Here is a 72,089-nt window from a genome sequence, read left to right on the forward strand (position 1 = left end):
GGAGGTGACATGTGTGGAATATACGGATGAGGGCGGAGGCAAATAAACCTGCTTTTGAGCGCTTTTCTAATGTATTTTGATAAAAACAATTATACGCGCCAACCTTGGCTAACAGGCGGAAAGTGGGTTTTATGCTCTTTTGGCTCTTTGAAGCGGGTAAGGTGGGGTTTAGGGCCTTTTTTTTTTAAAGGTTTTATGTGCAAAAGGGGGTAGAGATAGAGGAACTGGCTTATGAGGAAAAGGGGTATTTGGCATAGGTTTATCAACATGACCTGATGTCATTTGATCCCTGACTTGTAACTTTATTGGCTATAATGCCAAGGGGTGGGTATTTATAAGAGTTTGGGATTTATACACCTTGGTGTTAGTAATATTAGGGGAAGAGGCGATATGAGGATTTATACAATAGAATTAGTGTTAATATGAATGAAGGGAGCAAATGAAGGGGATCTCACTGAGTTTATATGAAAGTGATTTAGTTTTGAGAGTAGATCAAAATGAAAAGTTTTTAGACAAGAAATGTGGCTTCTGAATGAACCAGAACCACCTAAAAACCATGATCTTTCTCCATAAATCTCAGCTAAAAAGAGAGGGAATGTTAGTGATGAAATGAAGGGGGAGAGGGAGGTTAGTCATGCTCCTGCTGTAGTCTTTTACTTTGCTGCCCATCATCACCATTCTTGCAATGATAGGACTCACTTTCTGCAACCCCAACTACCTACCGAGCTGCTTACCTAGCATTTTTTGTTTCTCCTTGGAGGGTGCACTTGGACTTGCAAACCCTTACTTGCCTTTTCTTTTCTTTGGCTTTTTCTTTATTCTTTTCTCTATCTATTTCTACCCTTATCTCTTCCAAGGTCCTAGATTGAGCTGTTGGAAACCTTTTCTTCTCTACCTAAACTACTTGTCTGCCAAGATTAGGCTGTTTGGACAGACTTCTTTCTCTATTCTATAACACAAAATTGAAACATGGCATGATCCAGGTTAAACTGTTGGATCATCCATCAAAATTTGTAATAGGGTCATCAACGTTTGAAACACTTTACACACCTTCTTGCTCTTTAGGAAATATGGGATCTTTGTGAACTCAAAGCAGAGCATATTTGGACTTTCTCTTGCCAATCATGAAATATGAAACCTATTGGTATAGGTATCCAACACTCAACAAACTTTTCATGCTTTGGGAGTCTGAAAAGAGCTAAAATAGAACTCCTCCTAGAGGAATGAGTGGTATAAAGGGTTAGAAACTAGTTCAAGTCATGGTAGAACTACTCAAAACACACAAAGGTCATGAGGCTAGCTAATAAGACCACTCATCGAAACTATTCCATAGGAAAGGTTAAAACAAACAAGTGAAATTGTATTATCGGCCAAGGAGATGGTGACGATGAAATGAGAAAAACCAAGGCTCATCTGGAAAGAACACACTGATAAAAATGGCAATCATGAGAGATAGGATGAGAATGGTTTTAGTTTTACAGAATCTTGAAACATGGGAAACTATGCTGGAAATTGGTTTCATTTTTACACAATCTTGAATCAGAGAAAAAACTATGCTTGAAATAATTTTGTATGCCCCTACCATAATGACTGAATTCAAGTACATGCCCCGAGCATAATGACCCAATTTGAGGTAGATGCCCCCTACGCTTCATTTCATGCACCTAAGTAGACTCTCGGGTACTAACAAGTGGATGGAATGAAGGTTCATTTACGATATCAAGTGAAAGACTCGACTGGGAATTTACGAGATCTAATTAAAGACTCAAATTGGAAGGGTATTCGTTTCATTTTCTAATGAGCTTGGCACATCAAAAGAACTATTCTCATAGGAACCTATTTTATTTTTTAAAGAGGTTGATAGAGCAAAAGAACTATCCTCATAAGAGCTTGTTTCATTTTTTAATGAGCTTGACACAAGAAAAGGAACTCTGCTCCGGGAACCTTGTTTCATTTTTAAAGGAGCTTGACACAAGAAAAGGAACTCTTCTCCTGGAACCTTGTTTCATTTTTTAATGAGCTTGACACAACAACAGGAACTCTGCTCTGAGGATCTTATTTCATTTTTTAACGAGCCTCACACAAAAACCTTGTTCAGGACTACCAAGAGGCCATGGCTTCCAAGAGGTTCTCATCATATGGGAGAACAATGCTCTAGAAAGGATACATATCAAAGGATCTGATGGAAAGATCAGACTTCAATGCCCTTAGTAAATGATGCACCACATCACCTACTATATCATCAGTAGACGCAGAAATGGAATAGGTTTCCACATAATTAATGTGTGGCGGGGGTGATACCGCTTGCATATCAGAACCATTTAGGGAAGCTAGTTGATTGGGAGTAAAATTAGGACCAATGAACAAAAGCTGGTTAATAGTCACGATTCTTCCCTCATGCGGGAAACATATCACATGAAAGAGTGAAGAGACAAGAGCTCCCATGACATAAACATAGTCACACACAAGGAGTAAATTATAATTCAAAGGGCCTTAGACTACCATCACATCAATATAGACAATCTTTCCTCCCAAAGTAATAGGAAACTGAGGAAGGATCACTAATGGTTGATTGGCTCCTTTGTTAAAAGCCAACAGATTCTGGGTAATGGGCACAATCTACAGAGAACCCAAATTTTACCAAGTAGTGGAGGATAAAATACTAACAAATTCACCTTCATCTATAATTGTTCCAAGTATGGGAACATTATAAGAATGTACTATGACCTGGAAGGGTACATAAGGAGGAAGACAATATCCTACCAGTCGACTCCAATCAAAGGAAGTGACCATACTACTTGGGGGGGGGGTTCCATGGGAATGATAGAACTACCCCCTTGTGCTATGGGAATGGGAGAGCTATTCTACAGTGTTGTGGGAGTAGGAGGATTTTCCCCTATGCCATTGGAATTGGAGGATATCCCCCCAGTCCATTATAATATGAAGAAACAATAAGAACTTGAGAGGTATGAATTTCACTCTCTAAGGGAATGGTATGATCAACTGAAGGTGGAATCGAGTCAACCGTTTTCTCAAATAATGGTTGGTCAGCAACAGAATCATGGGATTCACGTTCAGAGAGAGTGGGATTTACTAGATATGGCTTATGATCAATCACTTCATAAACTAGTGGAGGATTGGGGAGAAATATTTCAATAATGATCCAGAAGATAAGGGTGAGAAGTTGTAAGGTTTTCCAACGCTTTTGAGGCTTCATCCATATAAGGACAAAGTTGAATAAGATGATTCCCTTCACATAACTTATAGGGTAATTTGACTTTACCCATTTTCCCATGAACCTTACTATCACTAGTTGAGGGTTTGTCACCAGCATGATCTCTAGAAGTTGATGAAAAAGGATGATGTGAGCCAGTGGACCACACTTCTAATACCTTGGAAATACTAGGACATTTCTAAGAAGGCAATCACCATTACATAACATGCAAGAGAATTTAACTTTACGGGTCTGATTGGAAGGTTTCTCAATATCATTTACATCAATAGAAATGGTTTCCTAGTTCCCCCCTGCTCATTTTGCTTCTTCTTCTTAGCTTCTTGGTTACTAGAATCAACACATTGACCATGCGAAGAGGAAGAAATGTATGAAGAAACAAAAAGTGAAGAAGGAAAAGGGTGAAATTTAGGATCAACATGAGGTTAATGTTGTTCAGGTGGAGTAGAACCTGGTTGAGAATCAATTTGGACTTTCAGAACCATAGCGGTCGAAAATAACCAAACTGGTAAACCAATGGTAAATTCTTGAAGGGACAATGTTTCCATATAAGGAGCACCAATACTTCCAAAAGAAGAAAAAGGACTAGGATTCCCATTAGAGGGGATTCCTTGATGGTAGACTTAGGAACTGTTGCCATTAGTCTAAAGCTAAGATCTAATAAGGAGTATTTCCATTGGAAGGATGTTGTTCTGCAGTCAATTAATTGATTTTAGAATTTAAAGACACAAACAAAGACAAAGAGGGGTAACTAGGAAAAAGTGTTTACCAAGTAACCGTGAACTACAATATACACCTTGGCAAACCCATGACTTAACATACAACTACCGATCTCCTCGAATGTTGTGTTCGGTGTATCATGGTATACAATGCAACAGACTTGGTTACATATGGATGGATATCAACCTATAGGGACTCCCAAAATATACTTGATGGTATGTGGGAGTGCAGTTTGTAATAGTGCGGTATAATGTGTAACCGTTTTATTAGAGAATTGTGATATAATTTTCATGCATGGAGCACCATCCAATATACCCGAAGGTACGTGGATAATGATCATATACACTTACATACATGGAACAAAATTTCACCGCCAGGATTCAATGCTGGAAAAATATGACAACTCCTACACTTAATGACACCAAAACACATCTCTAGCCTAGACCTCTATGTGTGGTGTTAATGTTACAAATATTACTTAGGTTAATTGAGATGAATTTTAGAGTTGATCTTGAATTAGATTTTAGTTTCAAGGCTCAAAACTTGATGTCACATGAACATGCCTATGATACAAATAGTATGACAAAAATAACTCTTTTCATTTTCGATGAAATCTATCTAGTGTAGGAAAGAGGTACAAACAAGGATGCAACAGTCAAATATACAACAAACAAGAGCTTCCTAACTAGATATTTCAATCTCACTATTTCAGTTCAGTTCAAAGCATTAAAAGATAACAAACCATGCAATGAAATCTATGCATGATTCCCCTGAAAACTATGAAAATGTAATCTATGCACAATTTCATTTTTGGCAGTGAAAATGAGAATTCCAAGTATGCACATGTGATCTATGCAAGATAATTCGTCAAAACAAACACAAGAGGATTCCAGTGAAATCAAACGTAATTTGAGATCTCATGAACAGAGGAATTAAACTGAAATTGGGTGAAAATTTGAAAAGCCAAAAGAGATATCACTCAAAGGCGACTAACACTCATACACAATTCAGTCCCCCACCCCCAGTGATTGAGGGGGATTTTTTTTGTAAAAATGAAAGCAAAAATATGCAATTTCATACTAGAGAATTCCAATTTCACACACAAAACCCTACATGCAAAATGAAAATATTTTTCTTTTCACGACACTTAATTTTCAGAAATGCGGAAAACTAATATGTATAGTCTAATGACTGACTCAAATGCACTTTTCAGAATGAGGACTAGAGCAACAATTCATCCAAGTGATCGATGATCAAACAGAACAATTTTTCAAGCGACCTAATGATAATAATAAATGAAAGTCAAAACCAATTCTTACCAAAGTAAAACAACACAAATGCAAAAAAATGGAGGCTTTAGAGAGAACACAAGACACTCAAGACTCAGGGAAGTTTAGCTAGAAGTAGGTTGACCAAAGAGAGACTGAAGAACCAAGGAAAAAATTATGCAAAAGTAGAGACCAACACTGGTGCAAAAGAAGCACCAGTGCATTGCAACATTGGTACATAGTAGGCTTGGGTGAGGTGCAACACTCTGTCAGAGTCACATGGGGTCCATTGGGCCTGGGAAAGAGGATTCCAACACAAAAATTGCAAAAAAGGCTCAATGAATCACTTCCTTGGTCTTTTCTTGGTTGGATGATACAAAAAAGGTCTATCAAGGAGGCAATCAAACACAATGGACAAGGAAACCACCAAGGGAATAATTTCATCCCCAGTGGTGTCACCAATTTGTTATACAAGACTTACAATTACAAACAAAAGTGTCTCGCCTAGGTTGGTGGCTAACCTAGAACAAGAGAGAGACAAGGAACACAATGTTTTTATTTAAAGTAAATAGATGACGGAGTGAGGCCTGCCTAAAATCCTTCACTCACTTCACTCCTTATTTATCTTGGAAGCTCCAATTCCATCTCTGAATGCCAAAATTATAACTTGTATAGTCAAATAACACAAGGCAAGAAACTAGGAGGTCTATGCAGTATCATATAAGTACTTCATTAAATAGATCAACATGGTATTGAAATACATGAAATAACAACATCACATATAGGAAAACAATTATTTCCTTGCATTAATATAAATGGAACGATATTACAACCATAAGTAGTCGTTGGCCTTATATAAGAGCACCTTGAAGTGGTTGACTTGTCCTTTCATTGCCACAATATGCACCTCTAATCACCCTAAATGCATGAGATGATGACCACTCACTACAATAGCATAAGGGAAGAATTACTCTCTAAACCCCAACCCCCAACCACATAGAAGCCTAGGAATATATAAAATAGCAAGGTAAGTTGGAAGTTCTAATCCAATAACCAATATAGGGTAAGAGATCCAACTTTGATGGGGGGATAAGATCAAAGGATAAGTGGTGAAAACTCCAATGTAGCTAAGGATAGGATCTGAAGGTTTTATCCAAGGATCTAAATAGTTGAAACAACTTCTAGAAACTCCTAGAAGGGGAAGCTTCTGGAATCCTGATCATTCTAACAAATTTATAGAACCAATGCAGGTGGAAATGGGATAAACCTGTTGGTGACCAACGTAGGCCACAATGGAGCAACCTGCTAGTGAACACACCCTAGTAGGCTTACAAGGAGAGTTGGTCATGAAACTAGCTTAGATGAAGCAGTTTAGGGTTGAAATGATGGGGGATGAAGTGACCATGCCTAGGTATTTGTGCAATATGGTGACAAGGGGGAATAGGATGCTTATTAATCCCATTAGGAGGCTCACTGACCGGATGTGACAAAATGGCCTATAACAACATGTATCGAGTTATAATTTGTCTTCACGTTTCCTAGTTTTGGTAGAGATATATACACACACACACACACACACACACACACACACACACACACACACACACACACACACACACACACACACACACAAAATAGTTTTACTAATTATATTTTTGGAAGATGAGGCAGAGGGACATCCTTAAGATAATAATATAGAGTTTAATTCACACAATTGACTTGTGCAACTAAAATAGAGCTAAAAACTCAAGAATGTTTTTTTTTTGTAAGCTTGGTAGGAGTCTCTGATTTTCGTGTTGACATGTCCTATATTCACCCCAATACGGGTGGAGTGTAGCACAAGATTTGAACCCAAGATCTCCAGTTCAATGAGACTTCATTCCATGTCTATCATCACTTGAGCTACCCCAGGTAGACAAAAGCTCAAGAAATTTTACACCTAGTGAGAACAGGGAAAAAAAGAGTCGTTGCCTGGTAAAAACAAAAAGTGAAATTTCTAGAAAGATATCACAACAAAATATACTTTAGATTATGGCTTTAGAATACAAGAAAATACATTCACATGAAATTTGTAGGTTTCATCTCCTCCACCTACTAAAACAAGAGTTCTTATGGAGATTTACACTTCACTAGTCGTTGTGAAGTAACTCACTGTAAACGGAGTAACTAGTTTTTACGTGCCCATTTCTCAAACTTACATTTGCCACTAAAAAAAGACTTCTACATACATGTATATTCAAACATACCTTTTTAATATTTTAATTCATGAAAAATAAAAGTATTAAAACACAATATTGGATGTTGTACAAAAAATATAGTATTTTGAGATTGTAGATATTGTGGAGTACAAATATCAGTTGTGGAATAAAAGTTTGAACCATATGTTTTACCAACCCTATATTAAATGCTATTTTGCTCTTAATTATCTTATTTTTTTCAGAATGGGAAGCTTGTACTCCCTCTCATAATTTCATTTAATCCATTTCCTTCAACCTACAAACAAAATCCACAACCTACAATAAAAATGTACTTGCTTGATTTACTTGTGTACCACTAGTAATGTTGATGTCAGTTTATTTAATGCACTGGTTTGGATTATTTTTTCCAATGCTCCCCCTTATTCTCAAACACCAACATTCACTATACCTAAACACTCTCTTAGATGGACAAAATTTTGACGTGCCAACGGATTTGTGAATACAAAATTTTCACCTACCAATGGATTTGTGAAGATGTCTCGAGCCTGTTCCTGTGATCTACAGTGTTGCAACACAATTTCACCATTGTTAATTAGTTCTCTAATAAAATGATATTTATAAATATGCTTGCTCCTCTTCTGAAAAACAAAATTCTTTGATAGTGCATATTGGGTAATTTATGTTCTCTAAAATTACTTCATTAATTGTCAACCAAGGTTCATGTACTTATGAGTTGTATGTGCACTATATATGCTAGGAATTATATCTATGGATTGAATTTTTCTAAATATGAAATTATCCTAAGTATGGAAAAATGTTTGAATGATATTTAGAGAGTAAACATGCACAATTTCTTTCTATTCAAAGTTACATCAAAACCTAATTACTTAACTGAATTGAAATCTATTCCTTGTATAATTGAAAATCTATTTTAATTGCAAAATTCAAAACTTACTTCTACTTGCATAAAAGGAAATGTTAGTGCTGAATTGCAAGAAAAATATTCTAATGCTACTTGCTGAATTGAAAACACTACAACACTATTTTGCAAAAAGGAACTTCTACACTAATTGCATAAAAGGAAATTGCATAAGAAAAAATTAATTCCTAATTGTAGAAATAAAATAAACTAATTACAATTGCAGAAGAAACTACTGACAGGAATAAATTTCAAATGAAAACTTGTAACTCTAAATGATTACTGATGTGCGTGATTCGCTCTAAAGGAAATTTATTTTTCCATCTATGAAATTAAGTGAGTAATGAAACTTAACCGTTGGAAACAAAATGCATGTAAAAGAAATCAAATCTTTTTGGTATTTTTCTTTTATGAGTGCTCTGAAACTAAAATGATCAAAAAGTTACTGTGATGAAACTAATCAAGAAAATACTTCAAAAATATATCACGTTATAAGCAAACTTGAAATATAAACAAAACTAAATAACCTTACAACTCAATAGGGGCCCCTCCTATGAGCATAAGTCTGCTATCAATTAGATGCCTTTTTAGTCACGCATTGAAAACAAAGGATTGTATTAACTTGAAACAAAGTATCACAAATTCTGGAAATGAACCACAACAAACTTAACAATTGAAATTATCTTGGCTCTTGCCTTAAGGCTTTTATAAAAAAATTCATTAAACAACCTCAAGAGTTTGATGCTGATACGGAATGAAACTATTCTGTCGTCTAGGAAATAGATTTAAACTAAAAATTTATGTCCTCATGATTTTCTACTAAAAGAGAAAATCATGAGGGATTATTCTTAGATCATATCCTCGTGATTAAACAAGTATTCTGCATGATCACTTGATGTCATTTTGATCTCCTATTGCCTCAGCTTGACCGTTGCATAGTCATACTCAGATTTTAGTTTTTAGTTTCTCTTAGATCTCTTGATCTTTGTAGCCTTCCAAGTCATGCCAATAGGTGATCGTCCACGTAGTGAACATTTTCCATCTTTGGATGCCCTTCATTCCTTTGTTGATGTATGGCAACCTATCTAATCATGGATATGGGGGTGGAATGTTCACAACTTTGTTATTGTAGGAATGCTTTCGTTATAATTCATTAAGAAACATAGATTCTAAACATGGATGACAAATACCTTTCTATAAGTTGAATTGAAATTGAGTATGCGGATAGTACTACAAAAATGGTGAAAATAAGGTGAGGGATATCGAAAAAGGTAGTCAAAAAGGAAATAATTTCAGACTTCAACATTCCCCCACACTAAAGGCCTTGCATATCCTGATGCACCAAAAATTCAAAATCGGTTCTTCTTTCTTCTTCAATGTATGATTTTCGAAGCCTCTACAAGCACATCCAAACTAGTTCTTTCCTTTCCCTTTCTAATGTTGAAGGTGGCCCTTGGTCCTTTCATCATGATTTTATTTTGCAATCCCCTGATTCTATTCACAAGGAACTTGTTGTTAGCCTTGAGTTTCTTATTTTTCTTATACCAATGGAAGATATGTAAAAGTATGTTATCATTCTGGGTTCTTAATATCTCATTATGTACATTTGTTTCTTCTCTTTCTTGTGTGATATGTTTATTAAGAACTTCTAGCTCATATAGGTCCCACTTCATAGTATCCTCAAGTCTATGGTCTCACAAAGGAGTTTCATTGAATAATTTTTCTTGATTCATAGAGGAACTTACCTTATGTTGCACTCTCTGTTCTAGAGATTCCACATAATCATAAATTTCTTGCTGGACTAGGTCAATGTCTAAACTTTTTCTTGTCAGGCTCACTGTGTGAGGTGGTATTATGTACCCTTATTCTTCTTCAAGATCAATCATTTTTTGAGACTCTGTATTTGAAAGTTTTGAACTTCTCTTGATCCTTCTCAATTTTACCCCTAATCCTTTAGTGATGCAGGAGCATATAACCTTGGGTAACATGTTTACTAAAGGAGTTAGTTTCCTAAGTAAGCATTTAATTATTTTTTTTATTTTTTTATAGTTCTAGGAGAGAATGATCATTATCGTAAATAGGATAAGGTTCGAGAGTATTCTGGAAGAATTGAGAGATTTGAGGGTTAGCTATATCCTATCTAGAGATAAGGAATTAGTTGATGATTTTTATGGATCATGAGAGATATTGTGGGAGCTTGTTTAGAATATAGAACCTACTTTGGGCTCAGATCCACTTGCATAAATCTAGGTGAGCCCATGAGTCATGTAAGGAGTTAGAGAGAGGAATGAGAGGCCAATGATTAGGCCAATAGTTCTCTTGTAAATAACTTACTTCTTCAATGAATTATTTCTAAGAAATTATGTGCATACCTATTGTGTGGATTTCTGTTTTACTATGTGTGTGTTAATTTTTAATTTACAGGCCCCTTAGCCCATGACATCATTTTTGGTATCAGAGTTAGTAGAAGTATGAGACACATAGTTCTTCCTTGTTTTTATTTAGCAAGACCAAAAGTTAAACGAGATGTTATTCATTGCTATAATAGTGGGGGAGTGTGATTATTTTTACTGAGACAAAGAATGACACATCTAAACTCACTAGATCTTTTCCAAATGCTTGTGCTTTGCATGGAGATACAATAATCAAAATGTGAAGTGATTCTTGCTAGATTCCATTCGGGAAAGTTTCCACCCCTAGTTGTGATAGATGTTTTGGCATGTGGTTTGGACATCAATGATGTTCAACTTATAATTTAGTGTGAACCACCAAGAGATGTGGAAACATACATTCATCGATTTGGGTAGACTGGTATAGTAGGAAAAATTAGAGTCTTTGTGATGCTTTATGATAGAAAGAAGTAATATATGATTTATCAGATAGAAAGGTGGGTTTGTAAAAATTTGAGCATGTCTCTACTCCTCAACCATGAGAGGTTGCTAAACCTACTGAATCAACTATTGCAAAAAGTATTATGATTGTCAATGACAATGTGCTTCCCATTTTCGGTAATCAACTGAGGATCTTGTGAATAAATATGATCTTTCACCTATCGATATCATTGCAAAATAACTAGAAACTATTGGAGGATACAACAAATTCATGAGTAGATCATAATTTGTCATCCAAACTTTGGAGGAGAAGATGTATCTTCCCCAAAAGAAAAATATAGTTCATTTGCAAGTTGGGGGTTGAATATAGTTGTCATCTCTATAATAGAATGAAAGTTTTCGAGACCAAAATTGTGTGCTTACAGTGCCAAGAAATCAAGATTTATAGGGAAACTGCCATTCCTTACAATATTTATAACTCGTGTTCAGCGCAGAAGAAGTGGCAACAATTTTCCCAACACATAAGTATAGAATGTTGGCATTATGATATAGGTGTTTTCCTTGATGGAAACTCACATAGATGATAGTTCATAGTGCAACAGGTTAACGACAAAGGATTACAGATCAAACTCCCAAGATTGAAGAAAGAGAGTAGTTTAATGAGTATACGCTGGTTCACTTTGTCCAAGTAGCGTATACACGCAGTCTCACAGAACAAAAAGAGCATATATGTGTGCAAGCACTTTCACATAAGGAAGAACATGTATGGAATAGAAAATCAAGGTTTTAATCTGAGGTATTACTCTAAGGTATTTGGTCCAGGTATTGAGAAAGGCCTAAAACTATATAAGGAGGAGAAGATCAAAGGGATAGGAGTGCAAGTAATGAATATCTTATGAAGAGTGAGATCAAAAGAAAATATGCATGTTATGGGTTTCTTGTACTTTGCTTGATATGAACTAAGGATGAACCTTAGTGGTTGATGAGGGATGAGATCTACTAATGGATTAGGATCATAATACCTAGAATGAATTATCATTATGTTGTTTGATCATGGATAGTCTAGATATGAATACTAACACATTATTTGCGCTGTAAATGTTCTGATCTGGGTATGACTGAAGTCTGGAATAGTTGTGATGTTTTAAGTTAGTATTTGCATTTCTGTACGTTGGTTCGCTTTGATTAATGCGCATATACATGCTCATTCAACACATCAAAGTAGCGTATACATTATGAAATATGATGTTTGAAGTTGCAGTTGGTTCTGGTGGTTGATGCAGAGTTCTAGGTTTTGCTCTGTATTCTGGTGACTATGTTCTAGTGACAATGTTCTAGGTTCAGATCTGAGTACTGGTTATAGTGATCTGTTTGTTCCAGTTCATTGGTTGAGTTTGATTATGTTTGAATGAATGGTTGATTCATTTGTGTCAAAGGTTTAGTGGTTGTTTGATTTAGTATGCCATGGGTTTCAGTGATTGATTGATTATGTTATGGTTGATTCAGATATTGATGATTTAGTTTTAGTGATTGGTTGATGTAGATGAATTTGATGGTTGTATTGCAGTGGTGATTGATTTTGAGCTTGAAAGATTGATGGGTCCAGTATGAAAATTGGATGAAATGTGGCCTTCAGATTGTGGTGTTGTGTTCCAGGAGTATCCAATCTGAAAATTTATGAAACGTGGTCCCTGGAGGAAGAGAGAAGCTCTTATCCTTCTCTAGGTTGACATCTAGGTACTAGTAAACATATCATCCAATACAAGAGCCAGTGGGTTGGATCTCCCTTCCAGTAGCAGCTAGAAAACGAGTGAAGGTTGGAACCTTCTATAGGCCAGTGCCTACATACTAGTAAATGGATGATCTAGTACAAGTGCTAGGGGGTTGTAGCTCCCTTCCAGTAGAAGCTGGAGAATGAGAGAAGGTTATAACCTTCTGTAGGTGGGTGCCTGCATACTGGTATGATTCCACATGAGTACAAGATTTTAAACATTTTTTTCTTATATTAAAATAAGACAACAACAGGTGGTTCTTGTCCCGCATTGGGTTTCCACCTTAAATCTTGGTGTTCATGTGTGTTTCTTATGTGTGATGGATTATTATTTTATTAATGCACATGGTTATTGTTTATATGGTTAACAAAGTAATGATACATTGATTAAATATCAACATATGATGAATTAACTGAATCATAAGTTTGCTATATATACGCTAGTTACTCTAAAGACAGTTGTGTGTACACGCCAGTTACCTTCATTGAAGTAGCTTATATAAATTTTAGTATGAAAAGAAAAATTTATTGATTTTTAAATACTGATTCACCCACCCTCTCAATATTATTTCCAACAATTGGTATCAGAGTAGGTCCTTTGGCAGAAGCTTGATCGCTTGAAGGAGATCCATATAAATAATGGGAAAGAAGCTAAAGAAGAAAGCACCTCAGAAAAATAAGACATATCAAAATAATAGTGAAAACAGGAGAGACAATGGGTCATTAGGTGGAAGCAACTATTCAGATTCTGAATCACCTCAGATTGAATATGAACAAGCAAAAGAAGTATCAAGTAAAAATTTGTGGTATTCTAGTGATACTTTTCTCTATTCATGCAATGTTGAAGATATTGAAAGTGATTGTGAAAGAAACATTGAGGCCAAAATTAAAAGACTCGTAGATAAAATTAGTGATCAACAAGAGCTATTTAACAAAAGGGAGTGTGCCTTGAGAGAATAAGTTACTAAATTAAAAGCTCAGTTGGAGGAAGGAAACAAAGTAATGAAGCAGTACAAGGAAAAGGAAGATCAATGTCAAAAGCTCCAGAATGAAGTGATATCATTAAGAAACGGAGTAAATGAAAAGAGTACAACAATAAAGAGACTTCAAGGTAGATCCAATTACTATGAAATTCTTGAAGCTAAGACCATCTCTCTAAATGAAGATCCTGACAATTCAAATAAGCAGAATGAAGAACTACCTCAAGCAGATGAAGAACAAGAAAATGAGATTCTCAAATTAAGGAAACAAGTGGAAGAAGTAAGAAAGGATGAAGAAATCATGAAGAAGCTGTTAGAGCCTAGATTGACCTCAGGCTGAATGGAAGAAATTCTAGGGTAACCACAAACCACGCTTAACCTTGTAGCTAGCCCTATAAGGCCGGGAGAGGGCTCTCTCCTTGTGAAACTCAGTCAAGATGACTGAATAAGATATGGACTTTAGGCTAGGTATAGTAGCTCTATGGTTTTTGATTGACGTTGTGGGTTTTTGCTGGATCAAATGGAGCAGGCAGTTTTGGGTCCGGGAAATCAAGTCAGGATGCAGGGTGTTCTATGTGACAGGGTAGATATAGGCTTTTACACTTGAAATTGAGTGAGATGAGAGGTCTAATACTGGTGAGGAGATGAGGAAGGCATGTAAAGGTTATGTATCCTTCTCAAACAGTGGAAAACATAGAAAACTGATTAGCTTCCCAAGGAAGAGCACTGTAAACAATGAATTCTACCTATCTATCTTGATATCATTAAGCTAGAAGCAATGAATTAGATTATGGCAGACATAAAACATGAGAAAAACTGATAACAGAAGAATAAACTATGAAAAAACACCATACCACAAGTATCCCATAAAAATAGCTGCACTTCATTTATTTCCTTGCCAAACTACTGATAAAGGTGTATAATATAGCTCAGCGCATCCAATAGAGTCCAACCTTACCAAGTGACCAAAAAAAACATAATATAGACATCTAAACTACTCATCCTAACCTTCAGGGGTCGAACCCATGAGAAGAGGGGCTGTTTCAACCATTTCCCAACTAAGAACTGGAATATAGGTAGTCAAACAACTTGCCTCTATAAGTAAGGAAATTGATTCATTAGCCTCAAAACCACCTCTAAGTAATGAATCTACCTTCGAGCATTATTTTACCATCACATTTACATGCCATGTCACTAATTACATGAGAAAAATCATCCATGAGGAGATAGAAATAAAAATTTCAGTGAAAACAGGCGAAAACATGAATTTCTGGCAAACTGGCCAAAAGCACAGCGTCACTGGCCAGATGCGCAGCACTGCTTTCCACCCACTTTTGGAGGCCTTCCTCTTAGCCCAATTCCACCCACGATAGCTCATTTGAAAGGTCTTCCTGTCTAGTTTCTGGAACAGCTTGAATTTTTGCATTTGGAGGTCATTTGGCCCCTCACAACTTCAATCTCCCAAGGTAGCTTCTATGTGTCCAAAAAGAGGCAAAGAGGTCATTTTTTGATAGTTTTTGGACCTTTTGGTGAGCTAGTTTTGCTCCAAATATTTTGAAAATTTCTAGTATTGATGCTCTCATCATGCTGAATCCAAATATATAAGCCTTTCCTACAACAAGTGCTCCAGGGAAAAGCGTAGCACCAGTGGCACTGCGCATCTGGGCCAATTTCCTGTTTTCAAAATTTCAAAATTTGAAAAAGATGAAAAATGATCAAAACTTGCCTAGATTTGGCATGGGACATCACCATTAGTTGCTTTGATGGGATAGTGAGGCTTCAGCCAAGACTTTCAACTTATCTTGCTCCTTTTTTCTATTTAAGGCCTTCCTCAACCTAGCCTTAAGCTTCATCATCCTTATGTTGCTAATTTTGTTGTAGGTCATGTAGTGGTAGGCCATGTGGTGAAGCATCTTCTTGTCTTTGTTTGCCTTCTCAATCAGCCCCTCAAGGTGTATATTAACCCTCTCAATCCAAGTTTCCCTATCATTCTCAATCTCTTGTTCAATTGAAGTCAACTTGACATTTGCTTCCTTGTCCTTTTTCCTGTTTTCCTTGATCATTGGCAGCTCCATGAGGACTTGTTTGTCACTCAATTGTTTATTTTCTTGCTCTAGATATGTGACAATAAATCTGGCCCTTGCCAAGCTATCCATCAACATTCGAATGTGGGCATCCTTCTCCTTCAAAAGCATGTTTTGCGCTGAAGTTTCAGTTTGACTTTCAAGATTAATGACCTCTACTCCATGTTGAGTCTAGTATTGTGGCTCATCATCATGCTCTTCTAGATGAAATTCTCTTTCTTGTTGATTATCTATATCATCCTCGTGCATCTTCTCTTTGACTTTGCTTTTTTATGGATGTGAACACTTGTGGCTATATATGGACAATAGTGAATAATACAATGAAAACAGGGCGGAGGAATGGAGTGATCATAGTGTAGGGAGGACTAGGTGAGAGTATGATGTGTAAATAGGATTTAGGGAGTGTGAATGGGATTTTAGGAGAGTGGGTAGGGTTTAGTGATGTGAATAGGGTTTGTAGGGTTTGGGGAGAGTGTAAGTGGGAATGGGGAAAATGTATGAGGGGAATGGGATTTAGGAAATATGTAAATGGGAATGGGGTTTAGTTTAGGGAATAATGGCAAGTAGATAGGGTTTTTATAATACTTGTGAAATGAGGAAAACTAGGGTTTCACCCTAGAAGCTAGGGTTTGATACTAAGAATGCACAACACCAAAATTTGGTAAACAAAACCTTGATTCACAAGCTATGACAAGTATACTTACTTGAAAGAGAGAGAATTTGAAGATTTTGAGGTGAATTTGAGAGTTTGGGAAAGTTTTAGTCAATTTAGAACTTGGATAGGTAGATGCGTAGTGCCTCACATAGGTGTGCAGTGCCTCCCTAGATGCGTAGTGCCTGTGCAAATTTACAAAGGAAAACACTGCGAGGTGCGCAAACCCAACTCAAATGTTAAACACCATTTTGTAGACCACTTTAGAAGGCCTCCCTAGTGTCCAAATTGGGTGTGGGATAGCTTGTTGGAAAACTTGACAAGTCTACTTTCTAGAACATCTTGAATTTGTCAATTTGGAGTTTATTTTCCTTGTCAAAATTCCAATCTCCCATGACTGGTAAAAATGTGTAGAATGAGGTTGCCAAAATGCATAGTGTTGTTGTAGTCAACTTTTGAAGGTCTTCCTCAACTCCAAATTGAGTTCATGATATCTCATTGGAAATATTTTTGTTCCCATGTATTAGTTGACTCATCAAGAAAGTCATTTGGTCATTCCATCTAGGATAAAAATTGATTTTACCAAGGTCACTCCAGAGGTACAACAACCCTCCTAAGGCAAATGATGTTTTCAACATTTATCCAAAACCATGAAACCTGTGTAAAAACTGAAAGAGGTTTTTCTTCTTGGGTCAATGATGGACAAAAACCTCTCTCAATTTTGTCAAATTCATCTTCTATTTCTCAGAAACATCATTTGAATAAAACCTATCCCGATATGTGGAACAGGGGATTTGTAGAAATGAAGGGAAATGAAGGGGATAAGGGGCTTCTAAATTCTTGAGAAAATTTTGGAGAATAGGGAGGGATGTTAGGAAGCAGGGGAAAGTGGAATTTCAAATATTGAGTGAGGGGAAGGGGTCCAAAAGGGAAAAACATAGGCCTAGCCTAGAAAATTGTCAAATTGTAGCAATAAGCTAGGGTTTGTGGGAAAATGATGAATTTGAGGGATATCAGTGATGGGAAGTGCTTAAGAAGGTATTAAGGATAGGGAAAGATGTATGAGCATCAGGATACAAGTTTTGTTGATGATTTTACCATCCAAGAGAAATTACCTTCAAAACCCTAGGAGGGGGAAATGAGCCTTACCCAAGTACAACTGAAGCATGAACAAGGTGTAAAATGACCCACTGGAACCTGAAATGATGATGAAAACTTTTTTACTGATGATACAATTAGCTGAACGGTGACATGGACTGACACTTAGAAAAATTTTGAAGGGAGTGAAAACAAATCCTAGAACTATTACCTAGTGACCAAATTTTACTTGAAGACTCACTGAAATGACAAAATTTGAGTTTGACATCCTAAGACCACTTTGTAAGAGCATGCATGATCACTGGCGGAAGGCTTCAAAGACTGACACTAATAGAAGCAAAATATGAAAGGGGAAAAGCAATATCAAGTTGAGATAAATATCCTAAAAGGTAAATTAGAAGAAAAGGATAAACTGTCACGATTTCAAGATAGTACTAAGATTTTGGATAGTATTCTTAGTAGTCAAAGGTCTCCTACCATCAAAACTAGTCTTGGTTTTCATGAAATGGTTGAAGGTGAATCTAGCTCACAAGATGAGGTGGGGAAATCTAATGCAAAATCTGAAATGCTCAACAAGGAGATGAGCAGTCAACCCCATCAACAACCAAGGAAAGAAAGTCTTCAAAGAAAATATTTTACTCCTAACTATGGAAGTGATAGTCAGTTATTTCCTCTGATGAATAATGTTTAATGTTTTATATGTCATAAATTTGGACATGTTGCAGCCAAATGCAAAAGTATAGTGGTTCAAGCTAATAACCGTCACACAGAAATATCATCACCTTCCAGGTACTTTAAGGGATATTGTTTTTCTTACAATATGTTTGGTCACAAAGCCATTGACTGCTATAGATGGAATATGAAACATATAATATGTTATGCTTGTAACAAGTTTGGGCACATAGCAAAATAATGCATGAGAAAATTTTGGCCAACATACCAAAAGGAGAAAACATCATCACACTACAAGGTATGGAAGAAGAAGGAAGTACAACCAAAAAGATGTGGCGTAGCATATTATACAGACATAACAGACTCAAGGAGCATTGAAAGTATGAAAATTCGGTGTTCTAAATCTCATACGGAGTTATCATGAAGACAAGTCGTGTATATACATGAATTCAACGCTGAACGGTCGCGTATATGTTGGTTTGAAGAAAAAGCAGTGGGATAGACTTAGGAAAAGGGGTCTGATATGGTTAAATGCAAAGAACATCAAGCTAGACTTTAAATTTTGAGGTTTTGTCGCTTGACATTTACAACAGTGGATTGAATTGTCTTTTTTATATGATTTTTTTCAAATTGAGTCATGGATAATTGTAGATATGTTTCGTATGGTTCTGTTGTGAAAAGGAGCAATGAATCAAGCTCTAGAGTTTGACGTATTATGGATTAGGGTTAATGGTAGTGGGTCATATTGTGTATTAGCTATGGTGTTATATTTTATCACTTAGGGAAAACCCTAGCTGTGGGAAAAACCATAAGTAACCTCAAACCTCCATTAAGTTGAAAGCTGACCCATCAACATGGAGAGGGACCTCTCAACTCAACTACCCTGTGGTCGTTGTAGTAGAAGGTTTTCTGAAATTGATTTTAGGTGGCCATATTTAGATCTAGCGATGAAATTGGTTGGTTGGCTTTCAAAACATACCATTCGGCATGGAGTCAAGTTTTTAAACAAAATAGATTACAGATCTAATGAGCAAGTTGCATAAAGCATGAACAAAACAAGTCCTTTGAATGTTCGGGAAATTGGAAGAAAGAGGAACATGAAGGAATTTTTTTTTATATATTCTTGAATAAAAAAATACTAATGGCTCATAATACAAGAGAGGAGCATAAATCAAATCCAATTTTAGAAACTAACATTTCAGACATGAAAGAGATTTTGTATAACAAATAAACACTAACAGGGAGATGCAACACATGATTTCCTACAAAATACTCATTAAAATTTTTAAATACATTGAATATTTCTCGAATATATCAGATTGCAAGTATGTTTTTCAATTAAAATCCAACCCTTATTTAAACTTCATAAATTTCTATATAAGAGCTTACATAACTTATTTCACAATACTAGTCACAATATTAATTACAATAATATGAGACATATGAAATATCTTTCAAATTCATGCATGTAAAAACTCAAGAAATATTTTGTCTTTCCTAGAATAACTATAGGAAAATATGTTGATGTTTAGGTAAAGTAAAATATCTTGTTGAATTGTCTCCCCTTGAAATAGAACATGTCCCTAAATGATAGCTCAACATCATAACTGACAAAATAGGTCCCTCTGCAAGTCAGGCCCAAAAATCCTCCAAAAAATGTTTTTTCATTCATCCTTATTTTCTTTGATTCTACTGGAAAAAACGCTAGTATTGTAGTTGTCAACATTACTGGTTTTCTATTTGAAACTTTTGCTGATAGGCTAACTATCAACATTTTCGCCTTCGCCTGTTTTCAAAATTGCTAACTACCAGGATGTCAACATTTTCGCTTATCTGAATATCGTTGACAACAAAGATGTTAGTTCTAGCTTTTCACACCAAAATTGCTTACAGGAAGACTGTCGGTCATTTCCCTATATCATTTTTTCCATCAACCGGCATGTGTAGTATTCACCACAAAATAGCTGATAGGCAGACTGTTGCCATGATAAAAAGTGTTGACAACTGAATTGTTAGCTCTCTCAACTATCACACTGTATGTAAAATCTATAAGGCCCATTATTAGCAATAAAGTGGAAACTCTATTGTCTTAAGATAGATAGGAAAAAATTTCAGGTTAATACCCTAACATCCTAGCTGAGGGTACTAGAAGCCTTGAGAAATACCTCGACCTTCTTCAAACTTTATTTTTTACTCTGACTTATCACCATGGGTCCCATTTTAGCAATTTCTTTGTTTTGTCTCTTCCAAGAGCCAATAGCCTTCTTCTTATTGTTAATAATAAGGTGCTTCAGTGACATTTTGTCCATGTCAATCACCTTCTTAGCCAAATACGGGTTATTAATGAGTTTGATCTTGTATCTTAACTATTAAGTTGGCCTGGTGTGTCTATTTCTAGGCTTACCTTAAGAAATGGCTTCTCCTCTTTATCTTCCACCTCTGATTCTTTGCCCTTAGGGTCCTCTAGTTTAGTTGTGTCTATAGAGGAAGTTTTGTGGGTGGAGTTGTAGCATGGGAAGAGTCAACATCAACTGGTGGGTTCACAGGGAAAACAAGTTTTGGTTTATGAAGTCTGGCCCTTTTCCTCTAGTAAACCATAGGGATCTTCGTACAAGATGAGGTAGATGGAGATCCAAGGTCTTCTTGGCTGGGAGGGGGTTCAATAGGAGTCTGACACTTTTTTTCTTCCCCTTTTTGGCAGTTTGTGGTCTTCTCCTTCTTTTCTTAATGGGTTGAGGTTGAAAACCTCCCTAGAAAAGGAAATGACTCCAAGTCCTTCCTATCTTGGGTAGCTAGTTTTATATCATTAATTTTATCAAGGATTTGTGGTATATAAAATGAGAGGAAGGATTAGTACGGGTCCTGAACTTAGATGCCTTATGGCTAAGGCTTTCCAACAGGTAAGAACATGGATTTATCCTAATATGACCATCAAGGTGAGAAAGAAAGTAAAAATGGAAAAGGTTCACTTGATGATACTAACCTTGCCATGAAAAATATAGTTGACAAAGGCATAGGCGAGCGTTCCATTGATCCTGTAGCCACTCCTTTCAAAATCCATCCCTCCAATTTTTCCCTAAGAATTATTTTTGAAGAAGAAAGGGACATTAATCCCTGCAAGAATGTGACTATGAAAAATTCTTTCACCATCTGCTAGTAAGGCCATGGCATTAGAAATCGTTTTCTATGTAACTGTGAAAGGCAAACCTCCCACCTCCACATAGTTCCCATCAAATCCCTATTTAAAACACTGAGCCACAAGGTCATGATAATGAGAACAGTGGTGGAATAATTTGCCCCATAATACTTGCTAAAACAACTGGAGAATCTTGGGGTAAATATCCAACAAATCTGGCACCTTGGGCGCAGACCAGTTCAATTTACCACCTCTTCCCATTTTTCAGCATGGTATTCCCAAGATTTGATGTCGAAACTTTGGGTAACAGAGCAGAGGGAAAACTACAATAAGAAATGCTCAGGAAATCAACCTAAATGCTTATTCTACTAAACTGTGCAAGAGTGCCCTTACCCGGATGTCTTACGTTTGGGTAGATCCCATGGGGTGAAAACCCTCAGATTCTCCTGATGTTCTTGAAACCTGAAAATTATTCAAATGGAAAATATACAACAGTAGAAGCATAAAGAATGCTCATGATATTACCTTAAATCATATAAATGAATGACCAATTATACATCAATATAAGATTCATAAATGAATTACAACATAACTTGATGCATAAACACATTTAATATCGAAAATAGAACAACATTCCTTTTATTGAAGTTAGCTACAAGTAAAGTGGAAAAATATGACTTGAGTCCTTCTCTCGCTCCAAGTGGAACCGTCCTCCCGATCCTTCCTTTCCCGGCCTTCAGCAATATTCCTCCATTACCAATACAAGGATATCTCAAGCACGATGAAGGATATCTATAACAAGGAAATAAGGGTTTCTTGAAGCTTTGGTGAGTGCAAGAGGCACAGGGATTCGTCAGACTTGATCAGGGATAATCTCACTATAGTATCAATATCTCATATCTTCTCCCTTAAGGCCTTCCCATGGAGGTTTATTTATACTTCTCGAAATTAGTTTTTTTAGTTGGGAAATAGTCAGGCCATGGGCAATAGGAGGTGAGTAATAGGTAAAACCTGTGAACTCCACCTAATATTAAGGAAATTTAATTTTTTTAAGTGTTTTAACATATGTACGTGGGTTAGGTAAATGATGACCTGCTTGTACATGCTTTTATAAGAGGGAAAAGTAGTGGATAGGGAATAAAATATTGTTTTTTAGATTTTGGACCAAGTCTAGAAGGAAGGGTTTCCCTAGGCCATAATCAGAGCATCAGATCTACCAAGAGTGGAAAATGGTGCTATAACAGATGCCCGCTAATATATGAGGTCGTAAGGGGTACATGATGGTCAAAATATATTAAGTGTATAGAAGGTGTTAGCCTCCTATACCAATAGGTGTTCATTTCTCATGATTGACAGTGGAAGTGCCAAAAAATGTTCATCTTCCATGGTACTAAGGTTCCATTTTTGTGAAAGAAAAAGATAGTTAAAAAATGTAAAGAGGGTATGCCTTGAAAGAATAATCAAAAGGCAAGAAAATGAACTGGTCAAAGAAAAAATAAATGAAATGAACCCCAAATAAAGACCATGAAAGTGGCTAATCCAAAATGCCACTGCTACTTTGATGGGTGGTCCAACAGCTCAAGCTGGGCCATACCATGTTTTAAATTGCATGTCTTAGACTAGAGAGGAAGTACTTGCTCAAACAGTTCAAGCTTGACAGATGACTAGGTGGATAGAGAAAGGAAGGAGCCCAACTGCTTAATCTGGGCCCTTGGAAGTCATAAGGGTAGACTTAGATAGGAGGACAACAAAAAGAAAAGAGAATTATCAGGGTTTGCAAGGCTAAGTGCACCCATCCAAAGGAAGAAAGAATGTTAGGCATATTAGGCAGGGTAGGCAGTTGAAGGTTGCAGAAAACAAGATCTAAGCATATGACATGGGAAAAATCACATCTGATCTCACTAGTAGGAGAAAGGCAAGAGAAATGGCCTATTTGGCAAACTACCAAACCATCACTAACTTCCCTCATCCCCTTCAGAAGTTTCTTACTAACATCCCCTTGAGCACTGTAGGATCTGCCTAAACAGTCCTCCTTACATTTCTCATTTGTAAATTTCATGTCAAGTTGTGACCTCTCTCTCTGAAAAGAAGCCACATTTCCTGTGTAAAATCATTCTTCACTCCCATCTACTTCTAAATCTAAGTTTACTCATTAAACTTAGCTCTCTATTCCTCTCTCACATCCCCAATCCATATTAATTTCTAATTTTACTATATAAATCCCTAAGTGCTACCCCTCCCCCTACTATTATAGCATTCTGTGCAAAGAACCCAGAAAATATATAAATATCCCCCCCTTTTAGCATTATAGCTAACTAGCACTTCTATGGGAGACATTAGTCCATCAGGGACTCTAGTCAACCCTTACTCTGGAATTACTCTAACCCCTGGTTAGATTAATAGCCTACACTAAACCCTCACCTACCATTTTCCCGAAAAAACCTAAGAAAAACCCCCCCTGTGCTTAAACCTAATGTTAAATGTTTTATTAAACCCCGACACGTTAACCCATATGCGTTTGAAACCCATTAAAACCCCCATAACCAAAGTTTTGAACCCGCCATATTAAATATTATTTTATTGTTTGGCGGGTCCCCACCCAAACTTGCACGCTGGGTCGGGGTGCCTGCCAGCCGCTGATCTTCCCCTGCCCCCAATCCAAAGGTGGGCGGTCAATCTCAGTCCTGGACCTGCCGTGGTTTAGCGTCCGGGGAGCGGGTGGTTTTGCTCCCGTACGCTGGACGCGTGGCAGCCACCGGGGTTGTTCGGAGCCCCTCTCCCCATTACCACCTTTCCCCTATAGCGGTGCGGGGAAACCAGAAACCACCCTCCCGCAATCCGCCTCCCCTGTCGCGTCACTCCCGCATCATGATTACGTCATACCCAAAGCCCCCGCCACCACGCCACGTCGCCCTCCACGCCATCTTGCCACCCCCACGTCCCTCCACCGTGTCCCGCCACGCTGGCTTCCAACTCAGCACCCACGTCATCATCCGTACCCGGGCCCCGCTGATGACGTCATGCTGACGTCATCGCGGAAAAGCGCCAAAACCCATATGTGCCGAATTTGTCGTTATAAACGCGCAATTGAACCGTTTTTTGTCATTTTCGCTGGAAAAGAGAGGGAGCCGTTCTGCTCGTTTACTCCAAAAATTGCCTCCACACTACGAATTCAAAGCTTGGGACGCCGCCACTTACCAATTCAGCTACATTCTCCATCCATTGCTCAACCCGGCAGCTCTCGGCGCTAATTATCCAGGTATTTGCCGAAATTTACCTATTTTCCCGTGTTCTTGCCATTTCTCTGCAAAGTTCTCCACTAATTACCTGGTAAATCCTAAATTAAATGTTGTCATTCAGTAGATGCTGGCCCAAAATAATCCACATTGTCCCCTTGTCCAAAATTCACTGTTGAACAATCATTCTCGGCCTCAATTTGCAATTGGCCCTCCAACTGCCGGCATTGTTCCCTTTTGCCGAGCATATAATTCAAGAACTTCACTTCACCAAGTTATAGTCTTACCCCCCCCTGCAATTTATCCTCACTATCCATAATCCTTGTGAATTTACCAGAGCAAATCAGAGGCAAGTCTGCTTAATCTACTTACTCCTCTTTTGAAGATATATCTGGCATCACCTGCATTCAGTCTGCCACCTGACTTCTAAAAAAGATTTACAAGCTATTACATTCACACTGCTACACTCAGAAACTGTATTCTAAAGATAACACCTAAAGGCTATACAATGGCTGCACCCACAGCTCTCAGTGTTGCCCCCATGAATCCACCTAACAAAGAGCTTGAGGCCATGCCTCTTGCTGACAGAGATTACCTCATCCAAGACCTTGTGGGTGACAGGAACCATTTACAGACCTTCCGGGAATTGAGGGACAACTATTTGAGCAACAATGACACATATGGGATATGGGAATCCAATCTGCCTCACTATTTTCTCCCATCTGTTAACATTTTTCCAGAAATCATCCGCTTATGTGCTGAGAATTATGATCCAAATCACAGAGCTGTCAAGTCTCCATCTGGGAGCATACTCTTCCACATCAATCCTGACTCCATCAACCAGATGCTCAACTTCAAGCAAACTCAGTTGTTGTTTCCCTTCTCCATGAACTATCTACTAGATACAGGTGCCAAGCTTTCCACTGCTGACATTGAGAAGATCACCAAGACATTTATGAGAGCTGACCGCCAGCCCACAGGGCCACCTCCTTTCTTGCATGTCCATTTTACTGATGTAGGCCAACTTCTGGTTGACATGATTTCCTATGTGTTGGGCTATAAAACCAGTGAGCACGTTGATGAGACAGTGCTGGTGTTATTAGCTGCTTATAGCCCAGGCCAACCTCCTGCTTACAAATATAACTTTGCTAAATTCATAGCCAACAAGATACATGACCAACTCTTCAAAGTGGACAGGGAGGGTATATTCAAATATTCATCATATATCTACCACTTGTTCATGTATTATCAATCCGAGGCCTTTCAATGCCCTATCAAGAAGCTGGATTCTAGGGGAGAAAGAAGGTCTGTCATCTTCTGGTCATCAGTTTTCCACCAAGTCCAAGATTCACCATATTCATACTGTGAATTTATTGACCAATTTGTCTACCCGGTCTCTTGCCTATTGATGAGATCCCCTCCTCCCAGATTGTCATTTGAAATCCAAAAAACTTTGCAGCTGTCCAAAAATTATAAAATAGGTGATTGGTACCTATACCAAAATCATACAGTCATCAGAATTTATGGCTGCGAGCTCTGTCCATATAGGCTCCCAAGATATGTACCAATGAGACTGTTCGCCTTGGAGTACTATAGGCAGCTTATTAACTCTGACCTCACCCACTTTCATAGTGCCAAGAAGAAAGCCCACCTCAAGTTCAAACACCACCTGGGCCCCTTTATCATGAACAAAAAAGAGGGATGGCAAGAGGCTGAGCAAATCCTCAAAGATAAATACAAGCTATCAAGAAGCTTCTGGTGGGTCCCTTATGACCCTGAAGGCTTCATCAGTGCCAGAAGAGTCAAGTACAGGCTGCTAGGCTATGAGCACTGTAAAATTCCACAAATTGAGAAGTATGCCAATCAGCAAGAATGGTTGCAAGAGACATTAATTGAGGAACTAACTCAAGAAGAAATAATGCAAATAAATGTCAAGGATTTGGAAAAAACTCTTGACTTAGATTCTGTGCAGCACGTAATTTTCAAGCAGCCGCATCCAATTGGAGAAGGAACCTCAACTACTACAACTACACCAGCTACCCAGACGCCATCTACAGCAGCATCAGGCACAGATAAGGGCAAGGGAATAATGGGTGCTGAAGAAGAGATAGTAAAAGAAAATCCTGCCTCCTCAACTGGGCAGCAACAAGAGCAAACCCCTCCACCACAAATAGAACCACCAACAGTGCCTGCATTGTAGACCCCTGCACATGAGGAAAGGGGCAAGAAACGGGACCGAGAAGAGTCCACACCTGCTAGTGGATCCTCCCAGCTACCTGAAGCCAAGAGACAAAAGGTTGACTCCCCGGTCATAGAAGAAATCAGCGAGGAAATCCTTGAGAGCCCAAGGAAAGAAAGAGGAGACAGTCAGCAAACAGCTACAAGCTCTTTTCAACAAGAGCAAGGATTACAGCTTGGCATGGAGGTGTCCTCCTCCACTCAGCAGAGCAAGAAGCCTTCAAGCACCAAGGCTTCCTTCAAAGAGATAAAGGCACAAAATGAGCTGTTGAGAGTGGAGGTATACAAGCAATTCCTCAAAGCAACACCAACTAAACAAGAGAGGTTGATGTCAGTGTATGATATACAAGAGGAAAAGATAATCCTCAGCCACTTCAAACCCAAGGTACCACAGCCTCACTCAGCTGCAGATTTTGTAAAAACAAAGCTGGAAGTCATGGCAAAGGACATTCACCCCATGGACCAGATAGAGCTGCACAAGCAAACGGGGGAAATGGTCTATGCCACCTTGGTAGACAGGGCCACAATGGCCCATGAATTGAAAGAATCACTGAAGAACACCAACATTCAGCTAGATTTCGAGAGAATGTCCTCCACGGCCAAGGACAATAGGATTAAAACACTGGAGGACATCATTGTGGACCTAGGACATGATCCTAAGGATCCAAAGGGTGTGAGGGCCCTCATGAAAAAGAAAGAAGATGATATTGCTGCATTGAAGAAAAGACTGAAATTGCTTCCCACTGAGCACCCTCAAACAACAGAATTGCAAAAGGAAAAGGAGTCTGAAGATCAACTTGATCTAATAATGCAGCTGAATCAAAGAGTTATTGATCTCGAGAAGGAACTAGAAGGGCATTGCAAGACAAACAGGGAGAATCAACCTCCCAACCTGCTCAAACTACCTCAACCACTGCCACAACTACAGAGGCAGCAGTAACCCCTGCAACAACTACAACAACAACAGAAGCAGCAACAACAACAACAACAGCTCCTGAGTCCAGCTTAAACATGGATGAATTGACAAAGGTTATCAAAGAGCTGGAACTTCAGGCGACCGAGATCAAGCAAGCCAAGGAAAAGTTGGCAGAGCTGGAGGCTAAATATGACAAATCAAAGATGACTGTAGCAGAGCAGACTAGAGAAATTAAGGCCCTCAAAGACAAAATAAAGGCCTTAGAGAAAGAGCTCAAACTTGAAAATACTCTGGCAGAAATAAAGAGGATTTTGTGGGCCCGGATTGACCACTCCCTTACTAGACAATGGAAGTCAATCAAGACAGTGCATGAACAAATGGAATTGATTGAACAAGCACAAATTGAGAGCCAGAAAGCCAGAACAACACTAGGGAACAGGCCTGAGCAGGCCAACAAAATGATAAATTTTCTCAACAATCAGACCAAGGAGGAGCTAGCAGCCCTGAACATCATCAACAGAACAGATGCTGTCCTTATAGCTAAAAAGGTGCCAACTCTCAGAAATTTTGTACAAACTATAGAGAGAAAATGTCATGAAATGCAGGCTGAGGTGGATGAATACAAGCTCAAAATGGGAGCAATGCAAGAAAAGGGATTTCCCAGCCTACTAACCAGCACAGGAAGACTGCTCCCCCGTGAGCAATATGCTACCAGGATGACAAATTTTATTGAAAATCAAATCACTGCATCCGCCAGTACTTCTGAAGAAACAGGGCCTCCAACAGGGCAGGGCCTCTACGACAAGCTTGAAAATCTATTTTTTATTGAACATGAGATCAATCACTTATTTGAGGTTCCACCAAATTTTTATAGGTATACAGAGGCAGATGAAACCTTGGTAAAAATACGAAGACACCAACTGCCCAAAGAGGATTGGTGGCAGGCAATGCTGCAAATTTTGCCTCAGTAATCTCAGTTGGTCGGTCCTAGTCAGCTTCAACTCAGCCAAAGTCAAAGAACAGAATCTGGACAGCATACAAGGCGGCCAAAAAAGGGTGACTCAGCATGAAGACAGCGACAACAAGCCAAAACATAGGAAATGCGCAAATTTTGGGCAGCATGGCTTCAGCCGACTCCATCGGTCACAAAGTCAACATTCTCTGACCATTTTGGACAGCTAATACACTAAGTAGTTACTACAGCATTTATTTTCTCAGCTGCAATTCTCCAGGAGTGGGCACAATATTAATGAGCCATTAACTCACCAGCTAGATATTTTCTGATCTAAATTTTGTATATATACCTCCCCTTGCAACGTATTTGGGGTTGCTGATTTTCACTCTAAGGCAATACATTGTATATTTTCAGATGATCTAATGCAAAAGGCTGGAAAAGCTCAGTGTTTCTTGAATGCTTGATGTCTCAATGATGCTCTGCGTGCTGTTGCAGAATTCCTGTGTTGTCTAATGGAACAATAAGTTTTCTTAATCTATGTTTTATCTTCTTATGTTTGTTTGAATCATATACATGCTTCACCAATCTAACAATAGAGAAAAAGAATAGTACAGGATATGTTCGATTACACCCTGTATTCAATCTCTGTTGTTAAAAATGTTTTCTTAAGAATTAATCATGAACATGAATTCTTAATTGCTCATGTTTGTATCAATTCTATAAATACGAATGTTATACAGGAATTCTTCAGTGCTCCTAAGTAATATTCCCACTATTCTACATATCAGCTTACTGAAAGATCCTTAGTTGCCTTTCACGCCCTGATTCCATCACATCCAATTACAGATTTAAAGAATTGTTCCTTGGACACTTATCCGGCTCTGTAGCATCACTGTTGTATCAACTCAGACATATCAAGAAATTAAACATCACTGACTCCATGCCCAATGGCCTAGATCACCCTGCAAACATATATTTGTTCTGACTGAAGTCATCATCCAACAAAATTCAAAACAAACCCTTGAGCATCATAACTAGCCTAAAATATTATACAAACAAAGTTAAATCAAAAAGAGAGAGCCCTCTCTGGTCATAGGTAGGCTAGAACCTGTGACCCAAAGATTGGTTAGTGGTTACCTCGGCCGTATTCCATTGGGAGTCAAAGGGAACAACCTGAGTGCTAACAGAAGGAATCATGCCAAGACCGAGGAGGAGTTCACTAGAATTTAGCCTGCTAAGCCAGTAAAAGAGATAAGAAAGAAGTTGTTGTTTGAGGAGGGCATACCCATTCTCAGAAATAGTAAAGCATGTCACCATGTCGAGTACAAAAGCCGATCCAATATGAATACAAGTATAAAGGCACTACAAATACATAATGGATCATCTGATCACAATCAAGAAAGTACATGTCTGAATATCAGATATAAAGAGATGATCAATGATGCTGAAGTATGAAACTAATCACTAAAGTCAATAAAATGATCCAAATAGTACCAAGTGAACATGATGCAATAAATGGTACTACATTGCAACTCAGGTTCCATCATATAAGATGTCACTGTAAGGAACTATAACGTATAAGGTAGATGGCGTCAACTAGAAGAAACAAGAGAAACTGACAACTGAACCATGACATGCTGATGAAAACCCGCGATCTTCACCGACTGCTGTGGTACATTTCTACAAAATGAGAATGAATGATATGAAGTCGACCATGTGAGAAATATTTTGATTACCAGTCATTGATGTATACCGTTAACAAACACAAGGCTACTCAACAATAATGATGATGGAAGTCAAAGTATCGAGTACAATCTAACAAGTGTGAATAAATGAGATGTAGTCGAACACTTGAAAGAATCCATCAATAAGGAGACAATGATGTTTTCCCACTATCGATAGCGAAGGAATCTGCCACTAATTACTCAAACCCTAAGGTACTGGCAAATGGTCTCTAGATCTCTTTCCCAGAGCAATGATACGAATTCGATGGGAAACGATACACTAGAAGGAAGGAATTAAGGCATCCTTCATCAATATAGCGTGATTGTAACCCATAGGCCAATAATGTGGATGGAATTAGATGAACAAAGATGTAGTAACCCAACTGAATCATGTTTCTGGTGTACACAAGATGTAGCTAGCGCACGAAAGAAACCCTCTAAACCAACCAATAATGAAAGCTGACACACTGGTGAGGAATCCACCAATAGGGTCAAATGGAAACCAAGGCACTGAACAAATCCTAATGTGTGATAATGAAAGTTGATGTCGAACACAAGGGAAACCACTCAGTCAAAGACCCATAATACTGATTGATGCTGAGCACAAGGTGACCTATCAATAATTAAAATAGGGCCAGGGTGCAGCTCTAGATATTCCATAAGAGAAATTTGTCGTAGTCAATAAGAGCAAGACCTTCCAGCAAGAAGAATGGAGACCTTCTCAAACCGACATGACCAAAGGACCAATAAAAGTGATGTGATAACGAACATGATGTTGACAACTAGGGATGGCCGATTAAAAAATAGGTCAAGAGACACTGTATACGGACTGACTCAAGTTTACTTCCCTTGAACAAAAGCACGACTCAGCTGTGACTATATGGTAGCATATGATAACTTTGTATAAGTTTGTCATGCAGGAGGCATAAGAAAACTCTCCATATCACTGGAAGAGGTAACCAATCGGAGGAGTACTAACTCAATAATAAGGTTAAATCTCTCCTAAGTCAAACTAAAGAACATCCCGATGGAGGAAAGACTTACTTTTGAGTGGTTTGTTCAAGGGCGACAAAACTGACTCTAGCTGCCATCAAATATGGAAATAATGTACCGTTCCCTCTCTTTTTGGAATATATAATTTTTTGTCTTTTCATTTTAAAGGAAGCTTGAAAAAGAATAAAATAATGCTATAGTAAAGTGGAAAGAATGAGTGTCAAAGCACAGATATTCTAGTTCTTGGGAGGGGAACATTACTATGCTCAATGCAAGGTGGCAAAATTGGTCAAGGACACTCAAAGGAATGCTCTTTCCACGAGTAAAAGGGTGCACCAAGTTGCAAAGGCTAAATGATTGCAAGGTTGATTTTGTAGAAGACATGGTCGAAAAGTGGCTTAGACACGAGTCCAAGTGAAGCCGGATCAAGGCCAAAAGGTGCAAATAGTCAATATGCAATGCAACAGTACAACTCAACACTAAGGAGCCACTAGGGTATAAGGCCAGAAAATAGCGCAGAAGAACGAGAATGAGTCTTCAATGCATAATTCATGGCGAGACTAAAGAGGACTCCTGAGCCTACTCAATACAATAGCATGGGCAACAAATGTCAGCAAGGATCTAACTAAGAGGCCAATGTAAAGGTTGGCTCTACCATCACGTCATGATTTTAAAGTTGGCGAGTGAAAATGGTTTGTGAACCAAGACACGATGTGGTCAAACCTATGGCAAACATATCATACTATGGAGGATAATATGCAAAATGCTGCAAAAAGTGGTATTCCCTAACCTATATGCCAGTAAGAAAATGATACCTGCCATGATAGGTCTGTGATCATGGGACCGAAATGCCTTCTCGAAGAAGTCTCCAAAATTTCCTGTAAAGACAACCTCTTCCTAACACTCCAAGCCAAAATTTCAAAAATTCCATAAGATAAAAATCAACTTTTGGAAAAATAATTTTTATTTTTCAACTTATATAAGGAATTTTGGACTCATAGTTTTGTCATTTGTGTTTTGAGAAAGGAGCTGTGGAGACAAAATCAAACAACTTTCCTTCATCCTATTCAACCATTCAAATCGCTCCAAAATTTCCAGGTAACACTTATATCAAGCTTTTAATTATTTGTGATACTTTTTAGATGTTTTTTTCAAGTTTTGACCATAGGAAAATATGTCAAAAATTTTAACTCTAGGTACATGGGGGTTGAATAAAAGTAACCCACATATACAAGGGCCCTACACACGACTGTGTAAAAAGGAAACCCTCATGTGTGTGAGTAAAAAATTTAAAACATAAATCTAATGGTTTGAAACATCTTTTTTGGGTAGGATGACCATCACCTGGAGAGAAAGGGAGCATAGTGCTACTGATAAACAACGACTGGAGGACCAAAATGCCTTGGATGCTTTAAGAGGCTGTGGCTTGCTAAAATTCTTTAAAATTCCAAATATGAAAGAAAACACATGATTTCTTGAGTTGTTGATACATTACTGGAGTGTAGAGGATGATGCATTCATGATCGATCAAATGCCCCTAAGGATCGAGATAGAAGATAATTACCTCATTACTGGTCTTTCTTTAAGGGGAGAGGTAGTGCATTCTACTGGAAGGACAAGGGGTAGTCTTAGTGTAGAAGACTATGTCCACATATACTGTCCCAGTCATCCTGAAAATATTGGAAGCCATATTTCAATCAAGCACGTAGAGAGCTTTTCCTTGAAAATTTTTCTATTTACCATTGCCAGGGTAAATGGTTCTACTATTTACATCAGGCTTCACGAGTATCTATGAGTGTAGCAGTGGAATGTCTCACCATAGTGTTTGATTGGTGCACACCTCTACTAGACAACATGAAGAACCAACTAACTTCCATTCAGAAGGGTCAGACAAAGAATTTTGGATATGACACAATCTTATGCTCATTCTTCTTTGAGAAAGCACTTGGGCTTCGACCCAAGGTGCTATTGACCATTAGCAGCTTGAGGGATCCACAAATGGGTAGATGGGTTGACCTGATGAAACGCCTAGGGGGTGGTGAGATCCCTAGGATGACTTTTGATGACGAGTTTTTCGCATGGTGGGATCAACAGGTCATCGCAGTCGATGACTACCTGTATGCGGGGATGGAATTTTGAGGAGATCCAGATTTAGTATTACCACCAAATGCAGCATGGGGCACCATAGGTAACAATTTTTTTTATTTTTTTGAATTTCCTAAGATTTTTTGGATTTTTAATATAAATGATCTTAAAAATATTTTTTTACAAGACAAGACTTACAAAGTATATGATCATGTTTTAGATGTGGGGTAAGTGAGACCTAACAAATTTCCTTGACAAAGGTGTCGTAGAAGAGATGTTGAAGGGGCTGCAACTGAGATAGAGAGAGTTCTCCATGTAGTTCAAAGGAACTTGGTGAGACTGACTGACCAAGTACCCATGATAGCCATAGAGGACCTACCCGACGACATGCAGCATCACGTGGTAGGAGCACCATGGGACTGGGTGCAGCTATTCTAGTAGGTAGCCAATGCCGTTGTTTATTTACTAGCTGCTCATCCTGAGCCAACCAGATAGATGATCAAATCTTTTTATGATTAGACATGATGATGGGCATAAGCCCAAATTTTGTAGGGCATTTTGTCCTGATTTTTGTATATAATTTTGGACACAAACACTCTATCTATATATAGGAAATTTTATTATGATCATATATACATATGATACTTTGATTATTTTTATGTTTTTCAATTTGATGAATGATTTATATGACAGTGCAATGCTTGATTAGCAATAGAATCTGCTAATGATTTTTCTGATCGTGGAATGTGAACATATGTGATATAAACAAATGATTGTTGCAACAATCTCACTCTCAGAAATTGGTGATACAAATAGGGATATCATACCCAATAAATGTTATTCAATTGAGATACCACTAGTTGTGAGTCTAAATAAACCACTAACGAATCAATATCAAGAGATATCACTTCGGATAGAAAATTAATAACAGCAGTATATTCGACGATATTATTCGAAGCAGGACCGATACATACTCCTCTTGAAACCATCAACCGGCCAGATGGATAATAAATTACCCAAGCCACAGAAGCAAGGTTACAGGTATGCCTACTCGCACCATTGGCGAATCCTAGATATATTGAATCATCCATCAATACCTACCAAAGTAGATAAAAAATATCAACATCACTAAAACCGATAGGTAGATATGTACAAACGTACAATATATACTAACAAGTAAGTGTTTGGTTGAAGCCTAAGAAAAGTACTTCTTAAGATAGATCCCATTTCTGGGCTCCGCCAACTTGTTTCCTTCAAATTCAATTAATTCATAAGCTCCCTTTTTCAAAACTCACTTGACTATAAAGGGACCGTACGACATATACATAAATTTTCCTCACCCCAAGGCATCCTTGTCTTGATCATAGAGCAGGACAAGGTCACCTTCAGAAAAAATTCTAGGATAGACGACTTTATCATATTGAGTTTTTACCCTTTTTTTATGGGTTTCATTTATTGTGGCGACATCTCGACGCTACTCATCAATATGCTCCAAATGAATGAGGCGCTCCTCAAGACTAGAAGTCTCTGGAAGAAGTTCAACAGCTAGTTTAAGGGAAGGAAATTCACATCCAATAGGAAAGATAGATTCCAACCCATAAACTAGTTGAAAAGGAGTAAAGCCATTGGCAATATTCACTAATGTTCGGTATGCCCGAAGTGTTGGATACAACATGATGTGCCAATTGGATCTAGCTTTGTTAATCGTCCTTTGTAGGATGATTTTAAGAGATTTGTTCATGGCTTCAACTTGCCCATTGGCTTGAGGATAATACAGAGATGAATGCTCTTGCCAGAAACCCAACTTGAGAGCCAATTCAGACATAAGTTGATTTTGGAAATGACTGCCATGGTCAGTGACAATCTCTTTAGGGATACCAAATCGTTAAATAACCTGATTGAAGAGAAATAATGTCGTTGTTTCACTATCATTTTTAAAATTAGGCATGGCATCAGGCCACTTCGTAAAGTAGCCTACAGCCACAATAATGTACTCGTGATTTCCTACCAAAGGCGGATTACAAGTATTAAAATTAATGCCCCACTTCGTGAAAGGACCGACGGTGATAAAAGGGAAAAGTGGAGCTAGGTGTGCACGCATTTTCCGAGTATAGACTTGACAAGGATGGCATCTTTTGACCACTTCCATACAATATTTGAAAATTGAAGGCAAAAAGTAGCCTACTCGCAAATTCTTTTGGGCTGTTGCAAGCCTTGATAGATGGCCGCCACAAGCTCCACTGTGGAAATCATTAAGAACTGACTCAGCTTCTTCCAAAGTTAAACAATGCCTAAGGATTGAATCAATCCCATGATAATATAATGTGTCACCTATAATAACATAATTCTTAGTGAGGTGATGCAACTTTCTATGCTCATATTTGGAAAAAATGGGCGGAAACTTCGAAGTCTGGAGATATATAATGATATCCCCATGCCAAGGATCTTGTGAAGAAATGAAAAATAAATGTTCATCGAGAAAATTTTCCTCATGAATAATTTTGTTCCTCAGAAGGTAGCTCTGATATCAACTCTGCAAATACTAAATATTTCTTAGATTTAGCCGACATGAATTCAAGATCAAATTCTTGTAAAATGAAAATTCATCTAATATATTTGCCCCCAATCACTCGCCTACTAAGAACAAACTGAAATGGATTGATGGCTGCTAAGACGAACATTTTTTGAAGAAGAATGTAATGTCGAAGTCACTAGATAGCATGGACGGTTTCCAATGACAATTTCTCGATGGGAGAATAGCACAGTTCAGGACCTACCAAACCTCCACTTAGATAGTAGATTACATGCTCACATAAGGCATCATCTTCCTGAACCAAAGCCATACCAATGGTTGATTTTGTTGCAACGAGATATAAGAGGAAATCTCTGATATAATCAGGTCGACTCAACAATGGAGCAAAGGTTAATGCTTTTTTAAAAGCATCAAAAGATCGTTGCGCGAAATCATCCCATAAAAACAGGACCCCTTTGTTAAGCAAACACATAAATCCTTTTGTGATCTCGCCATAATTGGCTATAAATCTCATCAAGAAATTTTCTTTTCCTTAGAGACTTTGAAGTTGAAGTATGGAAGATGGGTGAGGCAACTAAGGTATTACCTCAAACTTGAACGGATCAACACGAATCCCCTCTGTTGACATGATGAATTCTAAAAACTGACCAGATGTGACTGTGAAAATGCACTTATTCAGATTCAACCGGATTTTATAAATATGGCATCTCTCAAAGATCAACTGAAGGTTCTTAGGATGATCAATTCTCTTTCAAGAATGAGCAGCTAGATCATCCAGATATGCTTCGATAACATGCTTGATGTCATGAAGATCATAAGACATGGCCCGTTGAAAAGTGGCTCTATATTTTTTGAGTCCAGAAGGCATCTTTTTGTATACAAACGTACCTCAAGGAAAAATAAAGGTTGTCTTGTGTTGATCTTTGGATTGATAGTAATTTTATTGTAACCAGAGAATGTGTCCATGAATGAAAAAATTTCATTACCAGCACATTCATCAATAATTTGATTAATAAAAGGCGTGGGGTAATTGTCTTTCAGACAAGCCTTATTAAGGTCCCTAAAGTCAATACATACTCGGATCGTTCCTTGCTTTTTGTCTACGGAAACTGGATTAGAGACCCACTCACTTAGAGGAACGGGGTATATAAAACCCGCCTTTAGCAGCTTTTCAACTTCAACTTTAATACTTGTTGCTTTTCTAGGATTGACCAGTCGAAGTTTTTGACGAATAGATTTAGAATTTTTGTATGTCTTAATATCATGCTAGACTATAGGTGGATCTATTCCAGGAATTTCCTCATAAGATGAAGCAAACACATCATGAAACCCTTTGAAGATATCGGTATAAATTTGAATTTCTTCATGGGAACAGTCAGCTCCAATGAAGACATTTTCGATTATGTTAGGATTCCTAAAGATGTTCACCGGTATAGTTTGTGAGATAACAAACATGTTACCTTTGGTAGGAAACTATTTTGGGGCCAAAGGGTTTAAAAGTGTATGAACATCACTAGTAGAAGGATTGGACAAACTTGACTCAATTTCTCACAAATGAGGGAGGAAATATGAACGATGATGTAGATCATCCCATGGTCTATCAACACCCATCATTGCTTCTAGGATTTATTCCTCATATGGTAAGACTGTATCTAAGAAATCCTGAGCCGATGTTGAATCAAGGGTCCAAGCCGGAGCCAGATCTCCATCTAACTCCTCTGGTGAGAAAGGAGTAGGATGGGTGTCTGCAGAATTAAGAATAGACTGATAAGCAATTTCTGCTGCAGACATAGGACATGCCATTCCACCTACGTGCTCTCCATCTAATGTGGTGTTAGACGAAGGTAAATGCCAAGGGTCTGAAAAATAATGATTTCAAAAGAACTCTCTTCGCGAAGGCCCCTTGGTGGATGAAATAGCATTGATTCTAGCTATAGGAGAAGGAAGATAAAAAATACCCTTTAAATAAGAGTACATCCCAACTTCTAAATTCTCTATAGCTTACCTGGGATTGTTCACTAATGGAATAGTAGAATCAAAAGGTGCGTGGGATTCACCTAGAGAATGGTCCATCTGATCAACTTTCACAATCCTCCCCTCATGAGGAAAACAAAGGATGCGAAATAATGATGAAACTATGGAATCCATATTGTAAATCCAATTCTTGCCTAAGAGGACGTTGTATTCCATATTTGAATCAACCATTTCTACCTCAAAATTTACCACCTTTCCCCCAATACAGATGGGAAAGGCTGGAATAATCCTGTGCAGCCTATGAGAATGTCCCCCAAATGTCGTCAATAGAGTTGGTGAAGGAACAACTTGAGATGATCCAATGGCCTTCCAACATGACATGGACATCACACATGTGGAATCTCCCTCATCGATAACAATTCGAAAGATGTTGGTCTTTTGATATGCAGACTTTATCTAAAAATCTATATGATTGGGAAGTCTATTTTTAACGTTTGACATATCAAAAGTGAGCACAAGAGAATTTTTTGGATTAACTACTCTAGTTGCTGAGAGTAATGCACTCCTCTGAGCAGGGCATGACTGGAGTACCTCTAACACTGACATAGCACAAGGACTTTGAGCTAGTTTTTCTACAATCGTGTAGTTCTTAGCTACCCTAGCATATGGGTTAATGGTCAAGCGCTCTATGGAGCCTTTCGACATCCGAGGTATAGACTCAATAGAGGGCCTATCAATATGGAGCGGCTCTAAAGCATCAGAAGAAAAATTAGCCTTAGATGATTTAGATTCACCATAATCATGCGATCGTGTAGCGACGTCGATATGCAAGCTCATCATGAAGACATTTGACAAATTATCCCCTTCCTGGTTCCCCCTGTGGGGGTACCAACATTTGAGTTTGCGCTAGCAAGTAATTGCTACCCTTGGGGAAAAGGGTTAGTGAGGATAGTCTAGGAGCTAGAGGACCCCTGCTGCACTAACAAGCACTAAGTGTCTTGGATCTTAGGGCAGAGATGAGTCAAATGATCCCCATTGCATAACTTGCATGGAAATTTTACTTTTTTCTTGGACTCTTTTCTACCCCCTCCGACATCATTGTTGGGTTTGTTTGCATTGCCCTTCCCATCCTGGCCATTTTTCCTACCTCATCCTTTCTTATTCCCATCGTATTTTTAGTTTCCTTTGGGGTTGGAAGTTTGGAAGACGTTTATAGACATCGGTTGGGTAGGTGTAGATACAGACGACAATGCCTGCATAGAAGAAGAAGTTTGTAAAGACAATTGCTGCAATTGATTCAACAGGTTAACCATGTTGAAATCAATTGATCCAACTAGCCCGTCGGCATGGGGACCCAACTTTGGTTTGGTTATATCCACCATGGATCTAGGAGCATCAGGTAGAATTTTTTGAAGAACCCTAGACTAATAATAGATCAGTTTTAACTGTTGGACCCTAAAAATAGCCTGCTCTTCAGTGAAAAAACTGAAGAGGAACACGTCCTTAGAGATCTCAGGCTATAATGATGTAAGAAACCATTCAAGAAGGAATTCTTGTGGAATATCGGCTTTAGTGAGTCTCTTCCTTCTCCTCCATTCATAGATATGATCCAAAATGTGAATTGCCTGATCTTGTTGTAAATTAGCCAGAAGCTCAGTTCCAAGATCATATCGGGTAGGAAATTTAAAATGGTTCAAAAATATAGTAGCCAAATCGCCAAAGGAAGAGAAGGTTCCCCCTGGCAATTCTATGTACCATTTAGCCGCATTTCTAGTTAGGGTACGTTGCAATAATATCAAACTGATTGAATTGGCTATGAGGGAGTTGCATGTACACCATAAGTGGAAAGTGGTTATGTGGTCATCGGATCTTCGCCAGTCTTCCCCTTCAATTTTTGTATATCTGAGGGAAGCTTGGTTGGGACCAGAGGCCAAACCGAGTTATACCTAGTTGGATCATTAGTTAATTTAGAGAGATCTGGCAAGTTTAATGTTGCCAGAAAAGGGAGTCTTGGTGGACCCATCAGGATTCCACCCTGTGTGGTCGGAACTCTCAGTGTTCTGAAAAGAATGGCCTGGATTTGTGAAGGCACTAGGTTGCCTGAAGTAAGTTGTAGACCCAAATGAACCATAAGGAGCCCCTTGTGGTCCTGAAAAAACCAGACTTTGACCAACTCTTGCCAAAAAACCTCTGTAATTGGTAAGGTTGGCCCCTAGAGAAGTGTTAAAAGGAGTAGAGAGCCCCTGTAAGGGTTCCATGCACTAGCTTAGGGAGAAAAATTCTATAAATAATTGACAGAATAATATGACATATTCCATTTTTAACCGTAATAAAATTGATTCCTGGCTCCTAACCCACTAACGGCAGGGTTTTTCCAACTTTGAAATGGATTATAACTTTGACCCGTAGAGGAAAAAGGTATCGATCCTAAAGTTGGATTGGAATTTGGTATATGCCCACCCCTAAATGGGAAACCCTAGAAAGAATTTGATCCACTTGCCATGGATGTGGAGGCGGTTAATGGAATACTTAAAGGAACCAAAGGAAAAAGGGAAAAAGCCAATGCTAGAGGCAACAACTTGAGAACTTCCACTTGAAGATGGAATGGACATAGAACCAAATATAGTAGTGCTAGGAGTAACAGAAGGTATAGAAATAGTTCCTCCTCCTTGTACAGATACAAGAGTTTGCATAATCGTAGCACATGTTGTGGATGCCATGCTTCTAGTAGTGGTCATCAAAGGAAAATATCGATATAGACATGGGTTTGAAGGCCTATTGGTTGGAGTCCCAACGTATAATAAAACGTCTCAATAATCAGGAGGAAGAGGAGAATTAAGAGCCGCGATAGACTCAGAAAGATCTTCAACCTCATTATTTTCTTCTAACTGGAAGAGGACTCGAGAAAGAATTGGAGTGTCCCTCTCTAACTCTCTACTTATAGTAGCTCTATCTTGCAAATCAATAACTCCAACCGAAGGACCAATCTCCAATGCACCTACTGCCACTGGTTGAAAACCACTAGCAGTATTTCTCCTACGCCTTCGAGGAGAAGGCTCAAGACTTGCAGGTGGTAGCCCACGAAGTCTCCTGGACCAATGAGATGGTCGATTAGCCACTTCGAATTATTTTAAAGAGATTTACTTAAAGACTAAAACAAATGTAAAGCTAGGCCAACTAGGAGCAAAGAGCACTCTCTAAAAAGTCCCTAAAGATATAAGCAATCAAACAGCTTTCAAGTATTTCCGCTTCGAGTGATTAGGACGAAACACCAAAATACAGGGAAGTCAAAATCAAGGGCCTTCCGAAAATAGTCTGGGGTAATTACACCCCAAGCCTACTAGCGAAGGTATTAGAAGCAGTTACACTGACCTCTAGACGATAGCCTTTTCTGGTGCAAGAACCTAAGCTTCGTAAGGGTACCCTCTAGAAGTAGTGTTGAATGTGATGCAACGTCAGCCTCAGGTGCCATGGGATTCCCCTCCGTAGCCACTTATGCGATCCCTAGGAAATGCCACTATGGATACCAACACATATCAAAAGTCGAGCGGAACAATCGTGAGGCGGGATCGAACATGTAGGAGAGGGGGTATCTCTCTTCCTTGTCTTCACTCTCCCTCATGCTTAAGTCCCAGTCATGGAGCTTTCCTAGTCTTTCTAACAATATTGGGTTTCGCTCTTTATTCAACTTCTAAGTTTTGTAATGTGAGCGTCCTTCGAGAGTTAGCTCTCCTATCGCCTAATCCAAGGCCCTAATGAACCTAAACTTGTTGGTGTTGATTAATGACAACAATAAAAGTTCTAGTTCATTTCATTAATCACTTGATTTTATATAGTTGTTGTTTAAGTCAAGGGAAATTACGAGAGTGAAACTGATGATGCTTTATGATGAAAAAGAAATCAAAAGAAAACTAAGTATATGGATGCAATCATTTTCTTCAATGAAGAGTGATTTCTAGTTGGGTTCTAGGAAAACCTATGTATAAGAAAATTATTTTTCTTTTATTTTTCTGAAACAATCCACACACACCCAAAAAACTAAAAAGGACTAAGAATGCCTTAACATGCAAACTACCCTAATGCAAGTTACAATGATGATGCAATATCCTAAACAACACTTCATAAGAAAATGAAACTCTTTATAGAGACAATAATCCAACTTAAAAATGAAGAGGGAAAAATTTGAACACAAATCTCTCTTCAAAGCAAGAAGGAAAAATCACGAAATATCACAATTCACTTCTCAAAAATAAAACAAAAGAAACTGTAAGCCAAAAACTTGGAAAAAGAAAAACAAAAGAAATGTTTTTGTGATTTTTCTTTTAAGGAAACAAAAGCAACTTTTTGAGGTCACAAAGTTAATACTAAAACTCGAAACATCAATAAATAAGCACAAGGATTCTTTCAATCTCGCAAGTTATAAAATCGAAAATGAATGAAACTTGAACAAGAAAGACTACAAACTTGCACAAACTAATCCAAATAGCAACAAAAGATTTAAACAAACTGACAAAAATGTCAAGAAAGAAATATTTTCAAACTTGTCAAAAAAGACTCTAAAAAAAGCAAGAAAAAAAACAAGGGCACCAAACAAGGGAAAGAAAAGAAAGGGAACTTGAAATCTGGGCTGAAAACGAAATTGAAAACAACTTCCTGTTCTGGAAGAGCAGAACAACCAAGAACTTCAAAACGAAGCCTTGAACCCATGATACAAACTACAAACTTTCTTAAGAAGAAATCCTAGGCCAAATATTTTCAATGGGAAGGAGATTTTGAAAAAGAAAGCTTGCAAGAAACTGAGTTCTCCAAATAGCAGATGACCATACAACATCATAAATCACTAGGCAGTAGACCTAACTGGGCAGAAATATTTGAAAAAATAATCCAAAAAATTGCATATGCAACTGTGTAAAGAAATAGAAGCGCGCACATGCATTTTTAATATAGGAAACTCGCATATACGCGAGTCTGCTTTAGAGAAACATGTGTGTATACACTACTATAATAAAAGAAAACAACATATACAAAGCTTAATTAGGAAAAAACGAAAATCAAGGACTGATCAAGAAGATCAGACTTGATGCCTGGGACACTGATGGACCAAACAATACTGTAAAAGAAAGAAATCAAGAAATTGAACCCTGATTGAGAACAAACTACCCAAACTAGGAATAACAAGATTGTTATCCCTAGCGGAGTTGACAATTTTGTTACGGGTGAGACCACCCTAGGGATTTGGGTTGAGAACCCCAATAGAGTGGAGGGCAAACCACAAAAAGAAATGCTCAGTCAATCAACCTAAATGCTTATTCTACTAAATTGCGCAGGAGTGTCCTTACCCAGATGTCCTACGTTTGGGTAGATCCCACACGGTGCAAACCCTTAGCTTCTCCTGATGTTCTTGAAACTGGAAAATTATTCAAATGGAACATATACAGCAGTAGAAACATAAAACATGTTCATGATATTAACCTTAAATCATATGAACAAATGACCAATTATACATCAATATAAGATTCATAAATGAATTACAACATAACTTGATGCCTAAACACATTTAATATTGGAAACAGAACAACATTCCTTTTATTGAAGTTAGCTACAAGTAAAGTGGAGAAATATGACCTGAGTCCTTCTCTGGATCTAAGTGGAACAGTCCTCCAAATCCTTCCTTTCCCGGCATTCAACAATCTTCCTCCATCACCAATACAAGGATATCTGAAGCAAGATGAAGGATATCTACAACAAGGAAACAAGGGTTTCTTGAATATTTGGGGAGTCCAGGAGGCACAAGGATTCATTAGACTTGATCACAGATAATCTCACTATAGTATTAATATCTCATATCTTCTCCCTTAAGGCCTTCCCATGGAGGTTTATTTATATTTCTCCAAATTAGTTTTTTTAGTTGGGAAATAGTTGGGCCACAAGCAATAGGAGGTGAGTAATAGGTAAAACCTGTGAACTTCACCTGGAATTAAGGAATTTTTTTTTTTTTTAAGTCTTTTAACATATTTACACAGGTTGGGTATATGCTAACCCACCTGTACATGCTTTTATCACAGGGAAAAGTAGCGTATAGGGAATAAAACACTGTTTTTTAGATTTTGGACCAAGTCTCGAAGGAAGGTTGGCCTTAGGCCATAATCCGAGCATCAGATCTACCAAGAGTGGAAAATTGTGCCATAACAAAAACTGCTACCATTAGAAAGTGTAAAGGCTCCCAAAATAACATCAACCAATTGCTTACAGGGTAGACCAAGGTAACTTATCATATGATCGAGGTAAAATAGTCATCGAGCGACTACTCATGTCATTTTCAGTTATGATTACGAATAAATTATGATAATATTTAGTTAAATGATCTTTCATTGATTATAGCAGGTGAAAAATTATTAACCCAATACTTTACCCTTTCGAAAAATGTCAGGCCAGGAAGTACTCCTCAAATGAAATTGCATTTATTCATTTAGATTTTTCATAGTTATATACATGAGGGAGTGACTCTTGAGTTTCATCTCTAGATGAATCTTCCTTTTCCCTTATTTATTATTTACATTATTTACAATTGTTCACACAATCCCCATGATTAGGTGTCAACATTTCCCCCCTTAATCTGAAGGGATTTTGGTGAGTCCAAGCATCATATTGAATCTTTCAAGCTTTTCTGTTCCAAATGCTTTTGTGAAGATGTCTGCAATCTTCTCATTAGTGGAACAATGGTGTAGAAGGATTTTCTTGGCCTGAACATGATGTCAAATCAGATGGTATTTTGTATTGATGTTCTTTGTTTGATCATAGAACTTTGCGTTCTTAGCCAACTTTATTGTAGAGGTGTTGTCAATCATGAGTGGAGTCGAATGTACTTGTTCTGCAAATCTTCCAAAATTTTCCTGAGCCATACAATTTCTTTTGTTTCCTCAACTACTGCCACATATTTTGCCTCTGTTGTGGAATCTACTGGAACTGATTGTTTTCATGATCTCCAAGAGGCAACTCCTGGTTCAAGACTCATAGCATAACCAGAAGTAGATACCCTGGTTTCTTTGTCTCCATCGAAGTCTGAATCAGAGTATCCAATCAAGTTGAATTCGCCCACCTGTGTATACTTGAGTCCAAAGCCTTGAGTTCTCTTCAAGTACTTTAGAACTCTTTTTGCAATAGACCAATGTCCCTTACAAGGATTTTGCATAAACCTAGAGAGGATTCAAATAGTAAATAAAATGTATGGTCTGGTAGTATTCAGGTAGTTGAGACTTCCTACAAGCTATCTATAATTTGTTGCATCCTCAAATTATTTTCCTTCAATGAATGCGAGCTTTAAGCTTTGTTCCATTGGCGTGGTTAGAGGATTGAACTCATCCATGCCAAATATGTTCAACAGATCTCCAACGTACTTCTTTTGAGAAGGGAATATAGACTTCAGATCTTGAGTTACTTCAATACAAAGATAGTAATGAACATAGCCCAAATCAGGCATTTCAAAACCTTTCCTCAATTCCTTCTTTATGGATGCAATGTAGCTCCCATTGTTCCCTATCATCAAAAGATCATCTACATATGCCACAGGATATACAACTACTTTTCCAACTTTATTGACAAACAAAGTTGCATCATCAAGATCATAATATTTGAAATTGAGTTTTAGAAGATGCTAAGTTATCTTTTAATAACAAGCTCACAATGCTTGCTTCAGGCCATACAAGGATTTCACAAGTTTTTTATGTTACTATCCTTTCACAAAAAATCCTTCAGGTTGAGACATAAAAACATTCTCTTTTAGATATCCATTTAAGAAAGTAGTTTTCACATCCAATTCATGGAATTTCCAGCCTTTTTGAGCTGCTAGGGAAAAAAGTGTCGAGATGGTAGTCCATTTTTCCGTGGGGAAAAAGTCTCCTCATAACCAACCCCTTCCTTCTATGAAAAACCTTTTGCCACAAGCTTGGCTTTGTTCTTGTCAAGTGAGCCATCAACTTTATACTTGTTCTTGTAGACCCACTTGTAGCCAATTGGTTTGGTTCCCAATGGAGGATGAACCAACTTCCAAGTGCCATTCTTTATCAAGGAATCATACTACTTTTACATCACTTCTTTCCATTCATCATCAAAAGCATCATCTTTGAAGGAAGTTGGTTAAAAATCTATAGAAAAATTCAATTCACAATCAGAAGAAACATCCATATCAATAGGTGAATATGAATCATCTACATTACCTCCAACTTGGCTGGTTGAATTTCTTGTTCTTGTATTTTCAACCTCATTAGGATGAACACTTTCAAGTGTCTTTTTCAGCCACTTTGGGGGACCTTTCTGAGATGGTCTAGGCTGCTAAGTTGATTGAGTTGGGACTGAATCAAGGTTTAGTCTCCCAATTCTGTCAATCACATCACTGAAAGTATCATCAGTGGTTGGAGTTTCATGCGGGGGAGAGAGTGCTTCAGAAGAAGATTCCATAGGTTGGTCTAGTATAGGAATCCCCCCTTCAAGATGTGGAATATGATTATCAAATTCTTGAAATGATTTTGAATTTGAAAATCTATCTAAGTGATCAAGTTGTCACTCAACAACATTATCGCTTTGGAAGATTCAAGAAAGATTACATCTCTAGATACAACAAACTTTTTATTAAATTCATCATAGATATGGTATTCTTTGGAGGTATTTGAATACCCCAAGAAGATACACTTACAACTCCTTGCACCAATTTTGTTTCTATGTACCTTTGGTAGCAAGGCATAATAGGTGGAACCAAATACCCTAAGATGCTTTACCGAAGGAATGTTCCCATACCACATTTCATGAGGAGTCTTGTTTCTAACAGCACTAGATGGACATCTATTCTTTACATATACATCACATAGACCTGCATCATCCCAAAACATCAATTTTACATTGTTGAAAAACATCATGGAGCGCACCATATTTAAGATTGTCCTATTCATTCTTCCAGCTACTCCATTCTGTTGGAGATTATAAGGCATAATTGTTTGATGTTTGATCCCATGTTGGAGAAGATAGTTTTCAAAATAATTTGAAGTATATTCTTTTCCATTATTAGTTCGAATAGAGCCAATATGAGATTGTACATCATTTTCAATCAATGTATGAAATTTCTTGAATGTTTGAAAAGCATCAGATTTGTTCCTCAATAAATAAACCCAACACATTCTGGTGTAATCATCAATAAAAGTCATCATATATTTATTTCCATTTGCAAAAGGAACAGGAATTGGACCACATAAATTTGAATGGATGAGTTCAATTTTTCTATGTTCTCTTGAATCTAAATCATGAAAAGACCGTTTTCTATGGTTTCCTATAATGCAAGAGTCACATTACTTAAGCTTCCTAGGAATTGTAGGCAAACTAGTAAAACCATTTTTCTTCAACAAGCGAAGGATGTCATAGTTCAAGTGTCCAAATCTAGCATGCCATAATAAACTTGATGGAAATGTACCTTCATCATAATGAGAATTGTATGACAAATTTTATGCACGAGAAAAGGTACCTTACCGCTTGAGAAGCCTTTCTTCTTTTATGCCCGTCATGACAAGTGAGTTATTTGATGCTTCTCTCAACTTAGCCTTGCCATCAAACATATGAATGGAGTGTCCTTGATAGTGGATGTGGAGCAAGGACAACAAGTTTCTCCTCAGCTGTGGGATATATAAAACATAATTCAGAAGAAAGTATGGAAGACCAGGTAGTTTGAGCTAGATTGTGCCAAGCCTTGATAGCGTGAGTTTTGATTTGTCTGGAAAGTATACTGCTCCATCAACATTGTTAGTAAATTCTTCAAAACATCATGTGGAAAGTTGCTCCTTAATCCACCAACCCATCATATTTCTAGGAAGCAAGTGAAGCATTAAACAAGTCTTCATTTACTCCAATATTATAATGTGCCACAACATATTGAGTGGATTTAGGTGCTTTACCTTTCTCCTTGAGAGTGTCTTCCTGCCCTGCCTATGAAATTTCTTCTTCCTCTTCCTCTTCGACCACCTATTCTTTTGGGAGAATATTGAGCAAGATTATTCTCTCTATGTGGAGGACACACAGCCTATTTAGAAGACTGAGGAGCTGTCATCTTCCCAAAATCTTTCTCTCTTTCAGCAAATGTTTTCAGAAGGGAGTAAAATGTAATTTCTTTTAGGTTTCCATTTGTTTGCTATGGCTCAAGATAATTTGAGTAAGTGGGATAAACTGCCTTGACAAAAGCTATCAGAGGAATGTCCATTTCAACATTAGTGACTTTGATATCATGCATAATAGATTTTACTTATGATGCAAGAGTACGAGGACCATCATTTTGTAATTCAAGGCTGAACAATTTAACCATGAGTTGAACAACTTCAAGTTCAGAGTGTGAGTCATAAAGTTCCTTCAGTTTCTATAAGGATTCAAAAGAATTTGAAACTGGTGAAATATGGCGACTCACCTCTTCATTTACTAATGCTCCAATCAAGGCATAAGCCTTGTTGTTATTATTTTCCCAAATGGAGAATTCCTTGTATGATTTAGGATTTTCTGGTTGTTTGTCTCCTTCTCCAACACACACTCCTTTCCACAACTCATTAAAAATGAGAGTGTGTTTGATTTTCCGTGACCATTCTAGATAGTTATCCTTCTTGGTGAGAACCACTCCCAAAATAGACATCAATGAATGCATTGTAAAATTGGTGTACTATAAAAAAAAATATACTTCGGCTAACAATATGTTATGAGAAATAACAGTTCTAGTGATAGTTTTTCAAAAAAGAATTACAATTCTAATATAAATATAACAAAGGTATTATATAAGGGGAGGGTATTATATGCGGAGGAGCTTATTTGAGGGAGGCAGTGGGAGCCACAAAGTAATATATAAAACACAGTAAAAAAACAACTCATTTGGATATAACCATCATAGGGAATTCATTTTACGAGCCTTGAATGAATTGTTACACTGCACCATACCACAATTACGCTGCGTAGGATTGAGTACGGTGAGCCACCGCTCTTAGGCTTGAACACAGTCAACCATTGCACCACGACTCCTCTGCTTCCTCCAACAATGAAATCGATTGAAACATAGATATGAAACAACCCGGTAGATCTCGGCTTGCCTTACATTCCAGGTCCTCTTGGGCTTGTGCAACAACTTGACTTCATCTTTGGATTCATATCCATTGGGGGAGTGGCACAAATTGTCATTGGGAACCCCTTTGACACTATTAAGGTGAAGCTCTAGAGTCAGCCAACGCCTCCTCCTGGTCAACCACCTTGCTTTGCAGGTGCAATGGATGTTGTGAAGCAGACCATTGCCTCAGAGGGTCCCCGAGGGCTGTACAAAGGAATGGGAGGCAGTTGGGATTTCAACGAACGGTTTTTTGAATGAAGCCTCACAAGAAAGCCATGGTAGAAATGGTGTGTCCACAAGACCTAAATTCTCAACACAGGTTACAAGGGAGTCTATGATGGCTCACACATTCCAACTTCAAAGAAGAGAAAGCCCAACCAAGTGTCGATTTCTAAGGAATTAGTGGGTGAACAAGAAAATTGGGCCGACTGTGAAACGAAGGGCCAAATGCCATGTTAGGCCAAGCCAATAGGGCCAATTATGTATGGCCAGCGGAATGGTATGTGTAGTGGGAGGATGCAGACTATTGAGTGTAGGAATTACACTTAAGCAAACTCCTCAACACTTAAATTGTCAGCCCGAGGGATTCGTAAACTTAGAGACGAAGCATAGGTAATGCCAGAGATGGTATGAACATTTCTAATGTCAATCCATACTTTCTTTAAAGGAAAGATTGCAGAATCAAACTAAAAAGAGAAAAAGGCAACTTGAACCATCAAAATAATATAAGACTAGAACAAGGAAGAATGCATTTGAAAAAGGGATTTAGAAATAAAGGGACAATCACTCTAGCTAACTATTGATTAACTACTGAGTGTGTGTTTTTCTTTAGCAGAGACACTTAGCAGTCTCATCAGATGGGCCCTTCAAACCTGCTTATGTAGAGATTTACTTCTTGTAGTAATCTGTCCTGCACAATAGCAGTCTGCTTGCACTCGTGTAGGAACAAAGATTTATGCAGAGGGTATAAATGGTGTCCTTACTAAAAGCGTTTTACTTCCTACAAGGACTTGAACTTTTTCAGGTTCAATGCACTTAGATCTCATGGCAAGAAACTAGTTCTTGCACCAGATCAGAGCTTCTTGCATTTAGCATTTAGTTCTTAAAATAACTACTTAGTTACTGCAAGAGTTATTATACTGTGAAGTCAAATTGCACACATAAAAATAATTTTTTTTGATTTTGATAGAGTGCAGAAATAAGGAAATAATCCATATAATTTATCTTGTCATAAAGTATTTAATGAAAGCAAGAAAATTATGGGAAGTAAACTAGAAAGGCTTGCTGCATCACACCAACGTGCACTAGTGTAGGTTTATTTCTCCTGCTTGGGCCAAGTGGGGAAAACCAGCCAAACAGAACTGCAGAAAAGGAATGGCACAACAACATGCACTAGTGCAAGTTTATTTCTCCTACTTGGACGAGGCGGGAAAACCAATCCAAAATCAACTATAGGAAAGGAATAGCACACCAACGTGCACTAGTGTAGGTTTATTTCTCCTGCTTGGACCAGGTGGGAAAACCAATCCGAAATCAACTGCAGAAAAGGAATAGCACACGAACGTGCACTGGTGTGGGTTTATTTCTCCTGCTTGGACCAGGTGAGAAAACCAATCCGAAATCATGTGTAGGAAAAGGAAATTTAACTACTTCACACAACGGATCTGCTTTCACTCAAATAGGAATACATGTGCTTGAAATTAAATCACACTTGACAATATAAACATAAATTACAAGAAACAAGAAATAGGATAAACGTGCTGGGTTGGTTGGGCCCTAGCTAACAAGCACATTTCCCTTTCAAATAGAAATGTTGCTCAGTACTTTATCAATTCATTAGCTTTCAAACACAGAAATACGATTTATAAAACATGAGGTGGAGCTCCCTTCTTATTAATTCACTAAGGCAAATACATGCGTGAATACATAGTCTAGCCCAAATTCGGGCGATAACAAAATACAAGCCTGTTACCACCTCTCTGGCTGTATCTCTGTTCTATACAAACTTCTATCAAAAACTATCTCATCCTATTTACGTTGTTCATTATATAGATCTTTGGCCGAAGGCCAAAAAGATTGTTTATCCAATTACAAAACTGATATGCAGAATTTAGCTTCTCGACCTTCAAAATTAGACAGTTCAATAAAACTGGTCATAGCCAATCTCCAGCTGTTCATTCTTCATAAGTTCAATCTTGGCTGCTTTGGATTGACCTTGCTGTCGTAGCTGGGGCTTGACTGCCTTCAGATCTATCTTGCTGTCGTGGCTGAAGCTACTGAAAACAAGGTAGTGATCAAGGAGGTTCAAATCTGCTGCAAGGATTTGCTGTGCTGACACCAGTGCAAGATCCGATCCTGCACTAGGATCAACAATTACAATAAGCACTTGAATACCAAATAAACATTGGAGATATCGATAAGTTATAAGAGTGATTATAAGTAAGAAATCATGTAATAAATAATTAATTAATGCTAAGTTAAGTTAAAAATATGAAATATAAAGTGCATACGAAATACGTCATCGTTCTTGGACTAGTGCAAGATGAGGGTGTATAAGAGAGGTAAAACAGTGGTAAATGGTTATAATTTAAGGAGGGGAAAATGGCCATAAGAGAGAAAATTAGGGGGCTGAAATACTCCCATCCCTAAACTGTTGTATGTCCTCACACAACTCTTTACCTCTGCAAAAAACTCTTTGAGCATTCCAGCTCAATCCTGCTCTGGCATACTGTCATAAGCCTACACTATTTCAGGGTTCTTCTTTCTGATGTTATTTAGTTTCTTTGTCACCTTTTTAAGTCGCTTGAAACATTGCGCAGCTCGGTGCTTCCAAACTTTAACTTCTCTTTTCTTTTTCTGGATCTCCGCTATCAATTCTCCTCTACTCTGTTCTTTATCCTCCTCCACTTTGGCTATAAGTTGTTATATGTTCTGCACTTGGAGCTCGAGTTCAACTACCAGAGTAGCAGGAGTTACCAAATATTTTTCCTTTTCTGTTTCGGTAGGGGCTTTGTCTTCCCCAAGGACCTCAATATTCGTCATGGTTACATCAAGAAACTCTTCTTCCTCTGGTCCCTCTTCTTCTGGTTCTTCCTCCTCTGGTTCTTCTTCTTCTGGTTCTTGCTCCTCTGGTTCTTCTGCTCCTACCTCTCCTTCTTCTGCTTCTTCTTCTATGGGTTCTACCTCTTCTTCTTCTTCAGATTCTGCCTCTTCTTCTTCAGATTCTTCTCCTCCCGCTTCTTTGTCTTCTGCTTCTTCATTGTTTGGTTCTTCTCCTCCAGCTTCTTCTTCTTCTTCTTATTCTTCTTCTTTTTCTTCATCTGGTTCTTCTCCTCCTGTCTCTTCTTCTTCTTCTTCTTCATTTTCTGCTTCTTTTTCCAATTCTTATTCTCACACCGGTGCTTCTTCTTGTACTAGTGTAGGAGGGGATTCAACGCCCTGTGGGGACTGTGATTCTTTGCCTACATCAGATACTTTATTCTTTTTCTGGGTCTTTTTAATGAAATCAACCAAATAGCATCGTCTTTGACCTCTGCAAATTTTGCTGCATCTGCAAGGACTGATAGATTGTCATTTTCGGGGGTTTGTGTCTGTACTAGTGGCATAGAACGAGTCTATTCATCTGGTGCGCTAGCTGTCTTCTTGTTTGAAGATAGGGCCTTTTCTACTTTTTCAGATCATTTCCTTTTTGCACTTATGCAGGAAGGAATCCCCTTTTCATTTTTACTCGAGCCCTTGCTTGTGCTAGTAGGGTCCTCTGTCTCCTTTCTAGCAGTTGTCTCTTTCTGCAGCTATTTTAATAGTGCCTCCCATGTCATGCCTTTAACTTCTAGCTGTTTTAGGACCAAAATTTTTATCAGGCCATGGTGATATAGCCTAGTGTTGGCTTGGTCTGCCCATTTGTCGTGCACACTTTTAGCCATTTTTTCCAAGCTCTTAAGCAAAAAATAGGCGGAATTCATCCTCCATCGGATGTGCTGGCCAGCTTCAAAATGTTGCAGCATTCTAAACTGATATACCAAAGTGCGGGTGTATCTTTCCTCACAGGTTACAAACTTCTGTAGGATGAAAAGGAGGTCTTTCCACTAACCCAGCAGGGCATTGTGCGGAACTCCTACCTTCCAGTCTACCTCTATCTTTTTGTCGACGATGAAATGTTGCCATCTCTTCCTTTCTAGCTTCTGATTTTTAAACCACTGTTAACGAATATTCTCCAAGCCTGTCGCTGCTGCTATAAATTCTTCTATGACTTTAAATTTAAGAGGCCCAATTTTCACTCAACCGTTTCTGAAACTCCTGGAAAACTGTAAAGCCACTTCTTTATCGTGCCCGTCAAAATTCTGCAAGAACTAAAGAAAGCCCGAGTCTTGCAATAGTGCAAGACTATTGTGATACTCGGCAGTCTTCTCTATCCTCCTGAGAGACAAGGGTTCATTCTGAACAGGCAGCATCGCTGCTTAACGGCTATGAACAGTTGAAAATTTTACATGAAATACCAGGAAAATCGGTTCTTATAAATAGAGATCCAACTGTCCACCAACCTTTCCATCTTATCACCCGTTCATTTTCTGTAGATGCACGACAACTTTGAGATCAGGCTAGATTGGTACTTGGGGCGGCATTTTAACGACTAGGTGAGATAATCATTATGAGTGAAGGACATCTAAGATTATGGCAGAGAGGGGCAATTATGTCCAAGCAACGGTTAAAACATTTCCGCATTCCTTCATAATTCAAAAATAGAACTTAGCATTCACTAAAAAATGATCATGACTTCTAACTTAAAAACACATTGTACTTTAAATAATTTTCTCCTAGTTAGTATGATAACATAGGTACTCATCGGCTAAGTGAAAGGAATGCATATAAAATTTCATGATGACCACTTTCCTATGCTGTAAGATATGAAAATAATAACTTGTACTATGTTTCTAACAGGGTGCATGCTTGCACTGATTTTCTTGGACTGCTTAAATTATACTATTTCGCTGGTACCATTCTACTTGATTTATCACATAGGACAACATGCTTGCACTAATGCAAGCATAATATCTAAAAACAGAGAATTTAAATAAAATATAGGCTGGACTTCCACATGACTTCCTCAACTTATACTAGAAATTCTCTTTGCCCTTTCTTGATGCTCTAGAGCATATCCTTCTTGATCTTTGTGCGCGAGATCATGCAATAAATTCATGAGGGAATAAAGAAGCAGGAAAAGGGAAATTTTAGAATGGGAAGGAATTCTGTTGCAAGGATTCCAGGAATAGTACCAAAAGAGGGAATAAACAAAAATGGGATAGGGAAAAAATTTCAAGGGTAAAGTGGAATTTTTTCAAAGCGGACAGGGTAAATTTAGAAAAATGTGGGAAGGTTAATCATTCTGGGATTGAAGAAGAAAACCGAGGGAATATTATGGAAGTGGAATATGAAGAAGGCAAAACTTTTCTGGAAGGTCTGCCTACACTGGTGCAAGAAAAAATAACTGCAGCGAAAATTAAGCATTACTTGAGTAAAAATATCCATGCCAATTACCCCAATTGTATAATGGTTGGTTCTACTGAACCTTCTTTTACTTGGTGGTCACTAGAATATATAAAGATCAAGCAAAATTTTCTTTTTATTAGAAATTTTTGATCTTCCTGCTAGCAAGCTGGTTTTCAGGTTGATCCTTCTGCAACCATGTGAGCGAACTGATTTTCATAATTACAGGCAAATATTTTTCTTTACATTTTTTTGCTTTTTTTTATTTTATTTTTTTTTAAGAAGAAGGAGAATTCATGTTTTCAAAAGGTTGGTATTACCATTCACCACTACCATCCCAAATTGCTATTGGACTTGTTGTGTAAAATCTTTCCTGGTAGGTGGCTGAAAATACTTCTTTAACCTGTGTCCATTTACCAAGAATACTAAATTTTGTCCATCAATAGTTTTAACTTCTACTGCTCCATTCTCAAATACTCATATCACTTCATAAGGTCCCATCCAACGTGTATGGAATTTCCCTTTAAAGATTTTAAATCTAGAATCATAAAGGAGCACCCAATCACCTGGTTGGAATTGTTTTTTCTGAATAGACTTGTCATGCCACCTTTTGCGTTGTTGCTGAATTAGTATGTTCTACTGAACAACATCCCCACAAAATTCATCTAACTCATTTAATTGGAGAAAACGTTGTTGTTGTGCCTCAGAGAGATCTAGTCCTAACTGAACTGTAGTTCTGAAAGTTTTGATCTGGAATTGGTAACAGAACCTGTTCGCCATATACCAGCTCATATGGTGTATGTCCTGTGCTATTTCTCCAAGTGGTTATGTATGCCCACAAAGCGTCTAGTAATCTTTCAGCCCAGTCTTTCCGATGCATATTTACTGTCTTTGTCCGAATGGACTCGATCACTTTGTTCGTGGATTCCACTTGGCCATTTGCTTGCGGGTGATAAGGCGTGGATTTCTTGTGACGAATCTTGTATTTCTCCATCACACCCTGTACCAGATTAGAAATAAATTGTGCACCATTGTTAGAAACAATTTCTCTAGGCACACCAAATCTAGTAAAGATTTCGGTAAAAATAAAATCAACAATAACTTTTTCTGTAGCAAAAGAAACAGCTTTAGCTTCTACCCATTTTGTCACAAAATCTGTACAAACCAAGGTATGCTTTTTACTTAACGATGTTGGATTTATTGGCCCTATAAAAGCAATAGACCATTTTTCAAATGGCTCAATCATAAATTGGGGGCATAAAGGCATTTCATTGGTTTGATTAGGCTGGCCCATTCACTGACAGCTATCACAACGCTTGACATACTGTTTGGCATCCTTAAACAAGGAAGGCCAAAAGTAACCAACACACGATACTTTATATGCAGTTCGCTTATCAGTGAAGTGGCCTCCACAAGGTTCTTGATGAGAAGATTTCAATATGTCAAACACTTCCTCCTCTCTTTCACACCTACGGATAATCAGATCTAGACCAGTGTAAAAGAAATCTCCTTGAATCTAGGAATATGCAACACTTTTCTGAACAATACTCTGCTTTTCATGAGCAGACAAGTGGGATGGTGTTTTCCTAGTAACCAAGTAATTAGAAATTTCAGAAAACCACGGGGAATCTGTTTACATAGCAAAAATATGTTCATCCAGAAAATCATCATTAATAGGAGTCACTTCACTAGGATTATCTAATCTAGAAAGAAAATGTGCTACAACATTAGATTTTCCTAGTCTATCAACAATAGTAATATTAAATTCCTACAATAGTAGTAACCACCTAGTCACTGTACCACTAGTTAATGGTTTATTCATCAAATATTTAATCGCGGAGTGATCAGTATGTACAAATACTTCATATCTTGTAATATAGTGCCTGAACTTATTAATTGCAAAAATTACAGCTAAAAACTCTTTCTCTGTAACTGTATAATTTAATTCAGTGGAGGACAAATTCTTCCTAATATAATAAATAGCATAGGATTGCTTATTTTCCTCTTGTCCTAAAGCTACGCCAATAGCCAAATATGAAGCATCAGAGGAAATGTGAAAATGCAAAGACCAGTTAGGACCTCTTAAAACGGGTGCATGTACTAACTTTTCCTTCAATGTTTCAAAAGACCGTTGGCAAGCTGTGGTTCAAGAAAATTCACTATCCTTAGCTAGAAGTCAGAAAAGAGGGGTAGCTATCTTAGAAAAATTTTCAATGAATCTCCTATAGTAACCAGCATGTCCTAAAAAACCTCTTACTTCCCTTTGAGTTTTGGGTCCAGGAAGATGCAAAATGATTTCAATCTTTGTTGGATCAACCTGGATACCTTTACTAGAAATCAAATGGCCAAGTACCACTCCCACTTTGTACATTAATCTACACTTCTTGTCACTCAAGGTGAGATGGGCTTCCTGACAACAAAGAATTACTTTTTCCATATTTTTGAGAGCTTCCTGAAAAGAATCACCAAAGATAGAAAGTCATCCATATAAATTTCTACAAATTCTAGATCAGCAAAAATGGCTAGGACTACCCTTTGAAAGGTAGCTGGGGCATTACATAAACCAAAGGGGAGAACTCTATAAGAAAATGTACCCCATGGACATGTAAAAGTAGTTTTATCCTGATCTTCGGGTGCAATATGTATCTGGTTATAACCACTGAAGCCATCCAAAAAGGAAAAATATTTCTTTCCTGCAAGGATATCAAGCTCCTGGTCAATGAAAGTGAGTGGGAATTAATCTTTGAGAGTGGATTTGTTTAATTCTCGATAATCAATACAAATATGCCATCTTCCATCTTTCTTAGGTACTAGAACTAATGGAGGGACCCACTAACTGTCGGAAATAAGATAGATAACACCAGCATCCAAGAGTTTCTGTACTTCTTCCTTCACAATATATCTTAGAGCTGGATTCATTTTCCTTTATAGCTTTCAGACAGGCTGGGCTCCTTCCTGAATATAGATATGATGTGTACAAGTTTCAGGGGGAATGCCCTTCATATCTTCATAGCCCCATGCAAAGGCACTAAGATGGTTTTTCAATAAATTCACAAGCTACTCTCACTGAGATGAGTCCAAATATGAACTAATATACAAGGATTTACTGGGGCTAATATCAACAAGAGTAGTATCAGGCTCAGGAGTACTCAAGGGGGTGGTCAAATGCAGCGGTACAGAAGAATGAGAATCATGGTTATCTTGAAAATCTAGGCTGAAAATCTGGCTCAATAGCTCAAAATTAGGCATAGTGTCTAGATTATTCAGGAAATCTTGAATCTCATCTTCTTGTGAAGACCCAGTATGCTGATGGATAAGGGAAATGGGTTGAGTCTCCTCATCACTTCTCTGATCCAACCATAAAGTATCTCGAAGGTCCTAAGTGGATCTCGCAGGGGGGTATAAGGTAAATTTCTTCCCAGATTCTCCATGCGAAAGATACATATCACTGGAGTGACATCCAATAAATGCATCAGCTGTAGCAAGCCATGCTCGACCCAAGATCAAGGGATGTCCTCCTATTGGGTTCTTTGGCTGAAGCACAATGAAATCAGTAGGATATTCCCAAGAATCTAATGAGATGATCACATCGTCCAATACCCCTTTTGGCTTAACTTTAGATCTATCTGCTAATTCAAGCACAATGGGAGTAGGGTGTAGATGAGATAACCAAAGTTGATCCATGGTTTTCTTAGTCATGATATTAATGGCTTCCCCCAGGTCTATAAGAACATTAGAGACAAGGAAATTACCAATCTGAACTAAGACAAGAAGGTTTCCGAGATCAGTATATTTTTCGATAGACACACATCCCATCATCAACTCTGCTGCCCTACCAACAAATTGAATGGTTTAGGGTTCCAATCTCTTCTTCCCAGGTTTCTTGAAACATATTTCCTTAATAATCTTGGTACAAATAGGGATCTCTTTGATGGCTTGGAGCAGAGGTATCTTAATGAAAAGATTTCAAAGCTCTGATGCCAAGCTAGTCTCAGAAATAGGCTCACTTCTTTTCATTACTAGCCTCTCTGGGAAGGGAGGCTGGCTAGAAGAAGATGGCAAGGATTCAAAGGGTGAGGGCTGCTTAGTGACAGCTTTCAAAGAATGATTAAGAGTTTCCTCTTCTTCTTTCTCTTCAACAATCACTTTAGGTTGCTTCTGATTTTATGATGTTATATTCCTTCCCAATCTTAATTGAATATCATGAACCACAACTGGAATAGACTGGTACTCGAATAGAGGTGGGTTTGTTACATAGATCATTTTCACTACTTTATTATTGTTAGGATTGGGCATAGGTTGAGCAGGCAACTAAGGAGGTCGAAAAGGTGGAGGTAAAGGTAATGGTGGAGTAGACTGACTCAGAGGTTGAGGAATTGAATAAGGTGTATGTGTAGATGGATATGACTGCATGGGTGGCTGGTAGGAATATGGAGAATGAGTTGGCCCTCTCCAACCTTGTTGCCATGGTTGAGAAGGTTGCCCATGCTGATATTAGTTCCCATACTGCCACTGTTGATTAGTGTTAGGATAAGAATATGCATGTGAATTATAACCAAAATAGCGTGGAGAAAATTTAGGAGCCATATTTGTACCTACCTGAGGCCAATCACTTTTTGCTCCCATAGCATACACGTATTCCTCTTCAGGCTATCCCCCTATAAATACAGCTTTAGGTCCTGGTATATAGGGACATTTTTTTATGACATGGTCTTCTGCACAAATAGCACACTTGTTAGTTTCTTTCAAATTAAGAGGACATTCTTTCGGAGGATGCTTGTCTCTACATTTAGGACAGAAAATACTTAATGAGTCTTGTTCCTTCATGAGATTTTGTTGAAATTTTAAAGAGTCCAACTGTTTGGTAACAATATTCATTATATCAATTTTCATGTTTTCCATTGTATTTTCTAGTCCAATAATCATAACATCAATAGATTCGGTCTTTCTACTTCGGTTTCAAGTTCCTCTACCAGATCTATTCTGATTTCTTGAAAATTTCCTGCATAATTCACAAATTTGTTCAAAAGTTTGCTGAGAAATATCACCTTGTCCTAAGAAATTTAAATTATTTCTAACATTATCAGTAAGTCCTCTTAAGAACAAGGTTCTAATAGTACTGGAGTCAAGCTTAAGTTTCGACCTTTGTAAAATATACAGAAATATTTCTAGGTAATCTTGAAGAGTTTCATCATCATCCTGTATGATTGTAAAAATCTCATCTTGCATGTCCTGAGTTTTGCAATATTCTTGATATTTAGATAAAAACACTCTCTTCATATGATCCCAAGAGGCTATACTGTTTCCTCGTAACCCCATAAACCAGCGTAAAGCTGAGTCCTTGAGAGTAACACGAAATAATCTTAGCTTCTGAGCATCAGATGAATAATCATAACTTCTACACAGAATATCAAACTCGAATAAAAAAGAGTCAGGATCTTTGTGAACTTTACCATGGAAATGAGGGAGAGTTGATGGTGGAATATTCTTCATTTGTGCCACAGTATTAGGGTCCACAATTGGAAACACAAAAGTGGATTGTTCCCTACTTACTAGGTTTCACCAGTTCCTTCCACATGATCTTCATGGTCTGCCATTATTTCCCTTTTGCTCCCAACAGACTAAACCACACCTGAGCTGTTGTCACCAGAATCCAGGTGGACTGTTCCTGCGTGATGGGTTTGAATTGGATTGGGCTTCCTGCTCATAGAAGGAGAACCAATATGAAAATTGTTTTCAGAATTCTTTCAACCCTTAGTGGGCTTTGAACCCCTACCTTCTCTAGGCATTCATTTCAAGAAAGAAAGAAAAATAACAAACAACTTCTAATAAAAAATGCTATCAAAAATCAATAAACACCAATAAAATTCCTTCAATTTTTTTTCCAAACAATACTGCAAAAATAAAGGAAAAATCGCCTCTATTGTATAATCAGAAAATTCTTACCAAATCAAATCGCCTCCTCGGCAATGGCGCCAAAATGTTGAGTGTAGGAATTACACTTAAGCAAACTCCTCAACACTTAAATTTTCAACCCGGGGGATTCATAAACTTAGAGACGAAGCACAGGTAATGCCAGAGATGGTATGGACATTTCTAATGTCAATCCCTACTTTCTTTAAAGGAAAGATTGCAGAATCAAACTAAAAAGAGAAAAAGGCAACTTGAACCATCAAAATAATCTAAGACTGGAACAAGGAAGAATGCATTTGGAAAAGGGATTTAGAAATAAAGGGGAAATCACTCAAGCTAACTATTGATTAACTAATGAGTGTGTATTTTTCTTTAGTAGAGACACTTATCAGTCTGATCAGGTGGGCCCTTCAAAACTGCCTATGTAGAGATTTCCTTCTTGCACTAACCTGTCCTGCACTATCACTGTCTGCTTGCACTAGTGCAGGAACAGAGATTTATGGAGAGGTATAAATGGTGTCTTTAATAAAATCATTTTACTTCCTGCAAGGTATTGAACTTTTTCAGGTTCAGAGCACTCAGATCCCATGGCAAGAAACTAGTTCTCGCACCAGATCAGAGCTTCCTGCATTTATCCTTTAGTTCTTAAAATAAATGCTTAGTTACTGCAAGTTTTATTATACTGTGAAATCAAATTGCACACATAAAAATGAATGTTTCTAATTTTGACAAAGTGCAGAAATAAAGAAACAATCCATATATTTTATCCTGTCATAAAGTATTTAATGAAAGCAAGAAAATTGCGGGAAGTAAACTAGAAAGGCTTGCTGCATAATACCAACATGCACTGATGAAGATTGATTTCTCTTACTTGGACTAGACGGGGAAAACCAACCAAACAGAACTGCAGAAAAGGAATAGCACACCAACGTGCACTGGTGTAGGTTTATTTCTCCTTCTTGGACTAGGCGGGAAAACCAATATGAAATTAACTGCAGAAAAGGAATATCACACCAATGTGCACTGGTGCAGGTTTATTTCTCCTGCTTGGACCAGGTGGGAAAACCAATCCGAAATCAACTGTAGAAAAGGAACAGCACACCAACATGCAGTAGTGCAGGTTTATTTCTCCTGCTTAGACTAGGCGGGAAAACCAATCCGAAATCCAGTGCAGGAAAAGGAAATTTAACTACTTCACACAATGGATCCGCTTTCACTCAAACAGGAATACATGTGCTTGAAATTAAATCACACTGGAAAATATAAACATAAATTACAAGAAACATGAAATAGGGTAAACGTGCTGGGTTGGCTGGGCCCTAGCCAACCAGCGCATTTCCCTTTCAAATAGAAACGCTGCTCAGTACTTTATCATCAGCTTTCAAACATAGAAATACAATTTATAAAACATGAGATGGAGCCCCCTTCTTATTAATTCACTGAGGAAAATACATGCATGAATACATAGTCCAACCTAGATTCGAGCGATAACAAAATACAAGCTTGTTACCGCCTTTCTGGCTGTATCTTTGTTCTATACAAACTTCTATAAAAAATTGTCTCGTCCTATTTACATTATTCATTACATAGATCTTTGGCCGAAGGCCAAAAAGGTCGTTTAACCAATTACATAACTGTTATGCAGAATTTAGCTTCTCGACCTTCAAAATTAGACAGTTCAACAAAACTGGTCGTAGCCAATCTCCAGCTGTTCGTTCTTCATAAGTTCGATCTTGGTTGCCTTTGGATTGACCTTGCTATTATGACTGGGACTCAACTGTCTTCAGATCTATCTTGCTGTCGTGGCTAAAGCTGCTCAAAATGAGGCAGTGATCAAGGAGGTTTGGATCTGCTACAAGGATTTGTTGTGCTGGCACCGGTGCAAGATCCGATCTTGCACTAGGATCAACAGTTACGGTAAGCACTTGACTACCAAATAAACATTGGAGATATCGATAAGTTACAAGAGTTATTATAAGGAAGAAATCATGTAATAAATAATTAATTAATGCTAAGTTAAGTTAAAAATATGAAATATAAGGTGCATACGAAATATGTCATCTTCTTGGACTAGTGCAAGATGAGGGTGTATAAGAGAGGTAAAACAGTGGTAAATGGTTATAATTTAGGAAGGGGAAAATGGACAAAAGAGAGCAAATTAATGGGCTAACATAGACCATAATGATAGAGGAATTTCAGGTCGAGAATGTTCAACGCTTCAAACACTACTGGGAGAGTGCACTAACCATAATAAAAAAAACACATCATCCAATTAATTCAGCACAAAGAAGTATCTGGCTAGAGGAAATATGATAGAATAATGGTAGATATGACAGACTAGGAGTTACAAGGAATAGAGGGAAGCCAAAAATGGTGCTGGCTCTGATACCATGTCACGCCAGGAGGTAACTCCTCAAATGAAATTGCATTTATTCATTTAGATTGTTCATAGTTATATACATGTGGGAGTGACCATTTAGTTTCATCTCCCAATGACTCTTCCTTTTCCATTATTTATTATTTACATTATTTACAACTGTTCACCCAATCCCCATGATTAAGTGTCAAGAAAAAACAATGGAGACACATTTAACATTGATGCTGAAGTGATCATCAGAGTCATCATTTTTTAGATTTGAAAATTGGGCTTTCTACTAAAAATTGGCTTGTCAACCAAAAACAAAGATGCTGCTACCCTCATTCTCTGTTAAGTCTTTTGCAAGGCCATTTTGGATTTCCAAAAATATTGATAACCTCGTTATCATAAATTTTCCCTATTTATTACAATTTTAAATGTTGACATTATAAATATCAATATTTTCTAAAAAAATTAAAATACAAAGTTTTTATTGTGATAACAACTGGCTCCACGGGGATGTTGTCGATCAATGATGGTAGTAAGAACTTCCCATAGACTAGTTTCCTCATCCATTACAAACACTAGCTTAAAACAAAAGTTACTAAAAAATAAGGACTTCATCATTTTGGGAGATGTTTTTACAGACTCTGAACTTCAAAAAATATAATTGTTTAACAACTTTTATTTTTTTGATGAATATGAGTGGAACCTCAGGGCCTTCACTTTGGGCTTCAAGTCCTTTGGACTATTCATCCACACCTACTAGATATTTTTCAAAATATATGGATATGTACAATGAAACTTGTTGCACACAATGTGGAGTTGAATTCGTTGATTCTCGAATTCGAAGATAAAATCATTTTTGTGTTTAAGAAATATAATGCTTTGGGAAATGTCTGTTGACTAGACCTTCTGACGGAAATTCTCCTTGTAGACCTTCTAAAATGAAACTATGTTTACCCCGGAAAGCTGTAATTCTGTATGGCCCTTTCCAAATGTTTTTAAACTTGTTGTGTTTAAATGTATCCTCAATGCGAGCATCCCGTTTTAAAACCAGATCTTGGCATTTAAAGTCATCTTGTTTACTTTTTTGTCAAAAATTGTATTAATCTCATTTTGTACTTCTTGATATTTTTCATACACGCTCTCTCTCTTTTCTTACACTTCAATTAGTTGATTTATCCTTCTCTGTAGATGATTTGGTTCTTCTCCCAACTCTTGCAAGTATTTCATAACAGGCATTCCAATTGAAATATGAAACAATGCGTCAACACCATACACCAACTGGAAAGGAGAACTATTGATTGACGTTTTAGTACTAACTCTATTTTCCAATAAGGAAAACTTGAGTTTCATGTGCCAAGCCTTTTTGTTATCTTCTAGCAACTTTTTAATAATTCTAACTAAACTCTTATTGGATGATTCTGCAAGCCCATTAACTTGAGGGTAATAGGTTGTGGAATGACTAAGTATGATATGGTAGTCTTCACAGAATTTTACTAACCTCTTAGACTTGAAACACTACATTATCAGTAATTATCGTCTTTGGGCAATGTAACCTAGAAAGAATATTTTCTAGGAATTGAATAACCACAAGATTAGTAGCTTGCCTTCTTGGAAGTGCCTCAATCCACTTTGTGAAGTAAGTTATCCCTGTCAAGATCCATCTATGTTGTGTTGATGATGTTGGATGAATTTCACCTATGAATTCAAGGCCCCATTGTTGGAAGGGAGCCTCCACATAGATAGGTTTCAAAGGTAAAGACATTATTTTTTACTTTCCCTCAAACAACTGAAATTTGTGACAAGCTGCCACTTCTTTCCTAATATCATAAAATAAAGTAGGCCAATAAAAAATGGCTCTCAAGATTTTATCTATTGTGTCCTTCCAGTAATGATGTCCCCCACATGCTCCTTCATGAAACTCTTTACTTATTTTCTTAGTTTGATCTTCTAGAATACAGTTCAACAAAATACCCTGAGGGTATTTCCAATATAGATAACCATTCAAAAGACAATACTTAATAGATTTCAATCTAAAAGATCTAGCCCACGTGTTATCTATTCCTGGTGGTACTTGTAAATTCTATAGAATGTAAAGAACGTAAACAACTTCGGTATACCACAAAGATTGTTTAAAATGATATTCAACTTTAACCACTGATTCTTCACCTGACAGATCTGATAATTGAAAAATAATATTTATACCAATAGCATCAAGATTTGATTCGGTCATTAGTTTAGCCAAACCATGTCCTTTAATCAACTTGGTAGGTTTGTTTTCCAAGTTGAACTCCAACATTTTAGAAATCCACATCCATCTTATGCCATCACTATCTGGAGCATGTGGCACATATGCAGTCACATGAAAATAAATTAAAAAATCTAAAATATTTTAGTTCTTTGATCAATGCATATGCATATTTGTCTAGAATATTGTAATTCAATTCAACATCCCTCAATTCCCTACTAAAAAATGAGATAGGTTGTTCTTGACCTACCTCGTTCTTTTGAAGCAACACGACAGAGATAGTGTGCTCAGAGGAAAACAAGAAAATCATGAAATCTTTTGAAAAATCGGGACTAATAAGTGAATGGGCTTGGCCTAAGGCTCTCTTGATATCATTAAAAAAATTATTTTCTTGCTCATTCCCCTTATTTTCACTCCCTTTCTTAAGAATTCTTGTTATTACTTTTAAAATTTCTCTAAAAATCGGAATAAAATGCCACAAAAAGTTTACTTTACCTAAGAAAGATTGCAATTACCTTTTATTTTTTGGTTGCTCGGTCTTTTGGCTTGGTGTCACTCTACTGGGGTCTATCTTGATTCTATACTTTGATGCTATGTGTCCCAACATCTTGCCTTCTCTTAGGGAAAAATGGGACATCTTTGGATTTAGAGAAACTCCAAATTTCCTGCACTTGCTAAAAGCTTTCCTCGGATGCTTCAAGTGGGCAGATTCAGATTTTCAGAAAACAGTAATGACATCTAGATAAATTACCACAAACGTATCTCTTTTGTCAGCAAAGGTGATGGCCATTGCACGTGGAAAAGTATCTCCTGCGTTCATGAGATGGAATGGCATCTTAGAATACATGAACATACCCCACGATGTGGTCAAGGCAGTCTTCTCCTAATCTTTTGGGCCACACATGAACTGTCTGTATCTTGAAAACTCATCCAATAGGGAAATCCTTTCTACACCAACCACCTTCTGAAGAATGTGATCCATTTTCAGCAAAGGATAATTATCCTTCAGTAGGAATTTATTTAAATTTCTGAAATCCACACACAGGTGAATTTCCCCACTTTTCTTTCTTACTGGCACCAAGTTCACTACCCAATTCGAAAATCTGAGTGGAATGATAATTTTTGTAGCCAACAACCTCTTCACTTCTTTCTCAATTAGTGGTAATAGCTTCCAATTCATCCTTCTTAACTTTTGTTTAAATGGTTTTTCATCCCCCTTAAGTGGTATAGTATGTTGGATGATAGACTGATCACAAATCTTCAAATATTCGTACCTCCAAGCGAATATATTAGAAAATTCCTTCCATAATTATGCATATTGTGGTTTCTACTCTTTTTCCAAAGTGTTGGAAACTTTGACTACTTTTGGGTCACTTTCAATCCCAAAATTATAATCCTCCATGTTGTAGTGTTTTCTTCTCAAAGATGTACAAAAAGAACCCACTTAAGATTGTGGATGAAAAAAAATCTCAACAATATAAATGACTACTAAACATTGTAGATCTGCAGCAACTGATAGAAACAAAACCTGCTAAAATTCTGATCTATGCCACAGTCATAGTTAAAGAGAAAAAAGAAATAGTAATAACTCTAAACATCCAATGGAAACCAAATATACAAAGAATAGCTTTTATGATAACACTTGTGAAGGGAACAAAAATATGTTACCAATCCCCCTCTATGGGATGGGTTCTTGGCTATCCTCAAATGTATTCAGCTTGTGCAGAGTCTCTCTCCTCTATAATGTGTAAACCCAGCAAAAATATGGTGTGCGACAATGAAAATAATCATAGTTGCAACAGTGAGTGCAACAATGAAAATAATCAAAAGTGAATAATGAATGGAAAACCCTTCTATTTATAAAAAAATATTGATTTATCCTCGAATAATGAGCAATAATAAAATATTATTAGCCCCAGTAACCACTTGGAATATTTTATTATATTTGGTTAGGAGGGAAAAAGTATTTAAACTTTTATTTAGAACTAATAAATAAATAAATGATTTATTTATCATCTCAAGGAATTGGTTGAGGAATAATAAATAAATAAGGATTTATTTAATTATTCCTAAGGGATTTAGTCAAATTTGACAAATAATAATTAATTAGCGATTAATTAATTATTCTTAGAGAAAAATAAGATAATTAATGATTTATCTCTTTATTTTTCATGATTGGGTCAAATATAACAAGGAATAATAATTGAACAATGGCTTAATTATTTATTCCTAGCAAAATATCATACAAATAGTGATTTATTTAATTATTCTTCATGGGTTTAACTATAAATTACTTAACAAAGGTGGTTTATTAAGTAATTTCTCACAGTGAAATAAATTTTACCATGGTAAAATTGGCTTTACATGGTCTACTTCGATCCATCTAGTAAATTAGGCTAGATGATCAATTTTTTGGCCATAACACTCCATCTCACTATCTTTGGGAAGAATTCTTGGCTTTACTCCTAAATCATTAGAATCAAACAATATTCCTAAAGGCACCAAGACTCTAGGAATCAAATTATTACTTAGTTGAATAATTTCATGTCCTGCTACAACATTCAAAAAGACTACCGTTTCAAAATTTTTATCTATAGTTTCATCTTCATGTTTTTCTATTGGGGTGCTAAGAAATTCTTCAGTTATTTCCAGAAATATTTTGATATGGGGATCATATTCAAACACCTGCTAGTGAATTCTATTATCCAGAATTGAAATCTTGCGTCTCACATTTATCTCATACTTTTTATTTGGATAAATCAGAATTCTGAATACACTCATAGCTGTTGCCAAGGAATCTGCAATTCCATTTTCCTGCCTTGATACCAGTGAGATCTCATGTTCAGAAAAGAAGTTTGAAAACAAATCCCAAATTCCATTTATGTAGGCTCTTATTCTTGGATGTTTGGTTTGATAGGTGCCTTTGACTTGGTTCACAATGAGTTCTGAGTCCCCAAAAATGTGATTTTTCTGTGCATTTTTCTCTTTTAACAGATTTAACCCAATGACGAGAGTTTCATACTTTTCTATTATTTGTACAGTGAAAATGAAGCTTAAATGAATGTAATTGACTTGTAGAATTTGGTGGAATGATCCACACTCTTGCTCAAGAATCTTTCTCACACGTGGATCTATCAAAATGTAATTTCCAGACATTGTCTGAAAATTTCTGAACCTGTTCTTGTTGAATATCAGTTTCATTTGTTGCTTATATTTCCCCCTCAAAAAAGTAATCATTGAAAAATATTTGTGACCCCATCTCTGTGTCAATTACATAGATTGGGTGATTATCTGGTTGGGTTCTGCTGCTCACCATATAGGCCATTTGAACTTCTTAGTATAATTTTTTCATTTCACCAAACAATGGTATGGAAGCATAAGTCATGTACATCTGTAAAGTTCCTCCCAATATTTTTTCCCAAGATCTGCTACTACTATATGCATCAAGCCACTCTTAACGAGAAGTTGAGCTAAGGTAACAACTAAATCCTTGATCATCCCTAAACATTTTACCTTTCTGGAATAAAAAGAGAAAAAATATCTTTAGGTATAGTAATTTGGAGTCCTAGATGGTCCATGACTAACTTAGGCATGAGGTTATGTGAAGCTTCAAATTCTAACATGGTGCTTTTAAGAATCATATCATGCACATTTAGACATACACAAAATGGAGGCACATCATCATTTTCACTTGTGCTGTGTGGGCCAAACACAAATTCGGGAGCATCATCATCTAGGTTCAAAGAATCTTGTGAAATTATTTTGAGTTGATCAATTTATGAATTTTTAATCATAGTAGAAATTATTTTCCTATATTCCTCATTTCTTAAAAGTTCAGCAAAAGGAATGAGACACTTTTAACTTACTGATTTTAGACTCCAGATTAAAAGCTGACTATAATTTTTTGCATCTTTGGTCTCCTTCCTTGCTTCTTTTGGATTGTCCTTCTTTGGCTTCTCTGGCCTCTTCAGTATCACTTTTATAGGTTCATATTGTTGTTCAGATGCTGTCTTTTGTGGTGGATCTTTGATAGGAACATTTGAGTTCCTTAGGTTGTACTGTCTTTGAAAATAAGCCACTGCATTATTGTACCCTTGCTGATAAACAACTGAATCACAGAGATGAATTTTGTCCTCTTCTCCTGAGCATCCAACAGAAATATCATGTTCTTCTTTGGTAGAAAAAACTTGGGTTTACTTATCATCAAAGCACCCAATTTGTTGGTCTTCCTCATCAATAGTATCCTCATCTACAAATGATTATGGAAAAGGAGGTTCGAGCAATGGGTTATTGTTCTTCAGGAGCTTTTTGCTCTCTAGGATGATTTTGAGCAGCCTGGTGTCTCCTAAAATTCTGATTTCGGACTTGACGTTGATTCTCACCTCAGGGAGGAGTCAACTTATCCACTAGTATCTCTGTGGTTTTCACCATCACATTAAATTTTAAGTCTGGGGATGAAGATGACTCTTCTTTGAAACCTACTCTTCTTTCAACCTTCATTTTTTCCTTCTTTTCCAATAAATTGGCCTCCACTCGAATTGCATTACTCTGCATTTGCTCCAAAGTAGCAGGATTTATTTCACAGAGTTGATAAACCAACTTGGCATAAAAACATTCGGGATAATTTAATAAATCTAAAATAGGATGGGGCTTTATTTCAGCTGGAATAGAATAATAAGTCTTACTAAATCTGACTGTGAATCCTTATACAAATTCTCCTGGGTTTCTTTTGAGTGCAATATACTTGACTAAAATATGTAATGGGATTTTATTCACTTCCCAAATAGTAATATATGAAACATTTCTTTATCTCACCTGACATACTTTGTGAAAAAGTCTAACTTTAACATCCTCATGGTCAACTTCTTCTAGATCTATGAAATTGTTGATTTTGTCTACATGCTCCTGAGTTGTATAGCACCCAATACTATCAAATTGAACAAGACGATGTCCATAATTCTGTAGGAGGTCATGATTTTTTCCTCCAAGATCCAAAGGTTCATATCGGGCAGCCATAGGCCTACGATGTGAAATTGTACTAACAATAGGAGTAAGGACAACAAAAGTGATAAGTAATGCGATTGTTGGAATGGCAGTTGATGGAATAGGCATTTGAAAACCTCCAGATGATGGTTGAGTAGCTGAGGTAAACAAATATGGGATGAAATAAGGATAAGTCAGAGATTTGGTAGCAACTTCCTAAAGTTCCTTGGCTTTTTGTTCTAATTTTTGAAAGTGAACCCAAATCTCAAAATCTTGGGGTGGAAGCTCTAGTTCCAAGATAGAGGGCTGAGGGGTAAACGTCTTAAGATCTATGGATCTAAAACAATTTCTGACAAAATACTCTTAGACTTAGATCTAAGTAAGTTACTTTGAAATTTTACATCTAGCACTAAGTCTTCAAAAGTTTCAACATTTACAAGTAGAGAGAAATATCTTTCTAAATAAAATGTACATGTTTCCTTGGGAGTCTTTTTCCTGAACCTCTTTTCTAGGCTTGACAAGATATAACGTGGATTTGGATCCGAGTTCCTCCGAGTATGAAGGCATGTATGATCTAGAACTCCATCAGTAAGAGCCTTTGAGATCATAATGTGTAGTTTCCAGAGAAAACATCTTATAGTCAAAATGATATAAAAATCTTTGTTCCCCTCATAGATTTGATCTTCTACAATAAAATTGTTAGGGGAAAAATATGATCCTCATTCCCCAACAACGATGCCAAATTTTTATCACTTAGGGAAAACCCTGGCCGTGGAAAAAACCCTAAGGTAACCTCAAACCTCTTTTAGGTTGAAAGTTGGCCCTTCAACCCGGAGAGGGATCTCTCCATAAAACTCAACTACCCTATGGTCACTGTAGTAGAAGGTTTTCTGCAATTGAGTTAAGGTGGCCAGATTTAGATCTAGGGATGAAATTGGTTGGGTGGCTTTCAAAACATTCCATTGGGCATGGATTATAGTTTTTAAACAAAACAAATTACAGATCTAATGAGCGAGTTGTACAAAGCATGAAAGCAACAATTCCTTTGACTGTTCGGGAAATTAGAAGAAAGAGAAACTGTCAAGGAAACAAAGTTTATATATTTTTGGAAGAAAAAATAATAATGGTTTAGAATACAAGAGAGGAGCATAAATGAAATATAATCTTATAAACTAACATTTCAGACATGAAAGGGATTTTGTATAACAAAGAAATACTGTGAGGCAGATGCAACACATGAGTTTCCTACAAACTGCTCATTAAAAATTGTAAATAGATTCAAGATTGCTTGAAAGTATCAAATTGCAAGTATGTTTTTGAAATAAATTACAACCATTCTTTATTCTTCATAAAATGTTATATAAGAGCTTGTATAACTGCTTGCACAATAGTAGTCACCATATTAATTACAATAATATGAGATGTATGAAATATCTTTCAAATTCATGGATGTAAAAACTAAAAAAATATTTTATCTTTCCTAGAATAACTATAGGAAAATATTCACATTCACAAAAATTACAGCAACAATATCAGCGAGGAAATCCCCATTTTTCATGTCATTACAGTGATTCTTTGGTTTCCAAGATCCTCCCTGTCCTATCTAATAGCCAGCAGTGTTTCCTCTACACAGTGTACAGACTTCATCTTAAGTCCCCACCCTTCCATTTATCAAGCTTTCTCACTTTGTTCCTCTTTTCTCCCTTCTCTTCCCCCCTCAGCAAGCACAAATTCCTTCTAAGCACCCATGCCCTCCATCTGC

Source organism: Pinus tabuliformis, chromosome 6 (assembly GCF_031772625.1).
Source record: "Pinus tabuliformis cultivar Carrire ecotype Pingquan chromosome 6, CPIR1, whole genome shotgun sequence".
Taxonomy (NCBI): domain Eukaryota; kingdom Viridiplantae; phylum Streptophyta; class Pinopsida; order Pinales; family Pinaceae; genus Pinus; species Pinus tabuliformis.